At 34.6% G+C, this 72,089-nt stretch overlaps 1 protein-coding gene, 3 long non-coding RNA genes and 2 pseudogenes across 5 annotated transcripts in view; 2 read left to right on the top strand and 4 right to left on the bottom strand.

Annotated features, from left to right (window-relative positions):
- LOC125657013 (uncharacterized) overlaps positions 1 to 188 on the bottom strand; it is a 3,584-nt gene extending 3,396 nt beyond the window's left edge. Inside the window, exon 1 of the long non-coding RNA XR_008796543.1 lies at positions 48 to 188. This is a non-coding gene — a long non-coding RNA (uncharacterized LOC125657013). The remainder of the gene's footprint in view (positions 1 to 47) is intronic.
- Positions 189 to 5,514: 5,326 nt separating this feature from the next.
- LOC125656785 (uncharacterized) lies at positions 5,515 to 8,758 on the bottom strand (annotated as a pseudogene).
- Positions 8,759 to 9,223: 465 nt separating this feature from the next.
- LOC125656786 (calcium-responsive transcription factor-like) lies at positions 9,224 to 15,100 on the top strand (annotated as a pseudogene).
- Positions 15,101 to 33,528: 18,428 nt separating this feature from the next.
- Positions 33,529 to 38,624, bottom strand: LOC130047725 (uncharacterized). Its single transcript, XR_008796546.1, has 3 exons — positions 38,558 to 38,624; positions 33,805 to 33,938; positions 33,529 to 33,657 (listed from the first exon to the last, which is right to left on the bottom strand). It is a non-coding gene; the product is annotated as an uncharacterized LOC130047725 (long non-coding RNA).
- A 3,959-nt stretch (positions 38,625 to 42,583) lies between these two features.
- On the bottom strand, positions 42,584 to 45,208 carry LOC130047724 (uncharacterized). 2 transcript variants are annotated; one of them, XR_008796545.1, is made up of 3 exons: positions 45,081 to 45,208; positions 44,236 to 44,741; positions 42,584 to 42,668 (listed from the first exon to the last, which is right to left on the bottom strand). It is a non-coding gene; the product is annotated as an uncharacterized LOC130047724 (long non-coding RNA). The 2 variants fall into 2 exon arrangements; XR_008796544.1 differs by having other exon boundaries at positions 45,096 to 45,195.
- LOC125676122 (E3 ubiquitin-protein ligase TRIM36-like) lies at positions 42,773 to 45,069 on the top strand. Its single transcript, XM_056143104.1, has 2 exons — positions 42,773 to 42,954; positions 43,079 to 45,069. Exon 2 carries the CDS (start codon positions 43,109 to 43,111, stop codon positions 44,768 to 44,770), a length of 1,662 nt encoding a protein of 553 aa, XP_055999079.1. The 5' UTR covers positions 42,773 to 42,954; positions 43,079 to 43,108; the 3' UTR covers positions 44,771 to 45,069.
- Positions 45,209 to 72,089: the final 26,881 nt, after the last annotated feature.

Raw genomic sequence — 72,089 nt, 5'->3', positions numbered from 1 at the left:
CAAATGTATACAGATTTAACCCTATATTCAACCTCAGAGAGTCATACCAACTGAATGTCAGGTTGTCACTCTGAATGAAATGCCACAGTTCTTGGATCAGGTGTCCCTGTGTCCTTCACATCAGCATCCTTCCATCGCATGCCTGGATTTGCCAGCAGACTGTCACTAGCGGACGATACCTGGGAACTTCCCACTAAATATTGGGATGTCAATACCCTTTTTAAAGATGAAAAGAAATTACAATTAAGAATTGTTGGTTTATGTTTTAAAGCAAAATATAAGTTTCATGGTAGCAAGGGACAGTTTCACACTTAAGTACAGCTCAAATTTATTTAAAGATAGAGATGTCCTGTATTTGAAGTGACATTTGGTAGGGGATTGCGTACGTACATGTGTTAGAAATGAATGGAATATTTTATTATACATTGCAAGTGTAGCAGAGTGCGTAATGGGAAAAAAAAGATATGCATGATGTAGGTGTCAGCATTATGCCTAGCATATACATTGGGGGGGGGGTACTGAAGAAATTCAGGTTAAAACCTACAGGGTCCAGCGAAAATACTGCAACTCTGAGGGAAAGTATGTGACCCCAGATATAAAAGTAGAATTGAATTGGTTCTTCGTGGTACACAGTGTCTAAATCCCCTTGCATGATACTCTGATGGAGTGTGGATTTAGTCGAAATTAGAGAAAATCTAGGCAAGATCATAGCTCATAGCATACCAGTACCAGCATGTATGGATCACATGTAATTTATGGTCATAAGCTACTCAGTGTATATAAAATACATGCATTTGGATAAAAGAGAAATCTATATGATTTTTCATTAGCCTGTCATAATCAGACTTTGATGTTACGTACCCCCACCTCCCACCCCCACCCCCATTTCGGCCCAAACACACATTTCGTTTATATTTCTGTTACAATATGAAGAAAATAATTCAAATTATGATAATAAATAGGCCTTGTAAGTCTCGCGCGCCTCCTTTCCCGAAAGAGCGCTTCCGGGAACATGGTATACTGCTTCGCGTATGGGTGTAATCATCGTAGTGATAAAAGTATCACGAATTGCCATTTATATCGTTTTCCAACGGACGAAAAATTAAGAAAAAAGTGGATAGCTCTTTGCAGGTATGTGAACACGATTGGTAGGATACATATATGTGTATACGGTTTACACAAAGTGTGCCGAAGAAATTTAAACTAAGAATTTTGTATGTACATTTCTCAATATCGTTGACTATATTAAACCAAGTACCTTTCCTAAATGAAATAGATTGCATTAAAGTTTTATGATACTTTTCTTTTTCCTTCCAATTTCGTCTTTATGTATTTTTTAAATCGTTTGTTAAATATAGCTCGAATTTCCTTCATAGTAATCATACCAAAAAGAAGACAAAAACTAATTAAATAAGAAACCGATTCGTTTTAAAATGTCAAAACAAGGACAATTCCATTTATTATTCAAATATAGACGTGCTGACAGAGAATGGAATGCAGGTGATAGGATCTGCAGCTGCCATTTTCAAAATGGATGCAAGGAAAATGGCCCATCAATGTTTGTATACTCCAAATACCAGTTTCCAGAAGTGCCCACAAATCGGAAAAGGTATTTCAGTTGTCATTTGAAATATGCTTGTTGTGGTATGATAAATTCGATAGAAATAATGCATAGAAATTTAAATTCTGTAGGAAAACAATGGAACAAACTGAGGCCACAATGTCAACAACCAGTGAACAAGTTGCCATGTTCATCTGCTACATCTGTAAATCTTGTATCAACTGGAGAACAAGACCACAATTACTTCCATCCATGTCCATCTTTCCTTTGCGCTTCAAAGATAAACGATTACCATTGTAAGTATTACTTGAAGTATTTCAATTAGCATACTTCATTCTGTTAAAATCCTACCAAATCCAACTAAGCTGGGTATACTCGGGAACACGTTTAGAATCAAGTGACCCGAATACAGTCAGTACCGTAATAAAAATGCTGACCTATTGTAAAAACACATTATTTGGCATAGAAACACATTTACTAATCATGTTTATTTTACCAGTGTACCTGGATTAAAAACATGTCTCAGAATAAGCCATATAAATATTTTCTGACTCAATGGACTTGCCCATCGGGATGCGTACGCAATTCCGGCTCACAAGTGTGTCACCGGTCATTGTCGATTGACCAGAGTGCACCTGATCATAAGAATTAAGTATGCTAAATAATTGACATAAAAACATTGTGTACACTTAGTTTTCAAAATGAAATTACCAGAAACTGTTTATATCTTCTTTTGATTTATTTATACACAGCAAAGATAAAAGAACTTGAAGAAGATATTGGGAAGTTAGAGATAGAGATAGAGAGCCTACTTCGATGCAGACCTTCAATGTCTATTGACGCCATAAAAAATGACCAAGAAAAGGTAAGAAAGAGGGAGAGATGGTTAGTTAGATTTGACAATATAGTCTCATATTAAAGGTAACACATGCTACTTATTTGTAAATCATGTCTTCAAAGACTCAATATATATAGCAATTTAAGGAAGTGAACATGAAAAAAAACCATTCACAGTATAATAATATAATTACAATGCATCAAGGAAAAGAAGAAAACACTCCCATAAGATATCTCCAGCTCCTCCAACTTCTTAACTTACTCAGAAGCACTTTTTTTTCAATATTCAAAATAAATAAATTTTACTATTGTTTCAATATGGTTGCTCCCAGAGATTTAAAAGATTCATTAATCGTTATGAAATATCTCCCTAGTCCCTACTGAAGAAAACTACATCTTAATGATTTCAGAATACATTATATACATCAAAATGACAAATAACAACCCTTGTCACATTTTCATGTTCACTTCCTTTAAGCAAACATATGAGATTTTTTGGAAATTTAAAAAAAATCCATTTCACTAAAAACCCGATTCCCTTCAATGAAAAAAGAATATTTTACAATCATGCAAATCAAAATAATGACTTTTTTTCAGATGCTTTTGTACACATCATTTCCATGTGACATCTTTGACATCATAGTGAAGACACTACAAAGATTTCAGCCCCCGAACTACTATGCAGGATGGAGTGTTGTAAATGTGAGCCTAGAAAATCAAGTTCTCATAACTCTGATGAAGCTTTGACTCAACTTAAGGGATCTCGACTTGGCCGACAGGTTTTGTACAAGTCGGGCTACCATTTCAAACATACTTAACACTATTATAAGTGCCTTGCATGAAATCTTTTATAAAGGTGTTATGGTAAGACTAGGCATGCCCAGTCAACTGAAATGTAAGGGGTCACAACCTAAATCTTTTGAAGATTTCGGCTCTGTAAGAGCATCTATTGATTGCACTGAAATAACACAAGATCTGACTTTAGTAGACAAAGTGCTTCATATAGCAATTACAAGAGTCGGCATACTATGAAAACTTTAACTGCTGTTGCTCCAAATGGTTCTTGTGTTTTTGTGTCACCTTTATATCCTGGGTCAGTGTCAGATGCCAACATTGTTGAACATTCTCGGTTTTTAGATAATCTTAGTCCAGGAGATTTAATTCTGGCTGACAAGGGATTTAACATACATGACAAGATGCCTTCTGGGGTTCAGCTCAACATCCCTCCATTTCTTGTTAACAAGACTCATTTTACAAGCAAAGAAGCTGATTTATGTTATAAAATTGCACGAAACAGAATTCATGTTGAAAGGGTTAATGAGCGGTTAAAAAATTATCAGATTTTAAGTCACATTCCAGCAAACTACAGATCTTTGTCTACAAAAATTATGCAACTTTGTGCATGCTTTGTTAACCTTCAAGCACCATTACTTAAAGAGATTGCTTAAACAATCTTGTCTTCTTCTGTAGAACCATTGGGTCAATATCAACCAAACTAGGCACAAAGCATCCTTGGGTGAAGGGCTTTTAATTTTCATGACGTAAAGTTTGCTATGTAACGTGATCATTTTGAAAAAGATAAAGTAATTTGGTCTGCAAACTTTTGAAAATTATTCCATTCATAGCATCGTTTACGATTTTATTTTTATGTAGGCTGATGAGAGGTGAAGATAACAAATAGTGATCAATCTCATAACTCCTACAATCTCATAACTCCTACAAGCAATATACTTAATTTTTATTTGAGCAGGTCAGAAGTTGTCTGCTGCTCATTAGCATTGGTATTTAGATGTAGATAACATTTCGTATGCGTAGCAGGTTGGAAGTTGTCTGCTGCTCATTTTTGTTGCATGTTCTGTGTCATTTTAAAAAAAATGTTCCCTTCTTCAGGCAGGTCAGAGGTTGGCTGTTGCTTTGTGGTTTTTTTTTTTCATTTGCATTTTGACTGGTTTTGCCCCCCCCCCCCTCCCTGGGCTCAATTTATCTTGTGTAAGCTATATCTTATTATGGATCCTAGTATATATTATTTTCTAGTTTATCTTACTATAAATAATTACAACATCTGTATCTTATATTGAATTAGCCATATTTATCATTTGATCGGGATACTTTTATTTTTCATCTGGCATTCATTGGGTGGCACAGCAACTTACATGCACCTTGTTGCATGTCTCATTGCTTGGTGGCAAGCTTTTTTTGTGCACCACCTTTTTGACATCATTAGTGTTTTAGTTGTATATTGGCTTGGATCAATCTGTGTAATGTATATTTTTATTTGCACCGTTGAAAAATTTAGTCCCATTTTTTATATTAAGTGGTCCCAGCCAATTAATTTTGTAAAATATTTCAACTGTTTGTCATTTGTTTCAATAAATGACATAATCACTTAATATTGTTGTTTCATCATAATAATAGCTGTGACAAAGAATGAACTTCCGAATGTCAGAGGTCCTTCCAATATTATACATCTCTTATCTTCAAAATTGTTGAATATAAATAAAATTCTTATGAAGTCCACCACCTATACACATGAGCTTGTATATTCATTCAAAATGTTTGTTTTTTCATGTGTTTATTTACAAAAAATATGTAATGTCAACATAAATATTGTAAACATAGTCAAAAGTGTTTTGATTTTGTGTTTTAAATATATATTTTTAAAATTTGTATGTTTTGTAAACTGGGTTTATACTTTTCAGTTCACAAGCACTATTCTGATCACGTTTAGTCTAGCATCTCTCTGTTAACTTTTTACATGTCTAGGGTATAGAGGTTTCAAGTTTGTGCAAATTAAGTGTATATAGTTCATAATTAGTAAAAAATCTTATAAAGATCTTCTCAAGAACCACTGCACCAATTTCAAACAAACTTGACACAATCATTTTCCAAGTGAAGGGGACCTAGTGACCTTTGACCTTCTTTGGAGAAAATCTAACCTAAACATTGTTTCACAAACTGTTTAAGGTGGGGCTTTCAGATGATACAGATTCCTATGTTTTCATGGGAATAAAGATTGTAAAAAATCTTTTATATTCACAGTACAAATGTAGTTGTGAGAATGTGGCCCATGGGCCTTTTGTGTTTGTTAATGCTTGATAGAAAACTGTACAATCGTATGAAAACTACTGACAATACATTTATTCATATGAATGTAGTCTAAGCTGTATGGTATGCAATTGAAACTTCAAAATGTTTTTTTTTTTAAAGAAACTATATTGCTGGATCGAAATTTCCTTTCTGAAAATAATGAGTGGTGATGAAGTAATGACTTTAATCTTGCTTTCAAATGAAAAAAATTTGAATGGATATGAAACATATATGAGGATCTCATTATAGAAAAGTTAAACATTTTTACATTGCAAGAACTGGGATAAAATAAATTTTCTAAGATCAACGACAGAAGGCACAGCATTAAACAATTTCAATTGCACTGTACAGAAACAAAATAATTGCTATGTCTTGTTCACTTCTGGCATAAACTTATGAAAATAAAAATTGATGATTTTTTCAATATTTATCGCCCAGTTATCATCCCTTGCAATACGGATAATTGCGAGATCTCCCTGTGTCCATACTACCAAATCACAGCACATTTTGTTTGCAATATGAAGTTGTCCTTGGACTTGGTGATAATAATCAGTGTTTTCTTTTAAATGCAATTGATCAGCTACTTTTTCTGAAATTAGAAAAGGTAAAGTTAGAACATTTTAATTATTTGCATGCTGATGGTAAAGAAAAGAAAAATCATATTTTTTATACTTGGTAATTTTTAGCTCTTTCATTTCTTATCTTTAGTGCAACAGTTAATCATACCAAGGAAAAATTCTTTGACAACTTCAACTGCATCTGCTATCTTCATATCTCTAGCTGAGTATGGGCACTTAACTTCAATCAGGTCAGGTTTCAAGTACTTAGCTGCCTCTGACTGGAAATGCAGAATATCTGGTGGGCAACATGGCTGATGATTGACAATGCCATCTGGAGAAGCCCCTATAACTCCAGATTCATGTAGCCACAATCCTGAACAAAAACAAATGAAACTGATATAAAACATGAATACTTTAGGAAAGCTGTAATATTAAATATCCTGGGGTTTAAATATACCTGTTTCATGTACAGATGCCCCTAAGACAGTGTATTTTTCAATGGCCATCTTTTCGTTGGTTATCCCCCATGCTATTGCAGCACACTTCTCCAAGTTGTAGGCAGACAGCAATCTTTTCATCAAAGACTTACTAATCCTAAGAAAAAGCATCAATATTACTGCTTTTACACCGAGATGTTAAAAACAAATAGTTGATTTAATTGAATATTGTGGATGTAAAACACATCTAATACATTCATGACAACAATGTGATACTAATACCTTTTCAGTCTAACAGCTCTTAAAACTTGTCCAAAATTAGAAGCTGTAATTCTCAACTTCCTAACTGCTGCCCACAATGCATTAGTCCTCTGCCCCTTAGTTTTCTCAACTGTGGTTTCAATGATGTGGCTAGTGACCTTAAGTTGCTGACGGAGCCAGGTATCCTGATCATTAACATGAAGAAAGTCTTCTGACAATAAGAGGTCTTCCAACAGTGGGACAGGTGGTTGCTGTATGGGAGCCTCAGGAGAAAGAATCCAGTGGAGTGCTTCAAAACAATTTTATAAAAATGTGAAAACAAGGAAAATTAAAAGTCACCATTATCAAGTAAACACAAAGTTTACAATTTCATGTAGGCACTTAATAATTATATGAATAATAATTATATTAATTTAATCATGTGTATTTTAGGTTTAATAGGTTAACTTAGTAATAAGATTCTTGTATTGAGACATGATTTTTAATGCTTAGTTGTATGTGTATTGTTTAATGTCCTTCATAAAATAGAAAACCAACAAACAAACATGTTAAAAAAAAAACAAGTTTTAAAACTGAAAAAAAAAATATAATAAATACTTAGAATAATTCCAGAACATTTTCAACAGGAAACTAATTCATTAACTGCAGAGAGGAAAGAGTGATTGGGTTTAATTCCTGTTCAGTTCAAATACTTTTATTCTACTTAAATCTCTCAATTCCTCTTTTCCTCAAGAAATTATATACCAGTAAACCGCCCAAGATTCCCAAGCATTTGATACAACACCTCATGATCACTATCATCAAATGGTCGTGAAAGAGCACTGTCAAGCATCAAACATTTGCCATCACAACATATAAAAGTAAAAGTGAACTTGATGTATTGTACAGATTTAAAGTCAAAAGAGTCCCCCCCCCCCTCAATTTGAAAGATAGAAATAATTGAGGGTTGGGGTGTCAGTTCAGCAGAGCAAGTAAAATGCCTATATTCATTTTGCAGTAAATATTATACAATACCATAGTAAGACAACTAATCAGATGTGTCATTTTAAACTGTAACATCCCAGTACATTACTAATTACCTATAAGTTGGATCAGAAGGTGGATACATTTCCTCAATTGTCTCAATATTCTTAGGTTGAGACTTTGGGCGTTTCAACCAACTACATCTCACATCAGTCTTACTAACATTCTTGTATCTGTAAATACACAAATGGACACAATTTAATGCATTCAAAATCATTCAGAGAAAACAAAGTTTGATTAGGAAGTGTCCTTCATCTTACCCAAAGAGAAGAACTGCAGCAACATGATGAGTAATCCCTCAAGACGCATTCACAGGAAGAAGATTTAACGATATCATCATCCAATTCAATCTAACGTAATATATAAAAAGAAGGAAATGTTAAAGTTGTAAGATTTAGGAATTAGCCTATCTATTGTGCTTTATAAACATCCCCCCCTACTTTCTAATCTCAAAGACAGTAGTTGAGGTCGGATATTTTTACTAACCCTTCGGATTTCGGCGAGTTCCCCACCCCCAATATAATTAAAAGTAGATCTCCCACTAACGGTTGGAGAAGATCTTATTTTACTTAGATTGCAAATATTTGATCTTAATAAATGTAATATCAAACATACATCGTCATACAACGTATTTAATAAATTTCGGCATTATCCTTAGTCACCAGTTGTCAGAGTTGATGCATGATGCACGCATGAAAAAAAAAACATGTACAGCTAGAACATCGTACTGTGTTTTCCTGTTTACTTACCATTACTTTGTATGCTAAGTTCCTCATGCTGGCCTGAACTGTTCCCGTAATCACCCGATTTTCCTCATCATAGAAAAATCTGAGAACATGGTTACTATTCACAGAGTTCTCTGACCGCCGTTGTAGCTTTGCACGACCCTCAGTATATGAAGCCCAATATCGCAAGGAGATCGCCATGTATACTTGTTCCCGGAAGTACCCGTTTAGGCGAAATCTCGAGTCACGCGAGATTGACTTACACGGCCTATTCTATCATTACAATGACGTAATATGTGTTTTCCTAGCAGATTGTGTTTTCTTTTTATAGAAAGATAATTTTTGATAAACATGGGAAAATCCTGGAAAATAGCCCTCTCACCAGCGGCCATGAATGCCCAGTCTGATTAAATCCACACCATCCCCCTTCTCATTGTACACTAAATCCACCCACTTCTTACACTCGCGCGTCAGGTAAGAAGAGAATTCTGGAAAAAGGGGGGGGGGTGTTAATCAGACGGATTAATGCCGGACCAGGACAGATTAAATGATGTCACCTCTTAATAAACAATTGGGTGTTATCCACTTGGTTTAGATATAATAAAATATAAATATTTTCTTTCATGAAACGACAAATTATGGCATCAAATCGCGTTGATTAATCGTGAATTTTTCATAACATAACAAAACTGCAATTTTTTTTCTAGTCGGCCTATGTGGCTCCATCAACTTACATGTACATGTTTATACTGAATGCATGATCGTTTGGGTCATCCTGCAACAGGAATTCCAGGGCATCTTCTTCTGACATCAGGTCGTTTTAAAGATGTATAAAACAAGCCTTCGCTGTGACAGTGAAGCTGTGTTGTTTTCGTTGAAACGGAAACACGTGTGTTCCCCGTGCACACTTTCAGGGTGCGTGCTAGTTCAGATCACTTAGAAGTAGGTTGTCGTTCGGAATGCCTCTATTTTTTGTAACATCGAGTTCGATAATCGAATTATTCCACCTCGGTTTTCCCGAAATCATGTCACTCATCGCAGTTAATTGAGTAATCAGCAATTTTGTGTAAACAGTTATTATTTCCTTCCGATATTTCACGAAGCTAGGTGTCTTTTAGTATTTTTATTAGACATAATAATAGTAGTAGTAATATTTAAATATTTACGTTCGTGTTGTCCCTGCATGTAGAAGAATGTCTGAGTATGAGCCGAAATATGTTGTTGTCAACACGGTGGAAGAAGCCGAAAAGCTAGTGACTAAGTTTGAAATAGACACAGTCACTAAATTTACAATATTTAGGCGAAATAAAGGATTTAGTCATGATCTGGATTGTAAGTACTGGATGCCGTGCAATTATGTATAAATTCCTAATATTCAGCCATTCTCTGACATAATTAAGTAATTCCTCTTGTTTCTAATTGGTTGAATTAATTAAATGAAAATACCAACTAAGAAAGTAAGTGTATGCAATGATTTTACATCTGAACTGCACCATAGCAGACACAAGTTCTATTACACATTTTAAAAAATGTATACTTTTATACGATATAGGCCTTCAAGGTCATCTGAGTGCTTTGGGAGGAGAAGGGACAAAAGGAGGGTGTTAAAGTACCCTGTAATGGCACACCATTCATTATTCTTGGTTTTGATGTCAGAGAATGTCACTTTGGGCCAGACAGAAATACAATGAAAAAGAAGAAGTACCAAATGGAGAAGGTACTAGCTAGCACAGAGTTTATATGCTACATGTCATTTTCTTCAGGATTGTGTTATTGAATTATTTTAAAATGCATTTCCAACTTTGAATATGTTTTAACTTTAATCTCATACCAATATTTAAGCATCAGTAAAACATTTTGCAATTTATGTACAAGTGTATATAATTAAATTTGCAGACCATAGAAGCAGACCAAGATCATTCTTATACACAAAAGAGCAGGACTTTGGTACAAAATACAAAAAAAAATTGATTGCCCTGCCAGAATTTATATGAAAAAGATATGCAAATTTCCTGATTATAAAGTAAAGCAGTAATCATAAGACATGTACTGGTAAAAATTTCGATTAATTTATTAAACTGACCAGATTAAATATGGATTAAAGTTTATTTAAATCATAGTTTCTTTTTGTCCTTCATGAATGCTCTGGGTTCAACTTTTGGCTAATGTAGGCAAAGTGACTATCGTGCATCTTAAATATAAAATTGTGGATATTTTTCAATCACTTGAACAGATCCTTGGTCATGATTCTATCTGGAAGAGAAAACACCAAGCGCAGAAGTTGAAGAAGGCTCTTTCCACAAATGAAGATGTACACAGGGAAGAGGATATTCACATTTTTTCCCCAGGAATTGAGAGCCACAAAAATCATTTGACAGGACAGGTTGATCAATATTTAACACAATCTTAACATAAATTCTGAAGAATAGGAAAGCTATATGAAAGGTGCATACCTACATGTAAATTATACTTTTAAAACCATTTGATTGTTAAATTTAGTTTTACTTGACAAATTGAATGCCAAGAAGCCTGATGTGCCTTAATCACCTCCTTTTCTTATTAAGTAAGAGTAATAGAAACATGGGGTTTCCAGGTAGTGTAGTGGTTAATGCAACTGTTTCTCACCGCTGCGACCTAAGTTCAAACCCCATAATTGACAATGGCTGTATGTGAGAGGGTATGGTGGTTGTCCACTCGAACACATGGGTTTCTACTGGGTACTCTGGTTCCCTCCCAAAAAATGATCCCCTAGTGCCCGTCTGTGCAAGTCTTTAAATAGCTAGCAAATACCATTGTTGTTTGTATGGAACGCCAAATTAACATAAACTCAAATAATTGAAGATATCTTCAATTATTTGAAGATATCATCAATTCATTTGATGCGCACAACAATATATTAAAGTTCTCTTCAAATAATTAATGATATCTTCAATTCTGAATTATTTCCTGGATTAATTGAATTGATGATAGCATTAATTATTCAGCTGAATTGATGTGCACTTTAATAGAATTAATGATCTCTTCGAATGAATTAATGATATCAACAATTGAATTGATGCGTGCTACAATTCAGTTGAAGAGAGCAATAATTGATATAATGAGCACATTAAATCAATTGATGAGAGCAATAATTGAATTGATGCATTAATTCAATCATTGCTCTCTTCAATTGAATTAATGATATCTTTACTAGTAATTCATTTGAAGAGAGCAATAATTCTTTTAGAGAAAGCAACTATATGATTAAAGATATCTTCAATTCAACATATCCACAATTGAATTAATGATCTCTTTAATTGAATTGTTGCTCTCTTCAAAGGAATTGATGCGTGCATTAATTCCTTATACAAAAGCATTGTAAATAAGTAATATATCTTCAATTGAATTAAAGAGATCATCAAATTACTTATACCGAGCTCTAAGTTAATTATTGCGAGCAATATTTCTACTAAATTGATGCTCTCATCAATTGCATTGAAGAGAGCAATAATTGAATTAATGCACACATTAAATCAATTATTGCTATCTTCAATTCAATTGATGTGCGCATTAATTAAATTGATGAGAGCAATAATTGAATTGAAGTGCACATTAATTCATTTGATGAGAGCAATAATTGATTTAATGCACTCAATGCAATGAAAGAGAGCAATAATTGAATTGATGATATCTTCAAATAATTGAAGATATACATGTATCTTCAATTATTTGAGTTTATGTTAATTTGGTGCTCCATATGTTTGTATGTCTGACTTTATAAAAATTAAGATTATTATTATTGTAGGGAAAAAATTATTGTGCAATCAACCAGCCTGGGATCATTTGTAAATTACAGGGTTGTTTACTTTTGATAGCTTGCAGGTATTTGTCTACCAATCGACAATACCATCAAGGAAAAAAAATCACATCTGATGGATGAAGGAGTGTCTAAAGTTTCAGAAATGAGACGTCACATCAAGTCATTTAGCAGGAAGGAACTTAGAATGACTGATGAAGAAAATCGACGCTTCTTTCCATTGGATAAAGATATTAGAAATCTAATGAATTCTTTCAAGGAACAGACACGGTATCTTTTACTATGTATTGTAGATTCCTTATCATATGTTTTTACTGATCAGATTTATATTCTTAAAATGACTTTTATTTCTTGAATGAAAAAATGCAAAGAACCTACTCACTGTAACATGAGTTACTACATGTAATTAGCTCACCTGAACCGAAGGTTCAAGTGAGCTTTTCTGATCAAAATTTGTCCGTTGTCTGTCGTCGTTGTTGTAAACTTTTCACAATTTTATCTTCTTCTTCAGAACTACTAGGCCAATTTCAACCAAACTTGGCCAAATGCATCCTTGGGTAAAGGGCTTTCAAGTTTGTTCAAATGAAGGGTCATGTTCCTTTCAAAGGGGAGATAATCACAAAAATGCAAAAATAGAGTGGGGTCATTTAAAAATCTTCTTCTCAAGAACCACTGGGCCAGAAGAGCTGAAATTTACCTGAAAGCTTCCTGACATATTGCAGATTCAAATTTGTACAAATCATGGCCCCCGGGGGTAGGATGGGGCCACAAGGGGGATCAAAGTTTTACATACAAATATATAGAGAAAAACTTTAAAAATCTTCTCAAGAACCACTAAGCCAAAAAAGCTGAGATTTACATGAAAGCTTCCTGACATAATACAGATTCACGTTTGTTCAAATCATGGGCTCCGGGGGTTGGAAGGGGCCACAATAGGGGATCAAAGTTTTACATACAAATATATAGGAAAAATCTTTAGAAATCTTCTTCTCAAGAACCACTGAGTCAGAAAAGCTGATTTTTATATGAAAACTTTCTGATACAGTGCAGATTCAAGTTTGTTCAAATCATGGCCCCCGGGGGTAGGATGGGGCCACAAGTGGGGTGAGGGTCAAAGTTTTACATACAAATATAGGGGAAAACTTTATAAATCTTCTCAAGAATCACTAAGCCAGAAAAGCTGAGATTTACATGAAAGCTTCCTGACATAATGCAGATTCAAGTTTGTTCAAATCATGGGCCCGGGGGGTTGGATGGGGCCACAATAGGGGATCAAAGTTTTACATACAAATATCTAGGAAAAATCTTCTTCTCAAGAACCACTGAGCCAGAAAAGCTGCTTTTACATGAAAACTTTCTAACATAGTGCAGATTCAAGTTGTTCAAATCATGGCCCCCGGGGGTAGAATGGGGCCACAATAGGGGATCAAAGATTTACATACAAATATATAGGGAAAAACTTTAAAAATCTTCTTCTCAAGAACCAGTAAGCCCAAAAAGCTGAGATTTACATGAAAGCTTCCTGACATAATGCAGATTCAAGTTTGTTCAAATCATGGGCTCCGGGGGGTTGGAAGGGGCCACAATAGGGGATCAAAGTTTTACATACAAATATATAGGAAAAATCTTCTTCTCAAGAACCACTGAGCCAGAAAAGCTGATTTTTACATGAAAACTTTCTGACATAGTGCAGATTCAAGTTGTTCAAATCATGGCCCCCGGGGGTAGAATGGGGACACAATAGGGGATCAAAGATTTACATACAAATATCTAAGGAAAAACTTTAAAAATCTTCTTCTCAAGAACCACTAAGCCCAAAAAGCTGAGATTTACATGAAAGCTTCCTGACATAATGCAGATTCAAGTTTGTTCAAATCATGGGCTCCGGGGGGTTGGAAGGGGCCACAATAGGGGATCAAAGTTTTACATACAAATATATAGGAAAAATCTTCTTCTCAAGAACCACTGAGCCAGAAAAGCTGATTTTTACATGAAAACTTTCTAACATAGTGCAGATTCAAGTTTGTTCAAATCATGGCCCCCGGGGGTAGGATGGGGTCACAATAGGGGATCAAAGATTTACATACAAATATATAGGAAATATTTTTTTCTCAATAACCACTGAGTCAGAAAAGCTGATATTTACAAGAAAACTTTCTGACATAATGCAGATTCAAGTTTGTTCAAATCATGGCCCCCGGGGGTAGGATGGGGCCACAAGTGGAGGGGTGGGTGGTCAAAGTTTTACATACAAATATAGGAAAAAGCTTTAAAAATCTTCTTCTCAAGAACCATTGGGCCAAAGAGGTTGACATTTACATGAAAGCTTTCTGACATAGTGTAGATCAAGTTTGCAAAAGTTTGTTTTGGCCATAATAGGGACTAAGGTTTTACATGCAAATATATATGGAAAGTCTTCAGATATGGGTCAAGGTGACTCAGGTGAGCGATATGGCCCATGGGCCTCTTGTTTATTTTGTAGCACAGGTAATGGGGGAAAATATGCGAATTGTTGTGTTATAGTTGTTGCAGAATTAATGTTCCTTGAAATATAAGTCACAACTATTCCCACTCCTTCTGCCTGGTGTGCAAGATAAATAATGTGGTGAAAAGAACTGATGTGCCGAAAGAGAGTCTGATATTTCAAAAAAGAGCCTGATGTGTGAAAACTTCTACTGTGAATGATAACTGATATACACTGTATATATAGTGATGTGAAACAAGTCAAATTTCTACATGTATATCCTATATTTTAGACACTGTACATGAACCTACCTATCTACTTCTGAGTGATGTGAAATAAATCAAATATTTAAAACCTACCTCTAGGTGATGTGAAATAAGTCAAATTTTTAATCTCCTATATTGTAAACACCGTACATGAACTTACCTACCTCTGAGTGATGTGAAATAAGTATATTTAAAACCTCCTTCTGAGTGATGTGAAATAAGTCAAATATTTAAAACTTACCTCTGAGTGAAGTGAAATAAGTCAGATTTTTATATCCTATGCCTTGGACAAATACATGAACTTTCATACTTCTGAGTGATACGAAATAAGTCGAATTTCTATATTGTGTATCGTTGACATCGAACTGTAATCTACCTACCTCTGAGTGATGTGAAATAAGTGAAATATTTCGAACCTACATCAGAGTGATGTGAAATAAGTCAAATTTATACATCCTATGTCTGAGACATCGTATATGAAACTACCTACTTCTGAGTGATGTGAAATAAGTCGAATTTCTATATTGTGTCTTAGACATCGGACTTTTATCTACTTACCTCTGAGTGATGTGAAATTTTTATCTCCGATATTTTAAACATCGTACATGAACCTACCTACCTCCGAGTGATATGAAATAAATCAGAATTTTATAATCTATGTGTCAGACACTGTACATGAACTTGCCTACTTATGAGAGATGTAAAATAAATCAAATTTTTAAAACCTACCTCTGAGTGATGTGAAATAAGTCGAACTTTTAAAACCTACCTCTGAGTGATGTAAAATAAGTCAGGATCTTATATCCTATGTCTTACACAGATACATGAACTTTCCTACTTCTAAGTGATACGAAATAAGTTGACTTTGTATATTGTGTATCGATGACATCGGATTTTAATCTACCTACCTCTGAGTGATGTGAAATAAGTCAAATATTTAAAACCTACCTCTGAGTGATGTGAAATAAGTCAAATTTATATATCCTATGTCTTCGACATCGTACATGAAACTACCTACTTCTGAGTGATGTGAAATAAGTCGAATTTCTTTATTGTGTGTCTTAGACATCTAACTTTTATCTACCTACTTCTGAATGATGTGAAATAGTCAAATTTTTAAAACTTACCTCAGAGTGATGTGAAATAAGTCAAATTTTATAATCGATATCTCAGACACTGTACATGAACTTACCTACCTCCGAGTGATGTGAAATAAGTCAAATATTTAAAACCTACTTCTGAGTGATGTGAAATAAGTCAGGATTTTATATCCTATGTCTCAGACACTGTACATGAACTTATCTACTTCTGAGTGATGTGAAATAAGTCAAATATTTAAAACCTACTTCTGAGTGATGTGAAATAAGTCGAATATTTAAAACATACTTCTGAGTGACGTGAAATAAGTCGAATATTTAAAATCTACTTCTGAGTGATGTGAAATAAGTCAAATATTTAAAACCTACTTCTGAGTGATGTGAAATAAGTCAAATTTTTACAACCTACTTCTGAGTGATGTGAAATAAGTCGAATATTTAAAACCTACTTCTGAGTGACGTGAAATAAGTCGAATGTTTAAAACTTACTTCTGAGTGATGTGAAATAAGTCGAATTTCTATATTGTGTGTCTTAGACATCTAACTTTTATCTACCTACTTCTGAATGAGGTAAAATAGTCAAATGTTTAAAACCTACCTCTGAGTGATGTGAAATCAGAAAACTTTTTATAACTACCTCTGAGTGATGTGAAATAAGTCAAATTTTATAATCGATGTCTCAGACACTGTACATGAACTTACCTACCTCCAAGTGATGTGAAATAAGTCAAGATTGCTTATATCCTATGTATCAGACACTGTACATGAACTTATCTACATCTGAGTGATGTGAAATAAGTCAAATATTTAAAACCTACTTCTGAGTGATGTGAAATAAGTCAAATATTTAAAACCTACTTATGAGTGATGTGAAATAAGTCAAATTTTTAAAACCTACTTCTGAGTGATGTGAAATAAGTCGAATATTTAAAACCTACTTCTGAGTGACGTGAAATAAGAAAACTTTCTATAACTACCTCTGAGTGATGTGAAATAAGTGAAATATTTCGAACTTACATCAGAGTGATGTGAAATAAGTCAAATATTTAAAACCTACTTCTGAGTGATGTGAAATAAGTCAATTTTTAAAAACCTACTTCTGAGTGATGTGAAATAAGTCAAATATTTAAAACCTACCTCTGAGTGAAGTGAAATAAGTCAGATTTTTATATCCTATGCCTTGGACAAATACATGAAATTTCCTACTTCTGAGTGATACGAAATAAGTCGAATTTCTATATTGTGTATCGTTGACATCGGACTTTAATCTACCTACCTCTGAGTGATGTGAAATAAGTGAAATATTTCGAACCTACATCAGAGTGATGTGAAATAAGTCAAATTTTTAAAACCTACCTCAGAGTGACGTGAAATAAATCTGATTTCTATATGCTATGTCTTAGACGTCGTACATGAAACTACCTACCGCAGAGTGATATGAAATAAGTCGAATTTCTATATTGTGTGTCTTAGACATCGGACTTTTATCTACCTACCTCTGAGTGATGTGAAATAAGTCACATTTTTATCTCCTACATTTTAAACATCGTACATGAACCTATCTACCTCCGATTGATGTGAAATAAGTCAAATATTTAAAACCTACCTCTGAGTGATGCTAAATAAGAAAAGTTTCTATATCTACCTCTGAGTGATGCTAAATAAGAAAAGTTTCTATATCTACCTCTGAGTGATGTGAAATAAGTCAAATTTCTATATCCTTATGTCTTAGACACCGTACATGAATTTACCTACTTCTGAGTGATGTTAAATAATTCCAATTTCTATATTCTGTGTCTTTGACATCGGACTTTAACCTATCTACCTCTGAGTGATGTGAAATAAGAAAACATTTCCATACCTACTTCTGAGTGACGTGAAACAAGTTAAATTTTTAATCTCCTATATTGTAAACACCGTACATGAACTTACCAACCTCTGAGTGATGTGAAATAAGTCAAATATTTAAAACATACGTCCAAGTGATTTGAAATAAGAAAACTTTCTATACCTACTGAGTAATGTGAATTAAGTCAAATATTTAAATCCTACCCCTCAGTGATGTAAAATAAGTCAAATTTCTGTACCTACCTCTGAGTGATGTGAAATGAGTAAAATTTCTATATACTATATCTTAGACACCATAAATATTTATACGATTAATTTACTACCATTATTGATTTTAATTATATTTAAATTATTATTAAATTAGTTCATGAGATCTACCCAAGGAAATGAAAATACTGGAATAAGATGGACATTGGAATCATTTCTCGAAGACCTTGATTTTGCCAATGATGTATGTCTTGTCTCTAGCAACAAACAACAAATGCAAAGAAAGACAGCACGACTAGAAACAACTGCACAGTCTATTGGTTTGGACATAAATGCAACGAAGACAAAAGTATTGGCGATAAACAATACCTGTAATACACCCATAAGAATCCAGGATCATGACATTGAAGAAATAGACAACTTTACATACAACAGGGGCTACTTACTCCTCCTAGGCACCTGATCCCACCTCTGGTGTGTCCAGGGGTCCGTGTTTGCCCAACTATCTATTTTGTATTGCTTGTAGGAGTTATGAGATTGATCACTGTTCGTTATCTTCACCTTGCATACTTAGGTGCCATCATAGGGAAAGACAATGGAACATCAAAAGACATAACATCGAGAATTATTAAGGCAAGATCAACTTTTTGTCAGCTAAGACCTTTATGGAGATCTAGAAAAGTTTCCCTTAAAACTAAAGTAAAGATCTATAGCAGCAATGTCAAGTTCATATTACTTTATGGAGCAGAGTACTGGAAACTCGTTCAGAGCGACCTTAAGAAGCTGTCATCCTTCCATAACACCTGCCTTAGGAGAATCTGCAAAATCTACTGGCCGAAAAAGATCTCTAATAAAGACCTATGGAGTAAGACTTCTCAAAAGAGCATCCAATTAGAAATTAAACAATGCAAATGGAGGTGGCTAGGGCACGCCATGAGAATGAACAAAGCATGACCAGCAAATGTCGCTCTCAGATGGACTCCTGAAGGGAAAAGTAAGAGGAGAAGACCAAAAGAAACCTGGCGAAGAATGATAGATGGAGAGTTGAAAGAGATAGGACTAACCTGGAAAGAAGCAGAAAAGAAGACAAGGGACAGACAAGTGTGGCGGGAGCTGATTTCAGCCTTATGTGCAGACATGCACGAAGAGGATTAAGTAAGTAAGTAAATTATTTTCAAAATTCTTATACTATTTATCCACCTTTCTGTTTGAAACAGCTTACACTTTTCGCAACATTAGCAACAAACATTGCTAATACGGTATTGTCTTGAATTTTGATGATGATTATTATATACATCTACTCTTGCTTGTAGTATTTTATTTCTTCCTCTTAATCCTATGCTTTTATCCATCTATATATTCTTGCATGAAATGTTTTGTTTTTATTTTGTATTCTTTTGCATATGGAGAAATTCTTACCATTTGGCTAATTTGCATGCCGCAATCTTGGAATTCGAACTATCAGTCAAATTACGTAAAGCAATTAATAGAGAAAAATTATGTAAAATCACAATTGTAAACTAACCTCTGCATAAACACACGTTTCCAGCATCATACCCCATTCTTCATGTTCGTATCTCTTCAATGAAACAACTTTCAATGTAACTGATACAAAATTCGGAGTTCCATTTATAGTTAAAGTTTTGAATCGAAGAGCCCCATTTAATCCATTATAAGCATTTCAAGAATCTTTGAAAATCACAAAAAGTTCAAAAAGCAACAGATACAAAATAACGATCACTAATTCCAGCATCGGAAACGACAAATTGACATGTGTTTTTCCGGAATCTGTTCACAGATTTATTGAATTATTTCTCAAAAAAGTTCGTTTTTGAATCAAAACCACCGTTTTCGGCATTTTTAGCATTTCGGCAAAGAGACATCTACGGGGAAAATCAAGTTTAGAAAATGCAGTCATTCCCATGTATTCGTTTGATGAATAGAAATGTCATGATTTTTTCTGTCCTTGACACTTGTACTGACGTCATGAAGCCCTCTAAGGGATACCTACAAAATGTTTAAATGATTTCGGAAACCAACATTTATGTAAATATGATGCTTTACTGAACTTCATCCATTTTCAAAATAAAGGAAACATTTATTAGTGAATATGTATTCGTAACTGCAGTTAAAATAAATATTAATACTTGAGATAGAATATTGCTTGGTAAAGGTGGGATCGCCCGATGATCTGTATGTTGTTGACTAGGGGGGGGGGGGGGGGGGGCTATGTTATATACATTGACTTACCGAACAGGATCCTCTTTGTGTAATATTATGTGGACATATATGTACGTGCCGGGGAGTATATTTTGTTTTTAAATTCAGCTCGTGTTTCAAATATTGTGTTGTTATAACTTTTCAATTTTTAAAAATTAATTTTTACACCATGATTGCAATTAAATGTACGCGGTAAAATAACTTCTGATAAAGTTACGCGCTTAATGAATATTCATAACCTTAAGATCACCTGATATCAAGCTCATGAATAAAGTGGTTAGAATTTCTCCATATGGTTAATATGTGTATATGTGTACATGCATGCTATGTGTCTTTGACCTTGACATGAATGTTTGTGATAGTCGGTAAAAAAGCTCTACAGAGCTTGTGATTGATTTGTTGAATGTATATAGTGCCGACTTTAAATAAAATTCACTTTACTTTTACATTATACCTACCTACCTCTGAGTAATGTCAAATAAGACAAAATTCTATATTTGAGACACCCTATATAAACTTAAGTTTTTATATTTTGGACACGGTATATAAACTTAAGTTTCTATTTTTAGACACTAGACCAATCTCCCTCTGTGTGATGTGAAATAAGTCGAATTCGTATCTATGTATTATACTCCTCAGGACAAGACGTGAATAAATGTATTTTAATGAGAAAAACAAAATGAGAAAAATAAAGCATTATCTATTAACCATTATTTTCTATAGTTATTTGGCGATTTAATTTCGGTGAATTAAAAAACACACAAATTTGGTCTTCCTCATATTCCTGTATGAAATAGAAATAAAATATATATACAGATGTATTGTATGTATCATGACAACGACTCAATGCACCACGAGCCCGAACGAAAATGAAAAACAGAGGGCATTCCGAACGACAACCTACTTCTGAGTGATCTGAACTAGCATTTATGAAGGTGATCGGTGGGGAAATAACATATTCTGGTGATGTTACTGGTTCTACAGGTATATGTTTTGTAGACAGTAGAGGGGTGGTGATGTGTACACAACATCTGTACACTACCCACACTTCACGTGTCTGTGCATTATGCAAGCACTAGTGTTTGCACAGCTTAAATTATAAGACACATGAAAGACTGCATGGAAGATAATGACAGGGATGTCACTAAGGATCAACAAGCTCCACTTTTAATTTGGTGTCTTTTTGCATCGAATAAAGTATTTCTCATCTACCACAAACTCTTTAAAGAAGAACACTTTAACAAGAGATGGGAGATGTCTCTCATTATTCATGGAAATAATTGTCATTAACACTATTCTTTTAGCCCCTTAACTGGCCCTAAGAAATGCAGAACCACACGACCTCTATCCCTGCCCTTGGTGACTAGGTACACAGACTCTTGAATAGCAGTTGACCTTTGCTGTTCACTACAACATCCTTTTTCAAGACCACCAATCCTTTTAACACAACTTTCAAAAAATGCAATAAAATGGGAAAGTCTAACAGATTGAAACACACAAGAGTCAATGTACTATAATCATGATTTTATGCGTGTTTATAAGGAACACCTTGTGTGAAATTAAAAAATATTTTTGATATTTATGATCAAGATTCCTTATAGCCAATATTCTTTCAAGCTAAACAAAGTCATTATGATGTGCATTGAAGATAGTTATTCTTAAAGGGGCATTAGCTGTCATTTTGATACCAACAATTTGATTAAATGAAAATTGCTCCATATCATACATGTATATTTCAGTAATAACACCAGTATTTAATTATTTCAAACACCTTTTAACCTCAAAACAGGCACATGTATGTTATAAATATCACATGAATTTTGGTAATTAAATAATTATTGTCTTGCAAGACAATAATTCTTCCTGATGTATTTCTGTACACTAAAAGTGGCAATCTATCGTTGTTTTATTAGCTTTCTCTTGTTTTTGTACAAAATAAATGTTTTATTAGGCATTCATATATATTTCTATACCATTGAGAAATTTTTAATAAAAAGGATGTCATCACTTTCACAGCTAATGCCCTTTGACAAACTACATAGCATATCATAATTAACTTGCTATTAATGACTATGTAACTCTTAAATTAGGTTAAGGGAATTTGATACCACAGTGAAGAATATTATATTGTAAAATGTACAAATGTGCAGCCTTGTAATTTATTAAACATAACAATACTATGATTTGACAAAGTGGATTAATCAGTAATTTACAGTATCACTTATACCATTCATAAATGTATTTTAACATAATGTATTTAGTACTATTGTGTGCTGGATTAGTTTTCAACCCCATGTAAATAATGAATTACATTCAAGGGCAACAACTCCTCTAGACACATATTCTGTTTTCAACACATTTTCTTCCATAGTCATAAGACATACATTATCATTTAAACTAATGTGTTAACGTGCATACCATAGGAAAAGATTCCACACATATATCATTACCTATTATCTATTGTGTAAATGTACATGGACTCCGTAGTTTAGATATCATATATCTAAAAATATGTTCATTTGAGATATTAATAAGTACAATGTCAGGTACAGTATGAGTTGAGGATTTTTTTCAAGTTTTGCATAGCAAAATCAGGATGGTATGTAAATCTATCCAAATACATCAGGGTCTTAGTACAGTTTCCTGCACATCCATTCATATTCCTGGTCATCCTATCTCCAACAATCTAGACATTACTTAGTTCTCTCCATGCCAGAACACATGGGGCTGAGACTCTTTCCAATCCACTCTGTTCTATTGCTTCCATCTGGATCTCATTCCAGTTTCTTCATTCTGCAATCTTTCTTTCTGCTTCTACTGTTCCTCTCCAGGTTGTTTTCGGTCTCTTAAATGCCCTCTTCCCTTCTGGTGTCCAACCTAACGCCATCTCACTGTCATTGTCACCTCCCCTCCATAGCACGTGTCCTATATGTGCAAGATAAATGATGTGGTGAAAAGAACTGATGTGCTGAAAGAGAGTCTGATATTTAAAAAAAGATCCTGATGTGTGAAAACTTCTGCTGTGAATGATAACTGATATACACTGTAATTATAGTGATGTGAAACAAGTCAAATTTCTATACTTCTGAGTGATGTGAAAGAAGTCAAATTTCTACATGTATATCCTATATTTTAACACTGTACATGAACCTACCTATCTACCTCTGTATGATGTGAAATAAGTCAAATATTTAAAACCTACCTCTGGGTGATGTAAAATTAGTCCAATCTTTAAAATCTACCTCTGAGTGATGTGAAATAAGTCAAATTTTTAATCTCCTATAATGTAAACACCGTATATGAACTTACCTACCTCTGAGTGATGTGAAATAAGTATATTTAAAACCTCCTTCTGAGTGATGTGAAATAAGTCAAATATTTAAAACTTACCTCTGAGTGATGTGAAATAAGTCAAATATTTAAAACCTACCTCTGAGTGATGTGAAATAAGTCAGATTTTTATATCCTATGCCTTGGACAAATACATGAACTTTCATACTTCTGAGTGATACGAAATAAGTCGAATTTCTATATTGTGTATCGTTGACATCGAACTGTAATCTACCTACCTCTGAGTGATGTGAAATAAGTGAAATATTTCGAACCTACATCAGAGTGATGTGAAATAAGTCAAATTTATACATCCTATGTCTGAGACATCGTATATGAAACTACCTACTTCTGAGTGATGTGAAATAAGTCAAATTTATACATCCTATGTCTGAGACATCGTATATGAAACTACCTACTTCTGAGTGATGTGAAATAAGTCGAATTTCTATATTGTGTCTTAGACATCGGACTTTTTTCTACTTACCTCTGAGTGATGTGAAATTTTTATCTCCGATATTTTAAACATCGTACATGAACCTACCTACCTCCGAGTGATATGAAATAAATCAGAATTTTATAATCTATGTGTCAGACACTGTACATGAACTTGCCTACTTCTGAGGGATGTAAAATAAATCAAATTTTTAAAACCTACCTCTGAGTGATGTGAAATAAGTCGAACTTTTAAAACCTACCTCTGAGTGATGTAAAATAAGTCATGATCTTATATCCTATGTCTTACACAGATACATGAACTTTCCTACTTCTAAGTGATACGAAATAAGTCGAATTTGTATATTGTGTATCGTTGACATCGGATTTTAATCTACCTACCTCTGAGTGATGTGAAATAAGTCAAATATTTAAAATCTACCTCTGAGTGATGTGAAATAAGTCAAATTTATATATCCTATGTCTTAGACATCGTACATGAAACTACCTACTTCTGAGTGATGTGAAATAAGTCGAATTTCTTTATTGTGTGTCTTAGACATCTAACTTTTATCTACCTACTTCTGAATGATGTGAAATAGTCAAATTTTTAAAACTTACCTCAGAGTGATGTGAAATAAGTCAAATTTTATAATCGATGTCTCAGACACTGTACATGAACTTATCTACTTCTGAGTGATGTGAAATAAGTAAAATATTTAAAACCTACTTCTGAGTGATGTGAAATAAGTCAAATTTTTAAAACTTACTTCTGAGTGATGTGAAATAAGTCGAATATTTAAAACCTACTTCTGAGTGACGTGAAATAAGAAAACTTTCTATAACTACCTCTGAGTGATGTGAAATCAGTCCAATTTTTAAAACCTACCTCTGAGTGAAGTGAAATAAGTCAGATTTTTATATCCTATGCCTTGGACAAATACATGAACTTTCATACTTCTGAGTGATACGAAATAAGTCGAATTTCTATATTGTGTATCGTTGACATCGGACTGTAATCTACCTAGCTCTGAGTGATGTGAAATAAGTGAAATATTTCGAACCTACATCAGAGTGATGTGAAATAAGTCAACTATTTAAAACCTACCTCTGAGTGATGTGAAATAAGTCGAATATTTAAAACCTACCTCAGAGTGACGTGAAATAAGTCGAATATTTAAAACCTACCTCTGAGTGATGTGAAATAAGTCGAATATTTAAAACCTACTTCTGAGTGACGTGAAATAAGACGAATATTTAAAGCCTACTTCTGAGTGAGTGAAATGAGTCAACTTATCAAAACCTACCTCTGAGTGATGTGAAATAAGAAAACTTTTTATAACTACCTCTGAGTGATGTGAAATAAGTCCAATTTTTAAAACCTCTCTCTGAGTGATGTGGAATAAGTTAAATTTTTAATACCTCTTCTGATTGATGTGAAATAAGTGAAATATTTAAAACTTACTTCTGAGTGATGTGAAATAAGTCAAATATTTAAAACCTACCTCTGAGTGATGTGAAATAAGTCAGATTTTTATATCCTATGCCTTGGACAAATACATGAACTTTCATACTTCTGAGTGATACGAAATAAGTCGAATTTCTATATTGTGTATCGTTGACATCGGACTGTAATCTACCTAGCTCTGAGTGATGTGAAATAAGTGAAATATTTCGAACCTACATCAAAGTGATGTGAAATAAGTCAACTATTTAAAACCTACCTCAGAGTGACGTGAAATAAGTCGAATATTTAAAACCTACCTCTGAGTGATGTGAAATAAGTCGAATTTCTATATTGTGTGTCTTAGACATGGGACTTTTATCTACCTACCTCTGAGTGATGTGAAATAAGTCACATTTTTATCTCCTATATTTTAAACATCGTACATGAACCCACCTACCTCCGATTGATGTGAAATAAGTCAAATATTTAAAACCTACCTCTGAGTGATGCTAAATAAGAAAATTTTCTATATCTACCTCTGAGTGATGTGAAATAAGTCAAATTTTTAAAACCTACCTCTGAGTGATGTGAAATAAGTCGAATTTCTATATCTTTATGTCTTAGACACCGTACATGAATTTACCTACTTCTGAGTGGTGCGAAATAATTCCAATTTCTATATTCTGTGTCTTTGACATCGGACTTTAACCCATCTACCTCTGAGTGATGTGAAATAAGAAAAAAATCCCATACCTACTTCTGATTGTTAAGCCGTTCTTGGCACACTGATTTTGACTGCGGATAACTCCGTTTACCTGATCAGGATATGGGGCTCACGGCGGGTGTGACCGGTCAACAGGGGATGCTTACTCCTCCTAGGCACCTGATCCCACCTCTGGTGTGTCCAGGGGTCCGTGTTTGCCCAACTATCTAATTTGTATTGCTTGTAGGAGTTATGAGATTGATCACTGTTCGTTATCTTCACCTTCCATACCTACTTCTGAGTGACGTGAAATAAGTTAAATTTTTAATCTCCTATATTGTAAACACCGTACATGAACTTACCAACCTCTAAGTGATGTGAAATAAGTCAAATATTTAAAACCTACGTCCAAGTGATTTGAAATAAGAAAACGTTCTATATCTACTGAGTAGTGTGAATTAAGTCAAATATTTAAATCCTACCCCTCAGTTATGTAAAATAAGTCAAATTTCTGTACCTACCTCTGAGTGATGTGAAATGAGTAAAAATTTTATATACTATATCTTAGACACCGTAAATATTTATACGATTAATTTACTACCATTATTGATTTTAATTATATTCAAATTATTTTCAAAATTCTTATACTATTTATCCACCTTTCTATTTGAAACAGCTTACACTTTTCGCAACATTAGCAAAAACATTGCTAATACGGTATTGGCTTGAATTTTGATGATGATTATTATATACATCTACTCTTGCTTGTAGTATTTTATTTCTTCCTCTGAATCCTATGCTTTCTTCCATCTATATATTCTTGAATGAAATGTTTTGTTTTTATTTTGTATTCTTTTGCATTGTTGCGCCCGTGAGATATACTTTTATGCTGTCTGACGAGTTTCATACCGATTGTTAAGCCGTTCTTGGCACACTGATTTTGACTGCGGATAACTCCGTTTACCTGATCAGGATATGGGGCTCACGGCGGGTGTGACCGGTCAACATGGGATGCTTACTCCTCCTAGGCACCTGATCCCACCTCTGGTGTGTCCAGGGGTCCGTTTTTGCCCAACTATCTATTTTGTATTGCTTGTAGGAATTATAAGATTGATCACTGTTCGTTATCTTCACCTTGCATTAGGATGATTCCGATAGAGTTTAAGACTGATATCACTTAAAAGGATTTAGGAAGGACACGTCGACACTTCAAGTTTTAGAAACGAAACTTATAGATAAAATGCTTAGATTACATTAAAAATCATAGATAAATTACCAAGTTATATACGAATTATATTAGTAAGTCAGAAAATCTCACTTTATTGAGAAAAGCATGTTTTAGGAGTGTTAGGTACATTACATGACGTAATCAGCTGCACCATTGCGTCAAGATATAAAAGCCGCGAATCATAGTCCGCGGCGACAGAATTCCGCAAAAATATATTACATTACGAAGTTTGGCACCGACTGCTGCACCGAAGTTGAGGTATTTCCTTTATTTTAGCAAATACTTTAAGTATTAAAATACGTAGCTTATTTAGATTATCTAGATAGTACAAGAAAGGGAATTTTAAAGAATTAAAGTATAGTAAATTTATTGAGTACTTAGAAATTCATATTAATTCTTGTCGTGAAACTTGATAGTCGGTGCACTCGGGGTTCTGTCCCTGGGAGACACGCAAGGTCTCTCCCAGTTAGTTACTAGTTATATTTTATAGTTTATAGTTATTAAAGTTATTGTTATTTCAACGGATCTAGTTGGATCTAATATAAATTAGAAAACTTAGATAAGTTTATAGTTCGGTGCAAAGTTGCACCGTCACGGCACATTTCAGGTGCGTTGAATTTAGAATTGATTAATTATATCTTCTGTATGAATGTATACTTGGTAGCGGTAAATTTGCATGGCATGCATATGATATATCCCTGTTCATCGAATATATAGTCTATGACGGTGTTATAGATTTAGGGTGGTGGACTTTAGTATAATACGCACGGAATAGTTTTAGAGTCGGTGCAGAAGCACCTTGCACCGAGTTACTTAGATTTCGTACTTAGTTTAACAATGTTCTATATGCATGATATGCTATAGATGTTGGGGGTTGGATTTTACGTATAATTAAATTAGTTCAGGTTGTAATTCTGATGCCATTGTAATCTAGTAGAATATTAGACTAGTCGTAGTGTTCGAGAACGACTACACCTGTAGCACCCAACACCGGACAATTAATTACACCGGACACCTAGTAGCACCGGACACCGATCAACACCGGATTTCCATCAGTGTTTTATTACTAAGACATTTTAGCCGAGCAATTGAACTGTGACTATACTTGTGTTTTTGATACTATCAATAAATTATTGTATTAACTATTATACATTTTCTTCATTGATATAGATAGGTACCTTCGAACCCTATTATTGTAACGAGCCTCATAGGTACCGGGTAGATACCTTCTTGGTGTCTTATCATAGATTTTATAATATACATCCAACAGTCGTTACAGCATATGGAGAAATTCTTACCATTTGGCTAATTTGCATGCCGCCATCTTGGAATTCGAACTATCTGTCAAATTACGTAAAGCAATTAATAGAGAAAAATATGTAAAATCACAATTGTAAACTAACCTCTGCATAAACACACGTTTCCAGCACCATACCCCATTCTTCATGTTCGTATCTCTTCAATGAAACAACTTTCAACACCTGATCCCACCTCTGGTGTGTCCAGGGGTCCGTGTTTGCCCAACTATCTAATTTGTATTGCTTGTAGGAGTTATGAGATTGATCACTGTTCGTTATTTTCACCTTGCATGTAACTGATACAAAATTCGGAGTTCCATTTATAGTTAAAGTTTTGAATCGAAGAGCCCCATTTAATCCATTATAAGCATTTCAAGAATCTTTGAAAATCACAAAAAGTTCAAAAAGCAACGGATACAAAATAACGATCACTAATTCCAGCATCGGAAACGACAAATTGACATATGTTTTTCCGGAATCTGTTCACAGATTTATTGAATTATTTTTGAAAAAAAGTTCGTTTTTGAATCAAAACCACCGTTTTCGGCATTTTTAGCATTTCGGCAAAGAGACATCTATGGGGAAAATCAAGTTTAGAAAATGCAGTCATTCCCATGTATTCGTTTGATGAATAGAAATATCATGATTTTTTCTGTCCTTGACACTTGTACTGACGTCACGAAGCCCTCTAAGGGATACCTACAAAATGTTTAAATGATTTCGGAAACCAACATTTATGTAAATATGATGCTTCACTGAACTTGATCCATTTTCAAAATAAAGGAAACATTTATTAGTGAATATGTATTCGTAACTGCAGTTAAAATAAATATTAATACTTGAGATAGAATATTGCTTGGTAAAGGTGGGATCGCCCGATGATCTTTATGTTGTTGTCTAGGGGGAGGGGGGCTATGTTATATACATTGACTTACCGAACAGGATCCTATTTGTGTAATATTATGTGGACAAATATGTACGTGCCGGGGAGTATATTTTGTTTTTAAATTCAGCTCGTGTTTCAAATATTGTGTTGTCAAAACTTTTCAATTTTTAAAAATTAATTTTTACACCATGATTACAATTAAATGTACGCGGTAAAATAATTTCTGATAAAGTTACGCACTTAATGAATATTCATAACCTTAAGATCACCTGATATCAAGCTCATGAATAAAGTGGTTAGAATTTCTCCATATGGTTAATCTGTGTATATGTGTACATGCATGCTATGTGTCTTTGACCTTGACATGAATGTTTGTGATAGTCGGTTAAAAAGCTCTACAGAGCTTGTGATTGATTTGACAAATCAATGTATATAGTGCCGACTTTAAATAAAACTCACTTTACTTTACTTTTACATTATACCTACCTACCTCTGAGTGATGTCAAATAAGACAAAATTCTATATTTGAGACACCCTGTATAAACTTAAGTTTTTATATTTTGGACACGGTATATAAACTTAAGTTTCTATTTTTAGACACTAGACCAATCTGTGTGATGTGAAATAAGTCGATACTCCTCAGGACAAGACGTGAATAAATGTACTTTAATGAGAAAAACAAAATGAGAAAAATAAAACATTATCTATTAACCATTATTTTCTATAGTTATTTGGCGATTTAATTTCGGTGAATTAAAAAATACACAAATTTGGTCTTCCTCATATTCCTGTATGAAATAGAAATAAAATATATATACAGAGGTGTTGTATCTATTATGACAACGACTCAATGCACCACGATTGAGAAATTTTTAATAAAAAGGATGTCATCACTTTCACAGCTAATGCCCTTTGACAAACTACATAGCATATCATAATTAACTTGCTGTTAATGACTATGTAACTCTTAAATTAGGTTAAGGGAATTTGATACCACAGTGAAGAATATTATATTGTAAAATGTACAAATGTGCAGCCTTGTAATTTATTAAACATAACAATAATATGATTTCACAAAGTGTATTAATCTGTAATTTACAGTATCACTTATACCATTCATAAATGTATTTTAACATAATGCATTTAGTACTATTGTGTGCTGGATTATTTTTCAACCCCATGTAAATAATGAATTACATTCAAGGGCAACAACTCCTCTAGACACATATTCTGTTTTCAACACATTTTCTTCCATAGTCATAAGATATACATTATCATTTAAACTAATGTGCTAACATGTGCATACCATAGGAAAAGATTCCACACATATATCATAACCTATTATCCATTGTGTAAATGTACATGGACTCCGTAGTATAGATATCGTATGTCTAAAAATATGTTCATTTGAGATATTAATAAGTACAATGTCAGCTACAGTATGAGTTGAGGATTTTTTTTCAAGTTTTGCATAGCAAAATCAGGATGGTATGTAAATCTATCCAAATACATCAGGGTCTTAGTACAGTTTCCAGCACATCCATTCATATTCCTGGTCATCCTATCTCCAACAATCTAGACATTACTTAGTTCTCTCCATGCCAAAACACATGGGGCTGAGACTCTTTCCAATCCACTCTGTTCTATTGCTACCATCTTGATCTCATTCCAGTTTCTTCATTCTGCAATCTTTCTTTCTGCTTCTACTGTTCCTCTCCAGGTTGTTTTCGGTCTCTTAAATGCCCTCTTCCCTTCTGGTGTCCAACCTAACGCCATCTCACTGTCATTGTCACCTCCCCTCCATAGCACGTGTCCTATATAGTTCCATCACCGTCTCCTCAGCTCATTGTTTATTGCATTCATGTCCGCCCTGTCTGCCACTTTTTTTCATCATTTTCTGCCTTTATCCCCAGTATCCTCTGCAAGCATCTGATCTGGTAAGCATCTATTGACTTCCCACCTTGTCACCTTCCAAGACATGGACATGCAAAATTTCTGAAAAAATAAATGCAAATATACCCCATGATAAATTTTAAATACATGCATCGTAAACAGTACAAAAGAGCATTATCGCTCACCGGGGTAACCTCGGCCCTGCCATTGTAAAGTTGTTGTGATTTTAAAAAGATTTCAATCTTTATTCCCATGAAAAATGTTGATCCCATATTGTGGCCCCAGCCTATATGAGCCCAAAAGGATCACAACATTACTGAAAATGAATTCACATAACACAGAAATGCCTCAATACCAATATGATTGACATGATCTTGCTGTTCTGGATAAGACCAAGGTCACAAGGTAATTGATCATGGTATGATACAAAAGATCTTGCCATAAGAAATCTTTATACAAAATATGAAAGCTCTATCTTAAGGTAGTGATTGCATGGGTCATTGAAAATTAATGAATCTATGAATTTTTTTTTATTTTTACATATTTTGTAGTTGACAATAACTGTAACTCATTGTGAAATTATAATATAATATATGGTTTTCACGAATTGTGACGCTACGGTTGCCATGGTATCCCCTCTTGTCGACTTTCCATAATAAATGGTACATGTATTTCAGATGGTTTTTAAGATTGAAACAAAAAGAGTAAGTGATATAAATTGAGAAAAAGATAACAGCCAGTGCTGCTTTTTAGAATACACACTTTTTGATTTCTCTTAACATCCACGTTACATATTAGTATTCCAGATTTATGTGTACTAACACCATACACATGTTATGAAATTCATAGCATATCATTATTTTAATATAGGCCTAGTGGTTTGTGAATTAAATTTACATGCTGTAAGACTGAAAATTAACGGGGGGGGGGGGGTATATGCATTTTGGAGACTTAGGGCCTAAAGACTATTATTTAAAAGATAATTAGTTACATAAAGAATTTTTCATTTGTATTGTATTTCATTCCTATAGTTCTAAACATATTTTCACTTTACCCTGTGCTTGGTTTTAGCTGCAAGTTTTTGTGTCCATCGTCTGTCATTATTACTGATGTTTAAGCGCTTGCCGTATTCCGGGATCGCAAGCGAAAATAGCCTCTTTTTAGATACTACATGAATAAACCACGTGATGCCTTGCAATCACTACCTTAAATAGTTGAGATATTTTGAGGTCCGTGTTTGCCCAACTATTTATTTTGTATTGCTTGTAGGAGTTATGAGATTGATCACTGTTCGTTATCTTCACCTTGCATTGAATAGGTCAGATTTTTATCAAAAGTAGGTCAAACTTCCAGGTCAAAGTCTCAAGACTGAACACCGTTACATCACATGAAAGAACTTTTCTTAAAGAATGTATATATACAAAATATAAAAGCCTTAGCTTAAATAGTTCAAGAAATATTTTTTAAAATGATTTTTTCTATATACTTGTATGTAAAACCTTTATCCCCTATTGAGGCCCACCCTACCCTCGGATCCATGATTAAAAAAAATTGAATCTGCACTATGTCAGAGAGCTGTCATGTAAATTTGAAATTTCCTGGCCCAGTGGTTCTTGTGGAGATTTTTAAATGACTCCCCTCCTATTTTTACATTTTTGTGATTACCTCCCCTTTGAAGGGGACATGGCCTTTCATTTCAACAAACTTAACCCATGGATGATGTACGCCAAGTTTGGTTGAATTTGGCCCAGTGGTTCTGGAGAAGATGAAAATGTGTAACGTTTACAGACATACGGCAGATAAAAGGTGATTAAAATAGCTTACTTGAGCTTTCAGCTCAGGTGAGCTAACAATATATCTTTTAAGATGTTTCAGCATATATTTATCTTTCATTAATAAAAACTTCTTACTCTGCCCCTTTTCTTTTCAGTGGAATGAAATCTGGGTTGTAAGGTGTTAGTTACAATACTAGCCATTTTTTGTTGATTTTTAGCTTTCTGGAAACGTCATTTTGAAGTTTCAGGTAGGCTTTGTTTCCTGAAATTAAACTTTAAAAGAAAAAAAATGTTAGAATTTCTGATTTTATTTTAAACTATGTACATGTATTTGGAATAAGTAAATACTTGTAATGTTCAAGGGACATTATATGGAACGAGTGTGGGATTTTAATATCAATTTATATACTTAGCTGTTACCTTCCCATTGCATGTGTCATGGAAGGATGGTTGTATAGGACATCAGCTGCTGATTCACAATGGCCTTTCTTGTTTTTCCTTGGTATTTTGAGTTGCATTCCCTTTTCGTCTGAATTACATTGGTTTCCATCTGTCTGAATATTGAAAATGTTGTCAGATTTCACATATGAGTTAAATGTAGATATTGTTGGAGACTATCATTTTCATAATTTTTTTCCATTTAACAAGCCTCGAACATCTTGTATTTTGTGGCTTTGTGTTACCACCATGATTTTGACCTTCAATTCTTATTGAATCTATTAAATCTGGGTAGATCTACAGTTCACAGACAATACCCATAGTCTAGTCAATCTAGCTCAAAAATGAGCAAAACCTCAAACTAATTGCAACAGAAATGAAATTTTGATTATTCATGCAAGAAAACACATGCAAACAACATATTAAAAATCGGCTTTTGTATTTCCATGGGAAAATTGGAATTTTGGGGTAAAAGGATGTGTTTTTTCATGAAAATCGCTAAAAACTGGAAATTGAAGAAAATGTCCATTTTATGTAACATACAGTAAAAATAAGTTTCATATCTCAAATTTCAACCTGGAAATGTTCGATTATTTTTTTTTTACAGCAGAATATATTCTTTCCTTGACTGTAATTTTTGGGTAAAATCTTGCTTTTTTTAATATAATTGTTAAAGATTGAAATTTTAAGAAGAAAACCCACATTTTGTCATACATTTGAGTCTACCAATAAAAAAAATGAAGTTAGGATTTATTTTAAAAACTGCTCAACAAGTAAGATATATAGATTATTGGCAATATATATGAAAAATACCATTTCAGGTAGGAAAACCTACCTTTTTCTGAAACAAAAATAGTGAAAAACTGGAAATGATAGGAAATGGCTGTTTTATAGAAGAGATGACATTGATCTTATAAATTTAAGAATAAAACTTCCAAATGCACAACTAAACTTTTCTGCACCAATATTTATTTTCCCTTGCCGAATTTTGGGCTGAAATCTTCATTTTCCAACAAAAATCGTTAAAAACTGGATTTTGGAAGAAAATACTTTTTCCTGTCCATTAGGCATATATGAGTTACCACATGAAGATTTATACATTAAAACAAACTGTTAACACAAAACAAGTGCCCCTTCAAAAATGGTCTGTAAAAGATGACCGACATTTTTGCAGTTACTCCCCTTACATCGGAAGTTGGAGGCGCGCTTACCATTCCGGTCCTATGTTTCACATAAATACATGTAGTATTTTAAAACAAACAGTGTATAGTAAAGCTTACGTTACCAAATTCTTTATTAAGCTGAGTTTTAACAGTTTGTACTACATCTATGACGAAACAAGGTTCAGTTTCTTCGATTTTATAAAGAAATCTTTAATACGTGCACTTCGTCAAGTTCTAGTGTTTGGGAAAGAGGGGGGAGGGGGGGGGGGGGGGTTATAGCCGTATTTGATGTTTAGTTCTATCCAAATTATTGTGCAATTAATACCGAGAATCTGTTTTAAAAAACAATGGACACATAGAATTAAAAGCAAATGAATCAGGCACGCAGCATCGTACAAAAAAGGGGGGTGTGAAGATAATTTCACAATATTGCCTGAAAATTGACAAGTAAATTTTAATCCAAAGTTATAAAAATCCTTGATGGTGTGTGTGGTGGTGGTGGGGGGGGGGTAAGTTTGTTCTCTCAGTTCAATTTTACACGTCCACTGTGTACAGTTCACGACAATGCTATTTTTTTTTTAAAAAGAAAAAGAGGAGGGAGGGCAACCAATCTGTCTAAAAATCGACCTCTGTACGTAAAAATTTATCAACTTTGCAAGTAATGATAAAAGGTGTAGAGCCATTATTGCTACGTGCCTGATAATTATATAAGTGATCATTTGAGTAATTGCAGTACAGTTCAGTCCATGTTTTTACAAGTACAACAGCTAGTGTCACAATTTGCCTTGCATTTACAAAAAACTAAGTTCACACAGTTTTCACCAAGAACCCCCCCCCCCCCCCCCCCCGCTTTAAAACTTAATATGACAAATGTTGAAACTAATCGAATAAATAGAAAAGAAACGTACGATTATAAATAACACTCTGTATACCTCTGTATACCTTTTCTACTGTTTATTCACAAATGAAAGTGTACATTAAATCTATTAAATGTTCATTAATATGTTTTAAATATTATGTGGTATTCAACAGTCGCTTGTCTTTTCCTTTTTCCGCTAAAGTGTAATCGATGTCGAATGACAGAAACTTGCGGGAGTTTTTATCCCCCCCCCCCTAACTAATTGAATTTAAATTTTCATCCGACATTGATTTCGTCCCTTAGGGCAGTTATGTTTATTTCAGTGTTCGTTGCTATTTCTGTGCTTTATATATAGACATTTCAAACACAATGTGCATTAATGTTGTATGATCCTCTTGAATTTACGATAAATAATCCCATTTCCATTCTCAATGATCGTGTGCCAGCGTGGCGAAAATTCCATCGTCATCGAAAACAAGTTTTGTCTTGAATAGATGGTCGGGCGGTCTAGCGCGCTGTTCGCATGCTGCTAGGATATATGGTTCCGCAGGTCGTGAGCCCAAGACTAATTAGAAAGAGTAACTACTCGATTTTACATCAAATCATGATACTATGCGCAAGTGTTTACTTACATTGATTTTTATTATTTATATTATCAATGTTTTATTATCATTATTATTACCCATGAATGACTCCCCAAACCTGAATTTGAAAAAGAAAAGCAAAAATACTTTACTTACTTAGTTTTATAAAAGTTTTTAATACAAAACGCTTGCTCAAATGATGAAGATACAAAATAACTGAAACTTTTAATCCGAATGGCTTTCCATACTTTCTTTTTTAACAACCGTAATTCCCCCTTGTAAATTGACACTAATTCTTTAAGATTTCATTTATAATTTATTATTCATAACTTCTAAAGTAAATATTGTGTTTTATAATTAAAATTAATTCAGTAGAGGGTCAAACAAAATATTTTGAAGCTTTATTCGCGAAAGTTCCCCGGGAATGGAAGTCGGCAAAGAATATAAGATGCTGAGCAATATTGTATGTATATAGAAGGTTTTAAAATCACCTTTTTAATACAACTGTTAAGCTGTTTAATCGCGTTTTTTATTACATGCACTTTAGATTGTCGTGTATAACTTTATTCCGATGACTGTCACAGTTAAGTTACTCCCCTTTACGTGTACGGCGTGCCGTAAACACCACAAAATATCGATGGTTTACTAAAACATTTAAGGTAGCTCCATCCTCGTGTGACTTATCAATATTAATGGTTAAAAGTGGAAAAACTTTATTAATTTCTACTCAATATAGTTTAATTCAATTAATAACCAAAGAAAATGTATATGTCATCACCTTTTTAAAGATGTCAGACATACAAAAACAGAAGTATACATCAACATCAGAAAATCACACATTTTCGTTAAACAGAATAATAAAAATAGATAAAAACTTGTTGAAATGACAAAATTTAAATATCAACAGTTTTAAAATAACTGCTAATTCATAAATATGTATAGATTAATTGTGGATATTAGGGAAACCAATGTATAATAGACATCCTGTATAGGAAATCCCAGCACAGGAGTTATTGCCCTTAACAACATTTTTAAAATCATAAATAATTGATTATCTATGGAAAATATAAACTTTTTCAGTATTATTAGTTTACCAGATATTTTATTATATCCATTGAATAGCATTCCTTAGAAAGATATATTTCTATCATGTGCAAAGTTAAATTTATTAAGATTTTTGCAAAAACCTATGACATCATATGAGGATCGATCAATCTTTTAAAAGTCTAAATTTTAAATATTTCCCATTGTCCGATTTTGTCCGATTTTTTGTATGTTGTTAATCACGCTTTTGTTTAACAAATTCCGTCGAGTTTGTTTCTGTTGCAATTACTTTGAGGTGATTTGCTAGATTGACTAGACTAAAGTGAAGAGTAATTCTTGGAGTAATACACTCATTAGTATATTTCAATTTTTATATGTAAGCATTAGTACCCAGTTGATACATGTGTGTTATCCCTAATGCAATATATAAGATGCTTGATACATCAACAAGAGGCAGCAAGAGTTGGTGCTAAAAATATATCCACTTCAGCCTCATGTAGAATGAACAGATACATCATGTATAGAGAATAAATATAAAGTTTATATGTTGAACTGTATCTGTAAATTACACTAAACTGCAATGTCAGAACAGCAAGAGACAGTGCTAACGGATAGTATATTATTAGTATTATATGTTAGTTAATCCACTAAGAGTGAGTAACAACATTCTCAGTCCAACAACATAGGTGTGATCGGTCGACAGAGAATGTTTACTCCTCCTAGGCACCCGATCCCACCTCTGGTGTGCCCAGGGGTCTGTGTTTGCCCAACTGAGATTAATCACTGTTTGTTATCTTCACCTTTCACTGTGTTTACTAGTTCTGGTATACATGCTATATCTGATAAATTTGATAACATCCCTTGAGCCTCCCATTTTCATCTTAACACTTTAGCCTACAACCATCCCCCCCGATGTCCACTCCCCCAAATCAATGTCTTATATCTAAAGCATTTATGTCAATATTGAAACGGGATTGTACTAAAATACAATGATCATTTCGATGTAATGGTATTGTGAAACCAGTAGGCTGGGTTAAGTCTTGCATTTCATTCATAACATCAGCTTAGATTAGCCCTATACTTACCTTATCTCACCTCAGCTCTGGTATGTCCAGAGATCTGTTTGCCCTACTTTCAGTTTTGTATTCTTCATGGGATTTATGCGATTGATCGTTGTCCATCATTTTCACTGATCTATTATAACGGTAAGAAATAAATAAAGAAAGAAGTTTTTCGTTCAACGTCTTCGCTTAGCTTCGTTTGTTTATTGCCGCCATTGCGCACTAGCATTCCGGATAAATGATATTTACCGGATACGTCTCTTTCATTCCGCTCACTTCGCGCGAGACCATAGGTTGTTTTCATCTGCCCGTGTAGCACATTCCTCAATCGGAACTCCTCGAATGTCTCGCGCACTCAACATAGGATCTCGGATGTAATACGATGGCATCCATGAGTGAATTTGATGCATTGTCAAATTATTATTATTCCGAACAAATATAAAGTTTATATCTGAAATTAAAGTATTTAATTTATTTTTTTTTTTTTTAATTTACTCTGCCGATGTAACATTCTCAATAGATGTTTTATGAAGTTACATGTAGGTTGTGTAACTATTATATACCAATATTCGTTTTATGCTTTTTTTAAAAAAGCAGAAAATACCTGGTTGATTATTTCATACATATGTGTATATTGTTTTATTGTATCAAAAGGTACTGAATTTACTAATTTAAGAGGACAATACAAATTTTTATAGTTTTCACCACTTTTTTGTGCGACGCGCGTCGATCGCTTTTAGCGACGACGTTTTGTCGCTAATTTTAAAGAAAACCGCGCAGCATGTCACAATTTCATTTTATCGTAATATAAAAACTACCGAGAATTATAACACGAATAAGGGCCCATCAAAAAGGAAATTCCCTCTACTTTTACAGGCTGTATTTACTTTCCCTATTTCCATATATAAATATAGGTAAAACGCCTATATGTTTAAACATTGAGAAATAAAATCGTAAGAAAACGTACATTTGCAAAAAATTGCTATTTTCTTATAACTTTGCCAGGCATTAAAAATAATTTTTATATCTTCTGAAAGCTGGGAATATATGCTTTTCAAAAATATAAAAAATATTGAATTCATAAGGAAAATAAAAAAAATCATATCGAGGGGGGAAATGACCTTGCGAAAAAGCGTTGCGTCATATTTAGACGAAGCCATCCTTCACTTTAAATGCTTTTTTTTTTATTTAATGGCATTACTTACTTTATTGATTTTTACATAGTCAAAAATAGAGTAAATTTCCAAAAATATGATATATGGATCATATATCTTATGATCGTAGTTTCAAAGATTTAGAGGCACTCCTTTTGCGTTGCTCTGTTTTTACGCGCCACCGGTCAAATTGACCGGTACGGTAGAGAAGTTGATGGTGACGTCGTCAGTTTAATATAGAGTTTTCCGTTGAATATATTACAGCTGATATGGTAGATAAAGCATAACAGTGGTCATTTTCATAAATGGCACATTCTCAAATACCAGATTTAGTATTTTGGTGAATTTTCTTCTCAGGGCAGATTTTGGCTAAAACCGTACCTTGTCCTTTATAAAGGAAACTAATTTCTTGATGAACAGTGCATACAATCAGCAACAATATAATTAAATTAACGATTTCTAACAAATTTGATCGGGATCGGTACTTTTTTCCCCAGTTTGAATATAGTGATTATATCTAACATTTAATAATTTCGTTTCAATTATTTTTTACAATATATTTCTTGGATATATATCTTTTCTGACATGTTTCTTGAAGATTTTTTATTCGTAGATTAAATTTTATTTTAGCAAATAGCGTTTTAAATTTTCATAGATATTTTTCTAAAAAAAATAGAATGTTTATATCTGAATCTTTTAGGCATGTTTTATCAGATATTCATATCAAACACCAAATCACAGCGAAATGTGGACTCAAGAATCTCTTATTTGCAAACAAAACACCTTTATTACCATTCCGGGGAAAATTACAGAAAAATCATATAAAATAATTGAAAGCTTGTTTCATTCTTTCAATGGTGAAACCATACTTCATAAGTGTATTAACGAGCCATTAAATAAAATTTTAGTGTAGTGAGCTACCTTAAATGATAAACTGTTGTTGATAAATTTGAATGATGCAAGTATCCACCTTTCATATCATTTAGACTCAAAGTTCGTTAAAATTGAATACCTTAAATTTTTGTTCCGCGGCAAAAAAAAAAAAAAAAAAAAAAAAAGGTGGGGGTCCGGACCCCCTCTGGATCCGCCATATAACGGCAAACAGATCATTATGAAACAAGATGTACTGTGAGCAATGCTCACTAAGAATACCCCCCCCCCCCCGCTTACCCCAATCTCCCAAAGGGTGTTGTGAATAGGTATAAATTACCTCTTTCCTGAGTGTAAAAATATGGTATGCCTTTGTAGAAGAAAATGGAAGATATAGTCCGAACACAAATCCATGGCATAAACCTATAATTATGACCTTGAGATCAAAGGTCAAGGTCATAAAGAGGTCATGAATGTACATGACATAGTCTCATGGTTTTACACCCATGTCTTATGGTATGACTATGTTAAAACCCTATAAACAATTTTGCCCTTCAGATCAAAGTTCAAGGTCATATAGAGGTCATAAAATACTCGACACATCGTCTCATGGTGAAACACTCATGTGTCAAATATGATATGCCTATGTCAAAGAACAAAGAAGTCATGGCCCTGACACGAATCCATTGTAAAAACCTTTAATTTTTACCTTGTGGTCAAGGTTATATGGAGGTCATGAAGGTACATGACACATCGTCCCATGGTGATCTACCCGTGTGCCAAATATGGTATGCCTAAGTCAAAGAACAAAGAAGTTATGGCCCGGACACGAATCTGCACAGACAGACAGACGGATGGACAGAGTGATTCCTATATACCCCAGAACGTATAATAAATCACTGGAAGGAAGTTCTTTTTCATAATCCCTGTTGTAATTCACTATAGTGCCGGTGTTGTAACATAGAATTTCCCCCCGCATAGACTTTCCCTCCGTAAAAACGGGCCCGGGATAGATGATGGGCCTGGTATAGAATTTCCCTCGAGGAAGAATTAAACCGGGCCCAATTTTCCCCCTAGGAAAAACCGTCCCAGTATAGAATTTCCTCTTAAATGACAGTACGCCTCCCCCCACCCCCCCCCCCCCTCTTCTTACATTTTAGCTATGTATCCGTTTCCAGTTCTATTACTAGAATTCTCTTGCTTATCTAAACTCAGGAATTCTTCTTATCTTTTTTTTAAAAAATTTTGAGCAGGATCTTGTGTATTTAAAAAAAAAGGAAATTATTCAAAACGTGTAATGGTATATCAAAATGTATTCAGACATCTCAAGCTTTTGTCGTTATTTTCTAGTATCTAACATTTGAAATAGTGAAGTTGGGGAGAAGCATGCCAAGAAATCCTCCCCGGTCTTGAATTCCTTGGTTTCAATAGGACCATATTACATGCTGATTAATAATAGCCGTCGTTTATCTCTTAATTGTGGTCACTGATTTATAACGGTTTTTCTATACAGGAGATTTTGCTAAGAATTTCTTGGCATGTTAATGCTTTTTAAATTTTAAATTTAAATAAACGAGAACAAATTACTTTTATTTGTGCAGTTCATATATTTTACTTTTCAGATATTTTAATTGTATATCTATTAGTCGACCTTTTAAGAAAAATCCTAATGATATTGACCTAGACCTTGTATTTACAACGTGCATTTCAAAGTTTTCAGCGAGTAAACCCAAATTCAACATCTCAAAAAATATTCCTTTGTTTTATGAATGTCGTAATATTATTGATGAGCGCATATCTATTTCATTAAACTATAACAAACGAAATCCGGAGGGGGGAAATTCTATACCAGGGCGGTTTTCCCGACCAGGGGGAAACTCTACCGGTATACTGACTTTGTACATAGGGGGAAATTATATGCTGGGGCGCCTTGACCCCACACTTTCAAAACTTTCTGGATCCGCCCCTGCACTAATTCAACAAATCCTAAAACATTAAGGAAATAAAACTCGAACACATAATATAGGATAAGCTCACATGCGCGAGTACAACAGTTTATTCATACATGTGTACATAGACATCTGGAGGTTCATTATTCCACTCAACTCATTCTACAACAGAAAAAAGTATATCAAAACACAAATATGTATTTAGTACCAAAACGGAGGTCTACTGCATGAACCCCCCCCCCCCCCCCCCCCCCCAATGGATATTGCTAATCGTAAATGTTAGCAAAACTACCCAACATAAACTAGGTCAAAGCAAACTTTAAAACTATATATTTACTCAAGCGATAACACGTAGATAGTGTATACAGGCTGACACGCCGCACAGGTATTTAATTCTCAGGACTAGACGGAAGGTCGAAAGAACAGGGAGGCCATGTTGGATTTTAAGGTGAGACTAAATTATTATTATAGTAATGACTGCTGTGTTTTATATCATACTATAATTCTATTTCGTTAATTGTTTTAATCTGTCAACATCTTGAAATGAAATTCCGGTTTTATTTAATCAACAGTAAACTTCTCGTGTGATCCCGCCATCAGAAATGCATCCCCGGCGCAGTGCTCAGGAAGTCCTACTGTGTGACCTCTGTGAAACTGTCCCCCTACCGAGTCACTGTGAACTTTGTAATATAAATCTCTGTGTTAACTGTGCAGTAAAGCATCTCTCAGACTCGTCTAAAAGACACAATGTCGTGCCGTTTTTACACAGAAAGTCTACTCCTAACTACCCAAAATGTCCAGACCACGCCGATAAACACTGTGAAATTTACTGTGAAAAATGTGGCGTTCCTGTCTGTTCTACCTGCGCCTTATTTGGAAAACATAAAGGTCACGATGTATCAGATATTCTGGAAAAGTTCAGCGCTAAAACAGAAAGTTTACAAAAAGATCTAGAAGAACTCGAGACAAGAATTTACCCGCGATATAAAGAAATGGCGTCTAATGTCGAAACCGAGAAAGCCAAGTTAGAAACAAAATACGGGAAACTGACGACAGATGCCGATGAACAAGGAGAAATCCTACACCGGGAGATTACCGCCATTGTCAACCGACAGAAATCCGCCATTGCGGAGATGAAAACTAAACATCTGGACGAGCTAAATAAAAATACAGAAGAAATCACACAGAAAATGGCGGAACTCAAACAGATCATGTCCGACTTGAAATCAATCCTAAAATCCAATGACGTCTCCTTAACCTCTACTTACAAATCTAGGAATTCCCAATTTAGAACATTACCGCCTAAAGTCCGAGTTACATTACCGAGTTTCTCTCCTCAGAAAATAAACAAAGGTCAGCTCAATGAAATGTTTGGTTCTCTGTCGCCATTATCCATTAACACAGAACATGGCGACACAATGAAGTCAGCAGAAGCTGTATCTTCTCCTCCAGTCAAACCACTGCTTGATGAGCCGCGCGTCACCGCCACCATAGACACTGGGTATAGACCACTATACAGTGTTAGCTGTCTGAGTGAAGATCAAGTCTGGACATGCGGGGATAACGAAACCATGAAGCTGCTCAACCTCCAGAGTAAACTACTGACATCAAAACAAACCAAGTCAGGGAACGGACCGTGGGACATAGCAGTGACACGGGACGGAGATCTTGTTTATACTGACTATTATGATAACACTATAAACTTAATTAAGAATAAACAGATACAGACCGTGATCACACTACAGGGGTGGAGACCTCGCAATGTCTGCTGTACCGCGGGTAACGATCTCCTGGTTACCATGTACAGTGATGATGAAGAACAATACAAAGTCGTGCGTTACTCCGGCTCCACAGAGAAACAAAGCATTCAGTTTGATGATCAGGGTCGTCCTCTCTATTCTTCTAATAGTTACTATAAATACCTCAGTGAGAACAGGAACCTGGATATCTGTGTGGCTGACTATGAAGCTAGTGCAGTAGTGGTGGTCAATCAGTCAGGAAAACTCCGATTTAGATACACTGGTCATCCCTCTAATACCGAGCAATCATTTATTCCAGTCGGCATCACTACAGACAGCCAGAGTCACATCCTGACAGCAGACATTGTCAATGACCGTATCCACATCCTAGATCAGGACGGACAGTTCCTCCGTTACATTCACTGTCATTTAGAGTCTCCATTAGGTTTATGTGTGGACATCAGAGACAACCTCTTTGTGGCTGAGTTAGACACTGCTAAAGTGAAGAAAATCCAATATCTATAATCACAGTGTTAATTACACAGCTCTACAGTGTTAATTACATCTACCAACACAGTGTTAATTACATGTCTAATCACAGAGTAACTTACAGCACTGTGTTAATTCCTTCTACTTGTTAATTACATCAGCTTGTTAATTACAGCCCTGTGTACATTACAGCCCTGTGTACATTACAGTCCTCTGTTTGTGATGTGTAACATGTACTTGTGTTTGTGAGTTTAACAGAACATTATTTTGTTTGTGAATTAATTCAATATGTGTTTGATTTTACAATGTATATATTAGATAAACATGATACAGAGTTCAGTCTTACATTATTACTGAGTACTTAGATTTGTAGTACTGTAACAGAGAGTGACCCCAAATGTCCGGTCTTCATCACAGATCTTCAGATTCAAGGTCGCAGTCTTCTGTTTACCATCAGTAACATCACACCACTTATCTAAATCTCCACCGTCCTACAAAATAAACAAAGTGTAATCATATCAAACTGAATTGTCAGGGATAGTTTGTGATATATTTACATGTTTATATACATGTCAATGTAATGGGAAGGAAAAGAAGATATGGCTGAACCGGTGTCACAATGGGGATCGAATCCAAGGCCCTTCGTTCCCACGATATGATAGGACCAGGGATTGGACCTCAGACCCCTGTATTAGTCAGGTGCTCTAACCACTGAGCTATCCAGATTGATATCAGTGGTTTTTACTCGACTAGGAATCGAACCCTAGACCCCTGTATTACATATGTAATAGTCAGGTGCTCTGAACACTGAACTATCCAGACTGATATCAATGGTTTGACTGGACCGGGAATCAAACCCGAGACCCCTGTATTACTAGTCAGTTGCTCTAACCACTGAACTATCCAGACTGATATCAATGGTTTGACTGGACCGGGAATCAAACCCGAGACCCCTGTATTACATATGTAATAGGCAGGTGCTCTGAACACTGAACTATCCAGGCCAATATAACCAATACAAAGTGAACTTTTCCAATTGAAATTTATCTGTTGTTATTGACTTTTTACATTATCATCTTCTTCTCCACAACCACTTGGCCAATTCCAATCAAAACTGCTACCATTCATCCTTAGGTAAAGGGAATTCATGTTTGTTCAAATGATTGATAGAATCTTGTTTAAAATTTAAATTTAGACCTATATTCGGCACTTAAAGGGACTGGTTCACGATTTGATGTTAAACATTAGAAATATAGCTCATTTAATGTTGACAGCCAAAATTTTGACCTTCTGAATGCAAGAATAAAAGTAATATTTTAGCCTTAAATATGTGTTATGTAAACAAAGACTCGAGTCTTTTTATGTAAACAAACAAGTGAAATATTGATTTTGTAATATAATGCATCTTAATTCTGCATAGTCACACATTTTAACTTTTAGATGACACATTTCACCCCAAAAATGCTTGAAATGTGAAAGATATAATAATACTTAGATAGATATCCATTTCTTTTGAAAATTTCGTAAACAATAGCATACCGCAAATCTTTGTTTACAAAACAAATAATAAACTCTCTAAAATGAGCTTCTGTGATGATGTATCACCTTAATTTTCATGTGAAATCTTTCAAACACATTAGACAGTAGATTTTGATCATTAAAAGTGAAAAACAAAATTTTGGGTAAAATCGTGAATCAGTCCCTTTAAGGCCATTGAGCAGTGAGCGTTCTTTAGCATGCCACACCTACAATGTACTGTGACATGGTACATCCATTTTTAAGGTCATCTCCGAGGACCCGTGACATTCACACCTGATGTCGAGCGTTTGACGATGGAACTGTCACTACCTGTTCTAACGACTTAGATCTGTTGTGGCCAGGATTCGAACACCGGCCTTCAGCATGCGGGGCGTGCGATTTAATCTCTAGACCACAGTGGCAGTACCGTTTGTTCAAATGAAGAGTCAAAGGGAAAATAATCAAGAAAAGGCAAAAATTGGTGGGTCATTTAACAAGAGGCCCATGAGCCACATCGCTCACCTGGTCACCTTGGCCCATATCTGAAGACTTTCCATATATATTTGCATGTAAAACCTTAGTCCCTATTATGGCCCAAACTACCCTTTGCAAACTTGAATCTACACTATGTCAGAAAGCTTTCATGTAAATGTCAACTTCTTTGGCTCAATGGTTCTTGAGAAGAAGATTTTAAAAGCTTTTTCCTATATTTGTATGTAAAACTTTGACCCCCCTCCCCCACTTGTGGCCCCATCCTACCCCCTGGGGGCCATGATTTGAACAAACTTGAATCTGCACTATGTCAGAAAGTTTTCATGTAAAAATCAGCTTTTCTGGCTCAGTGGTTCTTGAGAAGAATATTTTTCCTATATATTTGTATGTAAAACTTTGATCCCTTATTGTGGCCCCATCCAACCCCCCCCCCCCCCCCCCCGGAGCCCATGATTTGAACAAACTTGAATCTGCATTATGTCAGGAAGCTTTCATGTAAACCTCAGCTTTTCTGGCTTAGTGGTTCTTGAGAAGTAGATTTTTAAAGTTTTTCCCTATATATTTGTGTGTAAAACTTTGATCCCCCCTTGGGGCCCCATCTTATCCCTAGGGGCCATGATTTGAACAAACTTAAATCTGCACTATGTCAGTAAGTTTTCATGTAAAAATCAGCTTTTCTGGCTCAGTGGTTCTTGAGAAGAAGATGTTTCCTATATATTTGTATGTAAAACTTTGATCCCCTATTGTGGCCCCATCCAACCCCCCGGAGCCCATGATTTGAACAAACTTGAATCTGCATTATGTCAGGAAGCTTTCATGTAAACCTCAGCTTTTCTGGCTTAGTGGTTCTTGAGAAGAAGATTTTTAAAGTTTTTCCCTATATATTTGTGCGTAAAACTTTGATCCCCCCTTGGGGCCCCATCTTATCCCTAGGGGCCATGATTTGAACAAACTTGAATCTGCACTATGTCAGTAAGTTTTCATGTAAAAATCAGCTTTTCTGTCTCAGTGGTTCTTGAGAAGAAGATTTTTAAAGATTTTTCCTATATATTTGTATGTAAAACTTTGATCCCCCTTGTGGCCCCATCCTACCACCGGGGGCCATGATTTGAACAAACTTGAATCTGCAATATGTCAGGAAGCTTTCAGGTAAATTTCAGCTCTTCTGGCCAAGTGGTTCTTGAGAAGAAGATTTTTAAATGACCCCACCCTATTTTTGCGATTTTGTGATTATCTCCCCTTTGAAAGGGATATGGCCCTTCATTTGAACAAACTTGAAAGCCCTTCACCCAAGAATGCTTTTGGCCATGTTTGGTTGAAATTGGCCCAGTGGTTTTGGAGAAGAAGTTGAAAATGTAAATGTTTAACAGACAGATGGACAGACAGACGGACAGACTACAGACAAAAAGCGATCAGAAAAGCTCACTTGAGCTTTCAGCTCAGGTGAGCTAAATATCTCTCAAAAACCACTGGGCAAGAAAAAATGAGATTGAGGTAAAAGTTTTCTGATATAGTATAGATACAAGTTTGTTAAAACCATGGCCTCCTTGGGTTTGTGTAGGGCCTCATCAGGGGTCAAAGTTTTACATGGAGATATAAAGGAAATTTCCTCTTCAAAAGAACGAGAAGGTCATAATTAATCATATCACAAATGTGGTCCTCGGGGAGGGGGGGGGGGGGGGTGAACCACAATAATGGACACAAGTTTTTAAGGAAATGTTTTTGAAATTCTTTTTAATCTCAAAAACAGCAGGGTCATCATTAATCATGTTAATATGCAAACACGTTTAGATAGTGCAGGTAATTCACTTCAACAAATCATTTTCAAGTGTAGCAGGTGTGTGGATTCAAGTGTTTTATACCCCTGCGACTATAGCTGGGGAGGGGGGGGGGCATATTGTCCTGTCCTGTATATCTGCCCCCTACTTTAACATTGCTACTAACTATTGAATTGTGAGTCATATGGCTCTCATATTTCATATATCGACTTTCTATGTAAAAAGACCTTCCTGATATTACCAGAGATTTCAACCTTGTGATCTAAACCTTACCGTCTGATTTGTTTTAAAGAAACCCAACCTTAGACAGTATCTCCTGAACTAAATAAAGTACGGCCTTTAGATTCCTTCTGACACAGAACCTTTCATTTTACACTATTGTCTTTGAAATCTTGACCTTGAAGTTTGACTTATATTTCAAAACTTATGGGGAAACTTGAACCTTGCTGCTCATCACTATTGAATTGTAAGAGATAGGTCAAATTTGCGAAATATTCTCCAACACAGGTCGTAGAAGTTTGGCATCCATTACGGATTTTTACCGTGACCAACATTCTCAGTGAAACTACCAACGATAGGTTAAACATAAACTACTAGCTTCCAAGAACCAATGAAATTGCGTGTTACGTCCAATGATGAAAGATAGTATGAAAGGATCTAAAATAGATTCACCGGATAAAAATAGTCATGTATATCTATTTTTAAAAAGTGGAATACAAATTTATTAACCGATCGCACAAATGTAAAGAGCGGAATTTCGCTAAAAAGCGGAAGAAAATCAGGTGAGTGATATTAGCTGTGTGGTGCTTGAGAAGAAGTCAAAAATGTTAAAAGTTATGAAGAGACTAAAAGACTGATGCTGGACAAAATATGATCAGAATAGCTCACTTTAGCTTTCAGCTCATATGAGCTAAAAAGGGTTAACACTATTTGTCCCAGCCATTGTCTGAATGAGTTATAAAACAATTTACATAATTTCATTAACAAACCTGACAATTTTTACAGCAATAGAGCTATCCAAGTCCTACAAAATGTTAGAGTCTCAGGGAAATTATCCTCATCAATCAGCTGGACATCTCAAGTAACTGCTACCCTGTAAAATTGATTTCAACATTAAGCATTAGGTAACCAAAATTATTTCTTCCCACCATTATATTATACTATTAGAACAAGAACGTCTACAAAAAAACCATGTAACCCTGTCATCCCCTCTTGTCTCAACGTAAAGTTCATAAAATAGTTATCATCCCTGTCAACTCACTACATAAAGTTCTGAAAACAGTTCTCCAACCCATCACGTCTCGACGTCAAGTTCAGAAAATAGTTCTCCATCCCTCACCTCCCAATATGAATTTCAGAAAATAGTTTTCCACCCCCTCACCTCCCAACGTAAAGTTCAAAAAATAGTTCTCCACCCCCTCATCCCCCCGACGTAAAGTTCAGGAAATAGTTCTCCACCCCACCCCCTCACCTCCCAACGTAAATTTCAGAAATCAGTTCTCACCCCCTCACCACCCAACGTAAATTTCAGAAATCAGTTCTCACCCCCTCACCACCCAACGTAAATTTCAGAAATCAGTTCTCACCCCCTCACCATCCAAGTAAAGTTCAGAAATCAGTTCTCACCCCCTCACCACCCAACGTAAAGTTCAGAAAATAGTTCTCCAACCCATCATGTCTCAACGTAAAGTTCAGAAAATAGTTCTCCTATCCTAAGGATATAAGGATTTCCCCACATGTTCACATGTAAAACTTTGATCCCTATTGTGGTCCCATCCTACCTCCAGGGTCCATGAATCTTATAAACTTGAATCACTATGTCAGGAAGCTTTCGGGTAAATGTAAATTTCTTTGGCCCAATGGTTATTGAGAAGAAGATTTTTAAAGATTTTCCCTTTATATTTGTATACAAAACTTTGATCCCTTATTGTGACTCCACCTTTCTCCAGTCGTTTCCATATGAACTCGTGAAATATCCTCGAGAGGGACGTTAAACAATATACAATCAATAAATCCACCCTTCTCCTGGGGGCATGATTTAAAAAAAAAATTGAATTTGCACTATGTCAGGAAGCTTTCTGGTAAATTCAAACTTTTTTGGCTCAGTGATTTTTCAGAAGATGATTTTTAAAAGATTTTTCCTATACATGTATATATTTATCTATAAAACTGTGATCCCCTAATATGGCCCTATCCTACACTCGGACGCCATAATTTTAACAAACTTGAATCTGCACTATGTCAGGAGGCTTTCATGTAAATTAGTATTTTTTTCTGGCATAGTGGTTCTTGAGAAGATTTTCAAAGATTTTACCTGTACATTTGAATGTAAAAGTTTGATCTCCTATTGTGGCCCTAATGAATCCCCGGGGATCCTGGTTTTAACAAACTTAAATTTGTTCTATGTCAAGAAACTTTAATGTAAATCTAAGTTCTTCTGGTCCAGTGGTTCCTGCCAAAAGCATTTTTAAACAACACCACCCTATTTCTGCATTTTTGTGATTATCTTTCATTTGAACAATCTTGAATCCCCTTTACCCCTGCAAGGATGTTTTGTGCCATAATTGGATGAAATTGGCCAATTGTTTCTGGAGAAGAAGATTTTCAAAAGTCGTCAATGTATTTTCACTATTTCACTATTAAACCCCACTTGGAAAGGGGCACGACCCTTCATTTGAACAAACATGAATCCCCTTGTGTCAGGTTTGGTTGAAATTGGCCCAGTGGTTCTGGAGAAGAAGATTCTTTAAAGATGTTAATGTAGTTTCACTATTTTGCTATTATCTCCCCTTGGAGAAGAATGTGGTCCTTCATTTGAACAAACTTGAATTCCATTTACCCAAGGATGCTTTGTGTCAAGCTTGGTTGAAATTGTCCCACTGGTTCTGGAGAAGAAGATGAACATGTGAAAAGTTTATGATGACCCCTACAACAAAGATGACGGACAATGGACAAATTTCTGTAAGAAAAAAAATGGCCTCAATTTACATTACTTCAGCCCAATAAATTTCAGAATGTCCCCTCCGATTTACCATAAATGGGGTCATTGGCCTGTTGTGTTTGTCTTTCCTAAGCACCGGTGACCCTAATCCTATCCCCTGGAACAAGACTTCAAACAATTTACAATATGTCCGTAAGGCTCAGTGATTGGGATAAGGATGCGCCCTGCACCATAGTCGCATTAAATTTTTAAAAAATGGCACATAGAATATTGAAACACTGCGCCAGTCTTTGAAATTAAGCGGTAGCCCCGATGACCGTGGCTAGTAAAATCGGGATTGGGCTACCAAAAATTATATACGCGCATGCCCGGCGGGCCAGTACATATTTCCGGCGGCGATTAAGATCGTGATTTCTGGTTGAAAATCGGTGAAACAACCAGTTCTTACAGAAGAGAAAGTTGGCGCTAAGAAGTATGAGGAATCAAAGGCTTGAATACAATGATGGTCTCACATTTTGCATCTGGTGCAGAAAGGAAACCATTGGAAATTGTGAGTTCGTGTTCGTCTCAGATAAAGTTACCTATGGCATTACAGTCTGTCAGTAGTGTTTAGATTATAATTTACTGGACTCTCAGACTTGTCATTTTAAAATGTCTCATAAAAATTTCAATATGGCGCATTCATTTTAGAAATGTCACATTGACACTAGCTGGTAACGTGCCATTGTCACATTAAGGACATGCGGGACGATGTGGCGAAAAATAACTTGTCAATGAATATTTTATCTTTTTTTCATGAAGCCAGGATGTCCTGTACAATGTGTATAAATTTCATGGCCACTTTCTAGGTATACAAGGGAGATAATAAGCTTTGAATTACCCCCCTTTTCGAAAATTGTGAATTTTACAAGATTATTCCCATTTTCAATTCAAAAAAATAATTTGATGGAATTTTTATCTATATCTTTTACAATAATTTTTAGAATATATGTAAAATATAAAATATATAATAATAAAATGCTTAAACATAACCATATAATAAGAAATTGAGAAAATTTAAGGATTTGGGGTGGAAATTGGTACCCCAAAACAGGGTAGTCCAGATACTAAATGAAGAACTGTTCAAAAACTTGTCAATGAATTTTTTTGCAAACACTGCAATTAAAAGCTATTCATATACCTAACTTCCTGTAGAAATATGAAGGGGTGAAGCTAATCTTGATTTTGAGGTAGGCGTCCTTGAAGTTATACATTGATATGCTCACTTGGAGTTAGGCTTGACGAAATATTTGTTATTAATAACTTTCAAGCTTATATTCTTTTCATGTACAACTACTGTTAAAAGTAATGGGGGATGGTACAGTCTCAATTTATTTGCACTTCAAAATTAAAAGGGGGGGGGGGGCATCCTAATTCTTCGTGCCTGTTTTGAAATACATTGTTAGAAACTATATTTGTTTGGAACCTATTGAAATATTTAGAATTTTTATAATTATGGAACAAAAATTGAGTTAATTAATGAAAACAAATTAAAAATTATTTTTTTTAAACATACATGTATATATTAAACATCGCTTCGAACAAAACGTCTTGTTTAGCTCTAAACAATACGTCTTCTTTCAAACCACGGGTTAGGTCTAGTTAACGTCAATATGAGCTACTACTTCCTTTACTAGATCAACAGCATTTCCGCGGCCATGGTAGGTAGTGTCGCTTGACTCGATCATCTCCATGCTATTTTTCAAGGTATTTATATATCGCACATGTTGTGACTTTGCACTTTTTTTCTTTTTCACATGTCTGCTTCTCGCATAAATTTCGACGTGTGCCATATTTTTTAAATTAGTTACCATTTTAGCAGCAGTGTTTCGTAAGGTTAGTAAAAATAATTTGGAATATGAAATAGTTTCAGAGATAAAGCATACTTATATTTACATGAAATTGGGCTCTGTGATTGCAGAGAATTTAAAAATAAGTTTACAGACAGACAGACAAACAGATGTACGACAAACAATGGGTGATCAGAAAAGCCCGCTTGAGCTTATAGCTCAAACAAGCTTAAAAAAAGATAGAAATTTTACCAGCTCCATACAAAAGTTTGTCCCCAGCAATGGATCAGATGCTATGAGAACCTCTGTCTGCTTTTAAGAGATACCGGTAGGAACTGCTCCTACTATAGGGTGTCACCATCTCAAGAGGCCCAGGGAGCTGAAAAACCAAAGTGACAATGAGAGCTGGAATGACCAGAAATCAGACAGGTACTAGTAAAAAAAAATTTGAGCAAATCAAAATCCTCATGAATTTGTCAAAAGAAGGCAGCTTGATATCCTCACGGTTGCTGAGAGGTTGGACGTTCACCCCGCATGCGGGAGGCTGGGGTTCAAATCCCGGCTGTCATTAAAATACAGGGTTTGACATTAAGGCACGTCCGACCGACCGAGTCTACTAAATGATAGGTCCGGTCGGGAAAATGTCGATTTACTAGTCCGACTGGTCGTGTTTAAAAATAAACAAATTTAAAAAACTTAACTTTAAATCATAAGATATTTTATTCTTTAAAAAAAAACTGTAAAGAGTTTACAAGCAATTTTGATCCACATGACATAATCTATATTTTAGTTCTAATAAGTCGCAGTCGCAAGTGATGTTCTACGACATCTACACAATGTTAAAGTGTGTAAAGTTATGTTTTGGTTAGATAGAATTATTGAATTCATTTTCATTAAAAAAACCCAGTTCATTTGATTTGAATATAAAAAAGTGTTTATCAAATTAATGAATTACGTCGTAAACAGCAATTTTTCGGTGTTTACATATGTGCGGAAATGTCTATATTCAAATACAATTCCTCGTCCTCAAGGAAAGCAAACAATGTCCCAAGAAAAGAAAAAAAGAAAACATTGAGAAGAAACAAAGCAGCGCTTATGAAATAGAAATTTAAAAAAAAAATATTGAGGTCATTTTATTCTAAATGGATTAAAAAATTTCCGTGCCGGTAAGAATTTAAAGAAACTGAAAATATGATTGAAAGTATATAAAAGCATCAAATTGAATGGCGAGACTTAATAATTTTTTGAGACAATTAAATGCATTTTAGTGCAAACGTGACGTTTGTAATTTAAATTAACTATTTAGATATGGAGAATCATCATATTTTTTTCTGGAGAGTTGGTCAGGGCTAGTGGATGTAAGGTCAGGTCTAGCAAAAATCATTTGAAGTAGCCCGATTGGTCTAGTGCTCAAAAAAGTTAATGTCAAATCCTGAAATAGGTAGTGACAGTTCCATCATCAAATGCTCGGCATCAAGTGCGAATGTCATAGGTCCTCGGAGATGACCTTAAAACAGATGTCCCGAGTCACAGTAGGTGTGACACGCTAAAGAACCCTCAATGCTCAATGGCTGTAAGCGCTGAGCATAGGCCTAAATTTGAAGCCCTTCACCGGTCTTGGTGACGTCTCCATACGAGTGAAAAATTCTCGTGCGAGACGTTAAGCAAGATACAATCAATAAATCTAAACAGGTTACTCACTGGCCATATCGGTCATCCGAGTATTAGAGGGCACTTCATACATCATAACAAAGCATTCAGATGGAGGACAATGCATCCCATCTTAAAACAGACACATACATTGCTGTACCATAATACGTCCCATCTACAGACAGACACACAGACATTGCTGTACCATAATACATCCCATCTACAGACAGACACATAGACATTGCTGTACCATAATACGTCCCATCTACAGACAGACATACAGACATTGCTGTACCATAATACATCCCATCTACAGACAGACACACAGACATTGCTGTACCATAATACGTCCCATCTACAGACAGACACACAGATATTGCTGTGTCACAATACGTCCCATCTACAGACAGACACACAGACATTGCTGTACCATAATATGTCCCATCTACAGAAAGACAAACAGACATTGCTGTACCATAATATGTCCCATCTACAGACAGACACATGGACATTGCTGTACCATAATACGTCCCATCTAAAGACAAACATACAGACATTGCTGTACCATAATACGTCCCATCTACAGACAGACATACAGACATTGCTGTATCATAATACGTCCCATCTACAGACAGACACACAGACATTGCTGTACCATAATATGTCCCATCTACAGACAGACACATGGACATTGCTGTACCATAATACATCCCATCTACAGACGGACATACAGACATTGCTGTATCATAATACGTCCCATCTACAGACAGGTATACAACATGTTCAATTGGTAATGCACGACAGACGAAACACAATGATGTATGCAGACCAACAGCAATAATCACTCAGGCAAAAATGCATTCCTAGAGAGTCAGGTACATGTAATCTACTGTTAATTCTGTAGGTAACTGTATGTGAACTGGTACAATACAGGCAGCTATAACTCTTGTCTTTGACTACAAACCAAATTGACAACATTCAAACAACATTTAATAGGTGAAATAACATCATTAGCAAGAGCTGTATTATAATTTACATAGTCTAAGGGAGATAACTGTAAAATCTGCCTTCATGCTCTTTACATGAACTAAACTTTTTCCAATAAAAATGAATACTTCTCTGACTCTTCTCAGGGCAATGACACCCACTGTTTGCTACACCCCAGCAATTTTCAATAAAGTGTCCAGTGTCCAACAGCAGGCAATGAAGGGATAGCCAGTTAAGAAAATTTCTTCTACCCATTCATACAAGTCCCTAAAAAATAAATGATAATTTATAACCCAAATTGAGAATGTAAATGAGGCTTAGATGATCGAGACACATATGTTGCCAGCTGGTAAATGTCAAGACACTCGGGAGAAATGAGTCCCTACATGAAATCCCTGTTTAGAGTGAGTGGTACCTACTATAACCCCCTGTACACATTATGTACTCGGGGGTGAGTGAGCCGTTCTTGCAGGTAGAAACACAAACTGTGTACTCCTTCCTTAAAAGTGCCACCTCAAAACATGAAATAATTAAAATGGTGACAAAGAATGAACTTTGCTTTACGTCCCATCTACAGACAGACATACAGACATTGCTGTACCATAATACGTCCCATCTACAGACAGACAAACAGACATTGCTGTACCATAATATGTCCCATCTACAGACAGACATACAGACATTGCTGTACCATAATACGTCCCGTCTACAGACAGACATACAGACATTGCTGTACCATAATACGTCCCATCTACAGACAGACATACAGACATTGCTGTACCATAATCCGTCCCATCTACAGACAGACACACAGACATTGCTGTACCATAATATGTCCCATCTACAGACAGACACACAGACATTGCTGTACCATAATACGTCCCATCTACAGACAGACACACAGACATTGCTGTATCATAATACATCCCATCTAAAGACAGGTATACAACATGTTCAATTGGTAATGCACGACAGACGAAACACAATGATGTATGCAGACCAACAGCAATAATCACTCAGGCAAAAATGCATCCCTAGAGAGTCAGGTACATGTAATCTACTGTTAATTCTGTAGGTAACTGTATGTAAACTGGTACAATACCGGCAGCTATAACTCATGTCTTTGACTACAAACCAAATTGACAACATTCAAACAACATTTAATAGGTGAAATAACATCATTAGCAAGAGCTGTATTATAATTTACATAGTCTAAGGGAGATAACTGTAAAATCTGCCTTCATGCTCTTTACATGAACTAAACTTTTTCCAATAAAAATGAATACTTCTCTGACTCTTCTCAGGGCAATGACACCCACTGTTTGCTACACCCCAGCAATTTTCAATAAAGTGTCCAGTGTCCAACAGCAGGCAATGAAGAGATAGCCAGTTAAGAAAATTTCTTCTACCCATTCATACAAGTCCCTAAAAAATAAATGATAATTTATAACCCAAATTGAGAATGTAAATGAGGCTTAGATGATCGAGACACATATGTTGCCAGCTGGTAAATGTCAAGACACTCGGGAGAAATGAGTCCCTACATGAAATCCCTGTTTAGAGTGAGTGGTACCTACTATAACCCCCTGTACACATTATGTATTCGGGGGTGGGTGAGCCATTCTTGCAGTCAGAAACACAAACTGTGTACTCCTTCCTTAAAAGTGCCACCTCAAAGCATGAAATAATTAAAATGGTGACAAAGAATGAACTTTGCTTAATACGTGGGCACTTACTAGATGACAATGACAAAACGAAGATGACGTCGACTATTGTGTTAGTTTTATGTGACAACCAAAACCTAGCTCAGTCTCATTTTTAAATATCATCTTTAAATTATGTAACAAGAAGACTTGATTTATTTCTTCCAGAGATTATAAATACAGTGTATATATTTTTTTCTTTTCTTAATTATTTGCTAGCAGTTAACATGGTTATTAGGTACAATATATATACTATGTGTTAGTAATTTTAATAATGAATGTTTGAAATCGAAGAACTTGTTTTAAATAAAAAAAAGTTTTCAAATGATTATTCAAAAAAATAATTTGATAGCTGGCCAAGCGACCAGGTAGTAAAACTAATTTAAGATAAGTGTGGTAGTGTGAGTGCTGAACTTGAGTGCCAGAGACCCGGGTTCAATCCCATCAGAGGTATAAAAATGTATCCGTTACATAATGTAGCTCTGTACCTTGTCATGCTTCTCGAGAAACTTCTCTGATGGGACAAACAGTCCCGGTCACTCTTTTGATAATGGACTAGGCAGATCCATTCCATGTCTGTGTGCAGGGTAGTGCTACGATCCCCACCATTAGCTTAGTGGACAATATGCTAGATCAAATAGACAATATTGAATTAAATAAAAACAAAACAAGCGAGACACAAAGTAGACAGGATTACGAGCCCGAGACAAAAAGTGGACATCCTGAGCAGCATTCAGATCTAAATCATTAGTTTCTCATTTAATCTTTGATATTAATATTCATTTAATTATTACATTAAATGATGCCCCACAAGTGGATATAGACCATCTTCTCCTACCTGGACTCAGGGGTCGCGATGTTAACTATGAATCTACAAGACATGGAGATGCTAGTACACATAATTTTAAAAAAAAATAGAATTCATCATGATTTGGTCCTTTAAAAGATTTTCATTAAAAATGTCTACTTTATTCATACGTAATCATTACAACTCTTTTGTGACTCCATTCTAATCCCAGAGGGGTCATCTTAACATGAAATAACTGTAATCTACAGTGAATGAGGATGCCCATCTGAGATGCAGCATTATCTCTTTTAAAACAAAAATCTCAGTTCTGTGTATTCCTCCTTAGTGACCTCATCTTGAACACAAGAGTCGTGTTGTGTACAAATTTTAAAAAGTACAAGATGATGCTTGCATATAATATTATATATATTTATTTGTAAAATGAATTTAAATTTGTGGTCCCTAAAAAGAAAATTTATCTTGGAAGAAAACACCTTTTCCTCTTTTGACCTCACCCTGACCTCAGTAGTCATTGTGTGAACAAACTTGAATGTACACTCGGTGTGCATAAATTAAAATTTTCTAAAGTCCTAAGTAGTCCTTACTCCTAACATAAAGGCCACACTATTAAACAACTTGAACCTTTATATCAAATGTCATATTGTACCCTGTGGTTCTTTGAACCTCTTTTAATACCTCATCCTTGTCCCCAGAGACAGCTGTGACATAAACCAGTGGCGGATCCACAGGGGGTTACCTCCCCCCCCCCCCTCACATTTGGTTGAGTAATTTTTTCAAAAAGAAAGCATTTGTTGTCATTTCATGGCCTTGTGTAGAAAAAGTACACATTTAGGTCGCACCCCTTTCAAAATTGCCTAGATCCGCCACTGGTGTAAACAAACTCAATGTTACATGTACGTTAGGCCTAGGTTGACAATCCGACATTTCTTTTATGCAACTCACATAATATATAGATAAATAACCAGACAATATATTCAGTGTATTACCTAATAGCATTGTACCCGACAGTCAGTTTTGCTAAGTACCTGTAAAGATCCCTAAAAACAAGCTTTTCTTGAGAATTCAGCATGCATTTCCGTTTTCACAGCAAGTGTCTTCTGCTTCTTAAAGAAAGACAACTCTTGTAGATTTTTAGTGGTATAAATGAACATGGACTGAGTTGTATTTCTTGATAACAAATCAGTGGCGGATCCAGAAAATTCCTTCAAAAAGGGAGGTGAATCGAAGACCGCAAAAGAGCAAATGCTGATAATTTTTGGTTGATAACGTTTAAATAAAACCCACCCACTAGATCCGCTACTGTAAATTATATAGTGCTCAGCTAAAATTATCATTTCAAAATAGCAGCACATAATCTTCCCACTCCACATACTTATTGAATTGTCAAAATATTGTAGATCCCGCCACATTTTTACGCTTTGGCTGTAAGGTTTATTTGAATAAACTTTTCTCGCAATACTCAGATACGAAATAAGCCACAGGAAGACAAGCTGTCATTTCACCCCCCCCCCCACCCTTAATTGATTTTTAAATGACAAAGGATATATCATATGATATATATAATTATTATATACTTTCAATTTCATCTCTTCTTTTTTCTTTAAAAGTTTGCGGGCATATATCACACGATATATGCCCGGAAACATTCCGGCCCGCAAACATTACGTCACAATCAAATTTCTACGCCGTTAATATTCAAATTTTTCGTGTTTTTCATCTTTTACTCAGTTAAACCGATAAAGTTATTGTTAAAAATAAAATTATTGTTAGTTTCTAAATGAAATTGAAAGTATATAATAAAAAGGTTATACACTTTGTATGGGAAATATGACGACCTCGTTTTTTGTCGCGAACGGACTTCGCAAGCTCGGTCCGTCTACGCGCCAAAAAACTCGGTCGTCATATTTTCCCATACAAAGTCTATAACCTATACTTATATGTATATATTTATAGGTTATAGACTTTGTATGGGAAAATATGACGACCGAGTTACGGACCGAGCTTAATTGTGAGGTCCGTCCGCGACAAAAAACGAGGTCGTCATATTTCCCATACAAAGTCTATAACCTTTTTATTATATACTTTCAATTTCATTTAGAAACTAACAATAATTTTATTTTTAACAGTAACTTTATCTGTTTAACTGAGTAAAAGATGAAAAACACGAAAATTTAGAAAATTAACGGCGTAGAAATTTGATTGTGACGTAATGTTTGCAGGCCGGAATGTTTCCGGGCATATATCGTGTGATATATGCCCGCAAACTTTTAAAGAAAAAAGAAGAGATGAAATTGAAAGTATATAATAGATATATATATATATATATATATATATATATATATATATATATATATATATATCATATACCTAGTAGTGTATCAGCCCTGATACACCTATCTTGGCTAGGGTGAGACAGCTGCAAGTAGGTAGGGCTGTCTCGCCCTAAGGGCCGAGATATCTGTCTCGGCCCGTTGTCAAGGGGCTGTCTCGCCCTCAAATTTCAAATGGCTACTTCTTCTTTAATCTTTTGAAATCTAACATAACTACATGAAAAAATTATGTTAGACACAATTTTTTTCAAATATGATACTTTCTTCCACGACAAAATTTAATTTAAGCAGAAAAATTAAATAAAAACGTTTTGAAAAACTGCGCTAAATTGTAGCGAGTATCTAAGCAAAGGGGGGTAACCCAAGTAACAACTGTTTATTTAGAACAATAACACGTTTAACTTCATTTAAAAAACAATCAACTTTTCAGGCGACAGAAAACAGTAGGAGGATTATGGAGGGTGATACTGAAGCATTTTCAGAAATTCCCGGTCCTAATGGAGATAAAATGTTAATTTATAGCTGCAGAACTGTAGCTCTCTGAAGAGCTATAGTTCTGCAGCTAGTTAATTTACAGCAATTTTGATGTGGAAAACTGTTTTAAAACGATTTCTGAAATCTAAAATCCCGAGGACTTGGCAATAAAACGAGAAAAGCAGAACCATTATCTTCCGACGTATTTCAACGACTTATAGATGCTAAACAGATGGGAAACGGTAAAAAAAAAAAAAAAAAAAAAAAAAAAAAAAAAAAAAAAACCAACTTACTTCAGTATAAGGTAACATTTCTTTTAGCAAAGAAATAGCAGCATCACACAGGCACTCGACGTTTTAAATATCTATAATAAAAAAAAAATTGTCTTCCTGTAAACATAATATTGACAAGGTATACCACGCCGCCATCTTGGTTTTCGTTTTTACCAGCTGCATCGCTTGACAATTTCGGCGAAAAGTTCGATATAATACAATAATTAGAACCCTACCGTCTAGCAACAACTCTGTCAATATCTTATCTCTCGCATCGTTATAGAAAACTTGAAATAATGTCCATTGATCAGATATAATCAAGCATCAACTATCGTCTACTGCTCCTCAAAATGCGATAACTCCTGATCTAGGGACGGAAGTTGACATCATTATGCAAATGAGAATTCCCTTGCTAATGTACCCACTGACGCTTGTGCAGGGGGAGGGGGGGGGGGGGGGCACTGAATGCAGGGTAGTTGCAGTCCTGCAAACAATAAAACTCGGCACAATTGTGTGGTTTCGGGACAGGCTGGCACGGGAAATTTAGTAAATCTATTACATTACCAAATAACATTGGGAATGTTCATGAACCCCCCCCCCCCCCCCTCTGCTTCGACTCCAACCCACGTTTTGTCACCCATTGTGACAACACTGAAAATTTACAAATAAGCAGGACAGGACATTTGGATGTATAAATGTTACTGTGTACGTTTGAGAGTATACCCACGTGTAGGCGCGCGTGCGTTTGTGTGTGAATTCAATTTTGAAGTTTTCTTATTACGTTATGAAATTTACTTTCAACAGAAACGAATGCATGAATAAGTGAAGTTATCATGTTTAACGTTTAAAAAAATAAATTAAGTATGTATTAATTGAATAATGTTCAAGATCTATTACCTCGCTCACTAGAACATATTTACTGCTAATTATAATATTTACTATTTTTAATTTTATCGACCAATGAAAATAGGGCTATCCCAAAATTATGTCTACGTACGTCCACCTTTCAGCGATTTCTCGCATTTGAGAAGCAGTAGACGATGTTTGACGGTCGATTATAGCCGATAAATGGACTTTATTTCCAGTTCACCATGACGATGCGAGAGGTATGACCTTCACAGAGTTGCTTCTAAACGGTAGGGTTCTAATTATTGTATTATATCGAACTTTTCGCCGAAATTTTCAAGCGATGCAGCTGGTAAAAACGAAAACCAAGATGGCGACGTGGTATACCTTGTCAATATTATGTTTACAGGAAGACAATTTTTTTTTTATTATAGATATTTAAAACGTCGAGTGACTGTGCAGCATCAGACGTTCATACGTAAACAAAGTTCTACAACTCTTACAAATTATATGAAATATTGAAAACGGGCGAGTTGGTAAATCCGAAAAAATAAATAAAAATAATTCACTTATTTCCAATTTTAGTATCAATTAGCAAACCCATAGGAGCTGCTTAATAGAATATGCATGTACATGAACAACACAGCGATATATATGACGGGTTTCTCAGCCAAGCAGTTCAGTTAATTCTAGACCACATGAGGGGATGTCCATAATTAATCATCCAATTACCGTGACCAGCAATGGAATAAAGGTACAAAACCCAGACTTTAGCATGTTTCACAATGCCATTAGTACTGGAAACATATCCATTAAGGTAAACCAACTGAAGAAATGAAATAGTCAAATATCGTTGTACAGTATACCATGTATTTATGTTTGGGTCAATACCCCCCCCCCCCCCCCCCCCCAATTAAAAAAAAATGTTTATCGACTTGTTGTGTTTTAGGTATATGATATAAACAATATCACACTCTAATGTTGATCTCGGACCTGGGATTGCCCCTAGAGTGCCAATCCCAGGTCCGAGATCAACATTAGAGTGTGATATTCTTAGTATATATATATATATATATATATATATATATATATATATATATATATATCCAAATTGTGTTTTTAAAAAAAATCACAGTGTCCGGTATAAAATATTAAAAGAAATAGAATAAACAGTACACAAAGTTAAAAATTTAACGCAAGCGCTTTCATTTTATAATCCTCAGGCGTTACATTTTAAAATGTTGTGTTTTAGGTATATGATATAAACAATATCACACTCTAATATTCTAATATTCTAATACTCTAATATTGTTTCAAAACTATTTTAAAATGTAACGCCTGAGGATTATAAAATGAAAGCGCTTGCGTTAAATTTTTAACTTTGTGTACTGTTTATTCTATTTCTTTTAATATATATATATATATATATATATATATATATATATATATATATACACTCATATTAGGTCCACCCCAATGCTCGAGCTGTGATTTTGCAGTTTAAATTTTAAATTTGCAATTTAAATTAGGTCGCGGGTTTGCTTACGTCATCGTTTTAGAGTACGCAAATCCTACGACTCGACGTCTTTTTACGTGCACATTGATTTGTGACGTAACAGTTGTCTGAATAAAGTATAAATGGGTCAATGACTGAATACCGATATCACATAAATATTACCAACAATTATTGTCAAAGTAGAACACACTTCGTTTAATTTTAGTAAGTATTTTCGTTTCTGGTGCAAAATTTCAGCTAGTAATGTTTTATATTGTTCCTGTATAAAGTTTAGCAGCGGACAAGTTGGGGAGGTGAGACAGCTGGCGATGTTGGGAATGCTTTTATCAGACGTCGCGCACGGTACTGGTGTTATTTTCATACGTGCATTAGAAAATGTTTCCGCTATGTTTACACAGTTGTATATTTTGTGGATTATTAAAGTCTTATACATCAATGGCAAGGAAAATATATAAATAATGATAATAGCTTATATAAAATATAATTTACACGCATTTCATTAGCAATAAATACACGCAGATGTCGTCATTTTTCGTTGTCCCGCGTTACATGAAATACGCATACGCTTTATCCACAGATTAATAAAATGATTGATTTTGTCCCAAATAACGTAAGAATTGGTGTATGATTGTGACGTCCTTATCTAAAAACCATAAACCAATTACTTTAAACATTTAGTTCATATAATTGATATAGCGACCTTAAAAATGGCAAAGACAGTGCCTGTCAGTGGTGTCCCGTGTTTGTAGATAGACTGCAAATGCAAATCATCATGACCAGTAGCACGCCTAATACAGGGGGAAGTTGACTATCCTTGTTACATTTATAATGTACATGTATCGTAGAGCACAATGTATACCAGTATTATAAAATTCTGAGTATATCCATGAAGTAGATTGATTTTATCGGTGTCCAGTGAAATGTCCTTATTCTACAAATACCGCGCTTTTTAAACAATTCTACCATTTTATGTCTTATTTCTAAGTATTATTCCAACGCGAATATTTTAATGAATATAACTTACAGAAAGTACATAACATTTACTATATAGAATATACAACATTTCATTTTATCCCGCGTCCATTTAGGAAAAGGAAAAGATACTTAATGTCCAAATAAATGTCCCATGTGATTTTGTCGCGCAATGACGCGACGTCAATGTACACAACCTATGTCTAGCTAAAACGTAAAATGTTGCTTTTATTATTTTTGAATGATCTAAATTAAAATGATTTTTAAAAATAGTATACAAGGTATTTAAGCTATAGCATGTGTATCTCATAGATATGTTTTGCTCTAGATCTGGTACATATACTTTAATTGACTTTATCAAATGACAATTGTACAGACTACATTTTGTTGCATGTACTACTGTATGTCATCGTTGCAAACCACGGGTTATTGTTTCATTCTATTTCACAAACGTTTGTGAAATAGAATGAAACAATAACCCGTGGTTTGCGACGATGTACTGTATGTATGCATATAAAAATTCAGCATTGAACAGATACACTTACGGTGTGTAAAACGTTGCAATATTATACAAATCTTGATTTATATACGAAACTCTTTAATCATATTCGATAATCTTGTTATTCATATATGAGAAAATTTTAATTATATTCGATAATCTTAATATTTATATGCGAAAATTTTGATTTATATTCGATAATCTTGTTATTTATTTACATTTGGTAACTTTGTTATTTATATTCGATAATTATATAAATCTCGATTTATATTCCATAATATTTGATTCGTATTTGATAATGTTGATGTACACATGCTAGATGTACGCATGGATTTAGTCATTATTGATTGTAGGTGAAATGCATAATTTCAAAAATTGATAAAATAATTAGCTTCATTGACCATGACCTGACCTCGGATGTCTTAAATTTAACTAGAGGAGTTACTCTGCTAAAATTAAACTTCTTTTTTTTTTTTATATTTATTTATTATTTTAAACATACACACAGTATATATATACATACATTCTGCAAAGAAACTTGTACAAAATGTTTATAAGAACTATCAAAGGTATATTTATATATTATTTTCTGAGAGAGAGAGAGAGAGAGATGAATTCAGTCATTATTTAATATATTTTAAACAGTACATATATATTGAAATTTATAAAAAAGATAATTTTTAAACAAAACAAAAAAAAAAAAAAAATAAACAACAACAGCAAACAAACACTCAATGAAATAATTGATTCCAGCGGTTCCAGCAGGTGTCAAACAAATCTTTTTCACCATTTTTATATGCAATATGTCTTTGAGTTTCATAAAATGTGTTCATTAGCGATATCGCAACATTTACATTCAGTGTCTTCCCTTTACACCTCATAGTATAGATATAATATTTCAGCCAAAGAACAAGATTATTTTGTATAGTTTTCTTTTCATCCAAAAATCCAAAAATAAAATTATTTTTTGTTATTGATATTTGAAGATTGGTCTTATGTTCAAAACAAACTTCAAATTCTCTTAAGAAATGCTGAACACTATCACATTCCCAAAACAAATGTTCAATTGTTTCTTCTTCTATCTGACAGAATGTACAATTCTTATCATCTCTAATTTTGATTTTGAATAAGTATGAGTTTGAAGCTAAAATTTTGTTCAGAATTCTGTATTGAAACCACTGCAGTTTACAATTACTTGTAACTTTAAAGGGCAGTCTGAAGATCATTTTCCATTCTGTGTCATTTAATTCAAATATTTCATTCCACTTTCTTTTACCAGTAGGTTCTGTGCAGTTTTGATTGAGAAGAGTATAAAATTGTCTTGATTTTTTGCATCGTAGAAGAGTGTATATACTCGACATAATCAGAGGGTTTGTTAATTTAATTAATTTTTTATCAAACTTGACTTTTTTCATCCATGCTTTAATAGCATTTATGACACTCATACATTCTAAAAAATTGATTTTTACTTTTGGATAAATGTTACAGAAAGATTCATAAGTCAGGAACAAACCCTCTTCATCAATAAGGTCATTAAGGTATTTAATATTATTGAGAAACATGGATTTATTAAGAAATGCTTTCCCACCCACAAGAAAGTTAGAATTGTAAAATATTGGAGTATCTACTGTTACTGTAAATGGATTTTGTTTAAGCTGTAGCTCAATCCAAGAATCAAATACATCAACCCAAAATTTGTTTTTCAGCGATGTCTTTATGTTTTTTATGTATTCTATTCCACATGTAGTAACTTTATTAAGATCTAAATTTGGTATAAAATTATGTAAACCCCTATCTGAAAAAAGGAGTTGTCTCATCCAAAACAATTTTAAAGAGGCTATAAAAGCCTTTACAGTGATCATTTTTAACCCACCATCCTCATATTGCTTTACGATTACCTCTTTTTTAATTCTATGTTGAGAATGGCTCCACAAGAAAGAAAAGAATAGTTTATCTAATTCTTTACAATAGCTGTCATCAGGATTTGGAATTGCCATAAAAATATGATTTAATAGAGGCAAGACCAGAGTTTTGATAACAGTAATTTTTCCTATTGGTGTCAAATGTCTTTTCTCCCATTGATTTAAGATTGATTTTATTCTGCTTAGCTTTGGCTGATAATTTAGTTTTGACATGTTCTGTAATTCTACATCAAAATTAATTCCAAGTAGAGTAAACTTACAAATCCCCCAATTCAAGTGAAAGTCTTTAGAAAGGGTATCCTGACTATATTTTTTTGATCCAATCCATACTGTATTGGTTTTTGAAAAATTAACTTTTAGTCCTGACATTTCAGAGAAGTGTCGCAATACTTTTATTGTTTCTAGAAGAGATTCCTTGCTACCATCAAGTATAATTGATGTATCATCGGCTAGTTGTGAAATTTTCTTTTCATTGTTTTTATAGTTATACCTTTAATACTTTTATTTTCTCTTATTTGTATAGCTAAAATTTCTGCGCAAAGAAGAAAAATATAAGGTGATAAAGGATCACCTTGTCTACATCCTCTTTGAATGTTCAAAGATGCCGAGAGAGTGCCACCTTGGTTAATAGTAGATATGATGTTATGGTAGAATAATTTCACCCATTCATGAATATCAGGTCCACACTTAAAATAAGTTAAGGTCTTTTGTATAAAATTCCATGAGAGGGTATCGAAGGCTTTCTCAAAGTCAATAAGTAATAAAAGACCTGGGATTTCTTCTTCTTCAGTATACTGCATAATATCATAAATTAGTCGAGTATTTTCTCCTATATACCTATTAGAAATGAAGCCAGTTTGATCAGGATTGATAAGTTTATCCAAGTAAATCTTTAATCTATTTGCAATGGTACCAGAAGCTATTTTATATATAGTGTTCAGAAGTGTAATTGGACGCCAGTTTTTAAGATAGTGTCTTGGTTTGTCTCCTTTAGGTAAAAGTGTAATAATTCCATGTCTCTATGTTATTGACAGAGTGCCATTTTCATATGCATAGTTGATAGACCTTACAACAAATGTACCAAGGTATTTCCAAAAAACCTTAAAAAACTCAGCTGAGAACCCATCAGAGCCTGGTGATTTATTTGCTTTCATTTTACTTTGTGTTGTAGAAGCCTCCTTCAATGTAATTTTACCTTCTAAAAGCATAGATTCCTCTCTGGATAACTTGGGAATATCCTCATAGTTTAATTCCGAATTTAAGTCAACTATGTTTATTTCCTGGTTAGGTATTGAATATAAATTGTCATAAAATTGCTTTGTTTCATCCAATATTTCAAAATTAAAATTAAACTTTAATAAATATACAGCACTACCAGCCGTGAGACATTTGGCCTGAATTGAATAGTTGACCTTGCCCTAATATGCTGAATAAACCCAGTAGCTATGTCGAAGCTTGGGTGACTGCCCTGTAATCCCCCATAGGCTGCTTAGCTAGCTGGATTAACAAGAGTGATACAAATTTGAATATTTATTAATCGTAATCAGAAACAGGGTGCAAATTGACATATATGGCGGAAAGGGTCGCGTGCAATTTTTTGTGGGGAACTGGGGAGGCGGCCAGTTTGACTACCAACGTAGGGGCAACACAGGGGGCCCTATGTGGACATAGGTGCCTGGACCTGAACGGGTGGTCACGTTCTAAGGGGGAAGAGATCTCTGCGCATCTCAGCTGTCTCCTGCGTGCTACCTGGTTTAAAGAGCAAGTACAGAGCAAACTGTGGACCCTCCTACAGTTTCCAACATGCACCAGCCTGTAGCATTCCCTAGGAGGTGGATGTGAGCACAGGCACCAGAACGGTGGATATATATAGCGTGTTAGATCTTATGTACCCCCCCCCCTTCCAATGAATGAAAGATATATACATAAGTCACATATTAAATGAATTGAATGTCAAAATCTTGTTAGAGTATCAGTGACGTGTTGAACAACCTCACTGTTGTATTTAGGACCCAGGTGATCTCTGGCGGGTGTGAGCGATTGCCCCTGGAATATTTCGCCCACATGCGTTGGTACTCCAGAAGAGTAGAGGAAGCCTCTCTCTCTCTCTCTCTCTCTCTCTCTCTCTCTCTCTCTCGTAGAGTAAAATAAAAAAAATTCGCATATGAATATCAAGATTTCTCACATATAAATCAAAATTTCCGTCCGCATATAGATATCAAGATTATCGAATACAAATCAAGATTTCCGCATATGAATAACAATATCATTAGATCAAAAGTTCAACATCTGACAAAAAAATCTAAAGTCACACGGTTTTCACGAGACCACCCCTTCAAAACTAAATATGATATATATTGAAACTAACCGATTCGCAAGTAAAACATACGAGTATAAATAACACTCTGTATACCTTTTCTACTGTTTATTCAGAAATGAAAGTGAACATTAAAACGTTAAAATGTAATATTATTTGGAAGTTTTTATCTCTCACTTCAACTCACCGTGGTTATTATTATTATTCATTTATAAAGCGCAAAACTACATATACTTTCTATGCGCTGGTTGTTGTTTTTTTTCCACTAGAGCGTGATCGATGTAGATCGATGACAGAAACGTACGGGAGTTTTTAACCCCCCCCCCCTCCCCCTTCCGTGTTTGGCATTAATAAAAAGTATTAAAGAGAGCAATGATTATTAAACATAGAGACTTGAACAAGTCTATATATATCCTAGAAAAAACCAAAACTGATTTTTTTTTACTGTGTTCAAATTTTTCAGAGGTCATATTCATAAGAATTGCAAGCGTTATTTCATGGGATGGTTACCTGTAAAATGCGAAACGAAATCGAAAGGAAACGAAATCTACCGAAGCAAAACGAAACCTACCGAAACGGGTACCCTTATTTCATACGACATGCCTGCTGTTGTAGGCACGGTGAAATAAATACAGTACGTATACTTTGGAGTATTTCTAAGAATTCATAATTTTTATGAATGTACACTATACACGTACAAAGATTTATTTTCAATTTTTAAACATTAAATCATGCATGTGCTTTAGTTATGATATTACAACTTGGAGATAATGAATTTGTTTAAAATGTGACGTTGCTTTCGTTATTATATTTTGCCACAATTTATGACGTTATAAGTGTAACGTAAAGTGACACCAGTACCGTGCGCTTAGTGTTAGCGTTTTTAGAACCCGAGAAAAATCGGACGGGAGTTTCCCAGTTAATGAAAGTTTTATTCAGAGATTTGACGCGTTTAGTGCGGACATTTGGAAATGGCGAGTTCATAATTTTATTCCTACCCCATCATACGTGAAGATCGGACAACATTGATTAATTAAAAGCGTTGGGCAGGGATATGCTATAAAGAAATGTTTCAATGTGTCCTGCTGCAAATGTCTCTGAAAACAATTCCAGAACCCCTGGAAAAAATTGAGCAGGAGTTGCTTATACTTGAGAGAGAGAGAGAGAGAGAGAGAGAGAGAGAGAGAGAGAGAGAGAGATTTGATCATATTTACAAATGAATGCCGGTATTGGAGAACAGTAAACTAACAATACATGTATTCTAGCAAAGTTGAACCTCACCTCAATGAGTGTTTGAAACTCGCTGTAAAATTAGCTAGACATGCAGGGCTGACTGCTTGTAAAAAATTGTTAGCCCTGCCAAAGACCTACTTGCTCTGCATATTTTAAAATTACTTTTACATGTGTTGCTACATGTATCTATCTTCTAATGAAGTACGATGGACCTAATTCGTATCTAGTACATGTACATTATATTGTATTAAAGTTTTTATCTACGGTAGGATATGCAGTAAAATGTATTAAATTGACGAGGTCTGTCCATTTAGTTACAGGTACAATAATGAAGTTGATTCATCTAAATTTTATTTAGCAGAAATTTTATCACGTCCGATCGGGCGACTATACCAAGAAATTTATTCGCCCGTGGTAAATTACATGCGTCTCGGGCGGTCGGGCGCACGGTTATTTCAAACACTGAACGGGCTCAAGCCTCTAAATGTATAAAGAACAAGAATCTGAAGTTGGTCGAAAATTAGAAAAAATAGCTGACGTTTCAAGTGAATCTGCAATACAAGTTAAAAATAATTATAATTTTAAACCGCGTTCATGTTTTCGAGGGGTTATTTGGCTTGGGAAAGTGATCATTTCTATGTGTTTGTGAGGTTGTTTTTTTGTTGTTTTTTTAGATAAATATATTGTAAAATAGAAACGATTTTAGTTGTATTTCTGGTTAGAATATTAAGACATGATTAAACTACATGTATATGAAATTGAAAATTTAACCCTAATGGGTTTCAAAAATAAAATTACACTATTACATGTAGGCTGTATTAGTTTATTCATTGTTAATGCGAGCATGCGATCGCAAAAGAAGAAAAGAATTTCAATTATTAGCCGCGCAACACAATTTAGATTAGCGCAATATATGTACACATTTATATATATGAAGAAATTTTGTGATATACATTTTGTAAATAATTGATCCATACATATTTGATTTCCCCTTCAAAACCAGGAGTCAATAACGTTGTTTTGAGTTCTTTTTGAAGTGATGCATGAAAAGTGAATGAATAACGTTGTTGAATGACGTCGCGAATATTTGTAACATTATTTGTTAAAAACTGCTACATTGATGGTTTTTATCGAACTTTGACATCTTTTTCTTTAAAAAACGAACTAGAATACCCCATAAATTTTTTTCATAAATATTTTTCAAATTATTTTTGTTTTGCTTTGATATAAATATTATCAAGATGAACAGCACCAAATTATGTCTATTT

Source organism: Ostrea edulis, chromosome 7 (assembly GCF_947568905.1).
Source record: "Ostrea edulis chromosome 7, xbOstEdul1.1, whole genome shotgun sequence".
In the NCBI taxonomy this organism is placed as follows: Eukaryota; Metazoa; Mollusca; class Bivalvia; order Ostreida; family Ostreidae; genus Ostrea; species Ostrea edulis.
The sequence above is the reverse complement of the archived record's forward strand: the minus strand, read 5'-3'. Positions and strand labels throughout refer to the sequence as shown.

Coding starts and splice junctions, on each gene's coding strand:
- LOC125676122 (XM_056143104.1), top strand. CDS start 43,109: ATGCATCCCCGGCGCAGTGCTCAGGAAGTCCTACTGTGTGACCTCTGT.